Source organism: Dendrobates tinctorius, unplaced genomic scaffold, assembly GCF_039654945.1.
Source record: "Dendrobates tinctorius isolate UK_male_01 unplaced genomic scaffold, ASM3965494v1 ptg000067l, whole genome shotgun sequence".
Lineage (NCBI taxonomy): Eukaryota > Metazoa > Chordata > Amphibia > Anura > Dendrobatidae > Dendrobates > Dendrobates tinctorius.
In genome coordinates, this window is record NW_027361735.1 from 1,938,946 (window position 1) to 2,011,034 (window position 72,089).

At 46.2% G+C, this 72,089-nt stretch overlaps 1 pseudogene; it reads right to left on the minus strand.

Moving 5' to 3' along the window:
* Positions 1-12,058: 12,058 nt before the first annotated feature.
* LOC141095147 (uncharacterized) lies at positions 12,059-47,648 on the minus strand (annotated as a pseudogene).
* Between the last annotated feature and the right edge of the window lie 24,441 nt (positions 47,649-72,089).

Here is a 72,089-nt window from a genome sequence, read left to right on the forward strand (position 1 = left end):
AGCTGCAGGTGTGGCGAGGCGCCATCTTATTAGAGCTCAGTGCATTCCTTTTAGCTCCATTTACACTCCATTGCAAGCCCTGGATGCTGTACTGTTCCAGCATTACGGCTTGGATGTTCACTCTGCCCATACCAGCTGTAGGAGAGGAACCAGGACGAGCTCCTGGACACCAAGCTGCTCTTTCCAAAACACACGGCCAGCTGCTGCCCCTGCACTTACAAAACATAGGAGGAGCTGCTCCCTGCTGTTTCAAAACACTTGGCAATCTGCTGGACATCTAATCCTATCCTGTGTGATACTGACTGATGAGCTGTGTATCTAATCCTATCCTGTGTGATACTGCCTGCTGAGCCGAGTATCTAATCCTATCCTGTGTGGTACTGCCTGCTGAGCCGTGTATCTAATCCTCTCCTGTGTGATACTGTCTGCTGAGCTGTGTATCTAATCCTATCATGTGTGATACTGACTGCTGAGCCGAGTATCTAATCCTATCCTGTGCGATACTGTGTGCTGAGCCGTGTATCTAATCCTCTCCAGTATGATACTGACTGCTGAGCCATGTGTCTAATCTTCTGTGTTCTACTGACTGCTGAGCTGTGTATCTAATCCTATCGTGTGATACTGACTGCTGAGCCGTGTATCTAATCCTATCCCGTGAGATACTGCTCTCCTGAAATACTCTGTGCTGCTGTCACCCTGCTCCTCCACCATATATCTCCCTCTGTGCCCCCCATAGACCAGTATACTGCTCTCCTGAAATACTCTGTGCTGCTGTCACCCTACTCCCAGAATCCTTGCTGCCTGCCATCCTCAGTGACCGAAGACCCCATTCCTCTCCTCAGATCCCGTCCTGGCGATGTGTGAAAGCGAGGCGACAGGGGCCTGATATATGGTGGAAGGAGCAGGGTGACATCAGCACAGAGTATTTCAGGAGAGCAGTGTGCTGGTCTATGGGGGGGCGCCCTGTTCGGTGCCAGGGATTGTACACAGAGTGCTGTGTTTTATACACATGGATGGACCGTCTGCTTGTCTGCTCCACAGAAATCCAGGAAACATTTCTGCTGATTGATGACCTGTCCAGATCCAGACTTTGCATGCAAAGACAATCAGTAACTTTGCAGGCCCCATCAAAATGGCTGCTCACTGTGTTCCTAGATGTCATCCTCTCTTTTCTCTTAGCAAACACCCAGAAGGGGAGGAGAGGAGTGACCCCACACCCATGTCAGCAGATTCCGCCCATAATTACTTCAGTGCAGTAATGTGAGCTAGTTGTACACTAGGTTTTTGTGCCAAATTTCAGTAGCTGCTCCCCCTAGTGTTAACAAGTTGAAATGCCAAACTTTTTAAAATTATTTTTCATATTTTACAAAATTAAAAACATGATAATATTTTTTAAGAAAATGTAAACATTAATTCTTCACATTTTTTCAATTGCTGAAAAAATTTTTTTGGATGGCACCTTCCCTTTAAGGCAGTAATGGTATTTGCTTCATCAAAATTATCACACTGTGTACTTTTCTTAACTGATGCACTATATCATATACTAGCTGAAGACCCCGGCGTTGCCTGGGTATAGTAACCAACTGTGGTTAGCTATAACAAATTATAATGATTATATTGCACATAAAAACCGTGCATCTAATCCTATCCTGTGGGATACTGACTGCTGAGCCGTGTACCTAATCTTATTCTGTGTGATGCTGTCTGCTGAGCTGCGTATCTAATTCTATCCTGTGATACTGTCGTCTGAGCCGTGTATCTATTCTTATCCTGTGTGATACTGACTGCTGAGCCGTGTGTCTAATCCTGTCCTGTGTGATACTGGGCTGCCCCCGCAGTCTGTGTCAGAGGGTGGTCTGCGTTGGCACGGTAATAAATTATTTCCAGCTTTACAGAAGGACGATAACACCACAGAAACGATAAGAATAATAGGCCTCAGCTACCACGACTGTCTACAAAAAAAACTGTTGATAGCAACCAATCACAGCTCATTTTTATCTTTTAAAGAGTTCTGGGACAGCGCGGCGAGTTTTGAGTGGTGACTTTTGTGTTTTGACTTTTATGTGGCGAGGTTGGTGTATGTGTGGTGAAATGTGTGCTGAGGGTGGTATATGTGTTGGAGCACGTGGTAGTGTGTGGTGCATTTTGTGTGTGTGTTCATATCCCCGTGTGTGGTGAGTATCCAATGTCAGGGCCCCACCTTAGCAACTGTACGGTATATACTCTTTGGCGCCATCGCTCTCATTAAGTCCCCCTTGTTCACATCTGGCAGCTGTCAATTTGTCTCCAACACTTTTCCTTTCACTTTTTCCCCATTATGTAGATAAGGGCAAAATTATTTGGTGAATTGGAACGTGCGGGGTTAAAAATTCGCCTCACAAAATAGCCTATGACACTCTCGGGGTCCAGACGTGTGACTGTGCCAAATTTTTTGGCTGTAGCTGTGACAGTGCGGATGCCAATCCCGGACACACACACACACACACACACACACACACACACACACACACACACACTGAGCTTTATATATTAGATTTGGCAATCATGAGTGTACAGCAGCCCTTGTAAATGCGTTAGCACTTGATTGGTAATGGAGAATTAGTTAGAATTTAACTTAATTTGAAGAACTGTTGCACATCAAGTCATTGCAATTCGACAGAGCCAGGAAATATGAGCAATATCATGATATAATCTCCCCACTATTACCAAAAGATAAAACACTGTAAGTACCGTAGGCTACTGAATATTCTCTTTTTCACACCAGGGAAGAAAAATATGTGAGTCATGTCTACTAGTTTGCCCTACTTGTCAGTGCTTTGCATTTCTGATAATTATCAAACAGAGAATTAATTTAATGAATCCTGATACTGTTGCGTAATTCTAATTTTTATTATTTTACTTTAGAGTATTAATTGATTTTTTTTCATCAGTAGGAAAACAGCAGATATATTATCTAGCATTTATTAAATAGGAAGAGAGCCCTTATATAAGATCTATAAAGAAAGGCAAAAACATGCATGTGTAAGAGTAAGGCTGGTTTCACATTAGCGCTTTTTAAGCGCACGCACGGCCGGGGGTAGCTCCGCCCCCGAGCCGGCTCTCTGCCCGGCGTGCCCGCCCCTTGCTTGTAGCGCCGCCTCCTAGCGGACAGCGGCGCCTGCGATCGGCGCACCCTATCTTTAGCATAGGGTGCGCAGATCGTGCGCAGGCCGTGCGCTAGTTGCGCTTTGACCTGCGCTGCGCACTTTTGACGGTGCGCCGTGCGTGCCAAAATCAAACTTTTCGGATTTTGGAGCGCACGGCGCACCGTCAAAAGTGCGCAGCGCAGGTCAAAGCGCAACTAGCGCACGGCCTGCGCACGATCTGCGCACCCTATGCTAAAGATAGGGTGCGCCGATCGCAGGGGCCGCTGTGCGCTAGGAGGCTGCAGTACAAGCAAGGGGCGGGCACGCCGGGCAGAGAGCCGGCTCGGGGGCGGAGCTACCCCCGGCCGTGCGTGCGCTTTAAGCGCTAATGTGAAACCAGCCTAAACAATATGTCTCACATCGTTTTGATTTTTTTATTTAACCCCTTTACAACTAATGACGGATATAGCACGTCATGAGGGTCTCTGTTCCTGCAGCATGACGTGCTATGCACGTCATGCTCTCACTTTGCGTAATCACGCAGTGACAGTTCAATGCCGACAGCTGTCACTGACAGCTAAGCGGTACGGGAAGAGATGCAGGGACCCATGTCATCAGTCCCCACACTCGGAGCGCTTGATCGGTCAAAGCATGATCATGCAGGAGGTGCAGAAATATCAGCACCTTCCACATGATCTCTGCAGGAGTTCAGAGCAGCTAACAGTCAAGCTCCTGCAGTGAGAGCCAGGGATGATGCCAGCACACTGCCCCTGAGCCATTAACCTGCCAGCGGCCATGATCGAGAGTGATTGCGACATCTGAAAGGTTATGAGAGCAAGTGGGCTCCCTTTCTCACCCCCATCAGCACTCCCATGACAAAATCAAGGGTAACAGATAGTTGTCATGGCACTCGGAGGTCAATCAATGATTTCCTGGTGTGCCATGTATTGTGGCCTGTTACATCCTGCCACAGGATAGGGGTAAGGATCACACATGCAAGAAACTCTGACGAGTCTTGCATCTTAATACCGGCACTGCTGCCGGTACTCGGGAGTAGAACATGTGGCTGCATAGAAAAACATGCAGCTGCACGCTCCGCTCCCGAGTGCCAGCAGCAGTGCGGGTATTAAGATGCGAGACTCATCAGAGTTTCTCGCATGTGTGACCCTGGCCTAACAGGAGAAATCCCTGTGTAATGACACAGGTCTCATGCATTGCAAGGCAGGTGCATTGCAATGCATGATGTAAAAGCAAAAATAAATTTGGTATTGCCGTGTCTGGAACAACCTGACCCATAAAACTGTTAGTGAACACCATAAAAAAAAATGGAAGAAAATAATGGTTTATCATACCGCTGGAAAAAATGTGAAAACAGGTTCAAATAGACCAATTTCATACAAATTTTTCACACAGTTTTTTCTTTTATGAAAACACTATAAATATAATAAACTACCGCATATACTCGAATATAAGCCGAGATTTTCAGCACACTTTTTGTGCTGAAAGTCCCCCTCTCGGCTTATATTCAAGTCATATACACCAGGGGGTCAGAGGGGGAGTGGGGGTGTCAGGTCATACTTACCCCTCCTGGCGCGGTCTCTGCAGCCCCCCTGCTTGTCCCTCAGTCTCCCTTCCTTCCTTCAGGGCTCACATGGTACAGATCATTAAACTCATGAATATGCGCATATTCATGAGTTTAATGAGCGGTACCACGTGACCGCTGAAGGCAGGAAGGAAGACAGTGGGAGAACGGAGTTGCAGAGACCGCGCCAGGATGGGTTAAGTATAGGCTATATTCACCTGTCCCCTCTCCATCGCTGCAAACTGCTGTCTGATGTGTCCTCTGTCAGTGACATTCAGACAGCAGAGGGCGCGGTGATGTGGTTAGTGCGTGCCGTGCCCTCTGCTGCCTGAACGTCACTGACAGATGACGTGGCAGATAGTGGTGAGCAGCAGCGATGGACGCAGGACAGGTGAATGTCTCAGGTGCCGGGTCCTGAGCCAGCAGCGACATCGGCACCTGACACCCAGCGACGAAGAGGTGAGTGTCATTTTTTTTATTTGCGGCAGCATATGGGGACATAATGTATGGAGCATCTTATGAGGGCAGCATATGGGGGCATGATATATGGAGCATCTTATGGGGGCACAGTATATGGGGCAGCATATGGGGGCATGATTTATGGAGCATCTTATGGGGGCATAATATATGGAGCAGCATATGGAGGCATAATCTATGGAGCAGCATATGGGGGCATAATATATGAAGCAGCATATAGGGGTATAATGTATGGAGCATCTTATGGGGCAGCATATGGGGGCATAATCCATTGAGCAGCATATGGGGGCATAATCTGTGGAGCATCTTATGGGAGCATAATCTATGGAGCATTTTATGGGGCTATAACCTTTATGGAGCAGCATATGGGGCATATTATTCTAGGGAGCATCTTATGGGACCATTATTAACCTTTGTGCAGCATTATATGGGGTGTATTTTGTATGGAGCATCTTATGGGGCCATCATGAACTGTATGAAGCATTATATGGGGCTCCTGATTCAATATGGCTATTCAAAAACATTTATCCTACTGATGCCTCAATTAATTTTACTTTTATTGGTATCTATTTTTATTTTTGAAACTTACCAGTAGCTGCTACATTTTCCACCCTAGGCTTATACTCAAGTCAATAAGTTTTCCCAGTTTTTTTGTGGCAAGATTAGGGGGGTCGGCTTATACTCGAGTATATAAGGTATATGTAAAATTTCTTTTAAAATGTTATTAAACATACTGAAGTGTGATTTGATACAAAAATATAAAATATAAAATCCTACAAACATGTACATGATAGCAAAATTTAAAATTCTTCCTTTTTTCTTTTCTTCATATTATGACTGTTTCCAAAAACCAAATGGAATATTTCGATATCTCATTCATACATGTATAAAACTTGTATGCAATTTCATACCTGTCGATTTTATTTAATTTGTATATCATATACCCTCTATGACATCATTCAATCCATCCGGATATAATGTACCCAGACGGAAGATCCAATATGATTCTTTCCGGTTTAGCGTTTGTATCCTATTAGGACAATTCTCAGGTATTTGCTCCAGGGGGGTCACTGAAATATTGAATGTTTTATTATGCTTCAAGCATAAGTGCCAGGATAAACTGTTTTAAAAAACCATAGTATTTTCAAAAAAGAAAAAACTTTTGTGAAAAATTTGTTTGAAATATATTTATATATTTTTTCATTGTCCTTTTTTTTAAGTGAAAAACTTTTTGTATAACATTCATTTGGTATATGGGTTTTGTTAGATTCCTCAGGCATCTTTCACATGTCAGTGTCTCTGGTACATGTAGTGACAGTTTTCTCCTGTACCGGAGACACTGACACATGTAGACCCATTCAAATGAATGGGTCTATGCACATGTCAGCGTGCTTTCACAGACTGTGTTCGTGTGCAAAACACGGAGACATGTCCGTTTTTAACAAGGACACACGGCCTGCAACACATGCACACGGAGAACAGTTCACACTGTCCGTGCTCACGGATGGCTGCCAAGAAGAAGCGCTACAGTAAGCGCTATTCCCGGCGGCTGGTGCTGACCACGGCTGTCATTCTTCTCACCTGCTCTGCAGGCAACAGCAAGCAAGAGAAGAATGAATGAAAATCTGACGTGGGGTCCCCCTCTGTGAATCAACCAGATGAAACTTACAGCTGGGGGCTGCAACCCTCAGCTGTCAGCTTCATAACGGTTGGTTCTCAAGAATAGAGTTCCGCATGCTGTTTTTTTAATTATTTTAATTATTTAAATAAATAATTTGAATGAATGGTGTGGGCTCCCCCCTATTTTTGACAACCAACCTGACTAAAGCTGACAGCTGAGTGCTGATATTCTCAGGCTGTTAAAGGGCCATTGATCTTGGCCCTCCACAGCCTAAAAACAGCAGCCCCTAGTTGCCCAGAAAAGGTGCATATATTGCATGCGCCTATTCTGGAGCTATGCCCAGTTCTTCCAACTTGCCCTGTAGTGGTGGCAAGTGGGGTAAGAAGGGGTTAATGCCACCTTTCTATTGTAAGGTGACATTAACCCTTCCTCTAGTGTTAGCTTTCTGTTACTCTTTCTTATGTTAACGGGTCGGTTTTGACCCGTGTCTTAAATCACCCCTAGGATACCCTAAAAAGTTATTTATGATCCAATTTGTTTCTTACCTTGTCAGGGTTTCTCATCCATGGAAGGACTGACTTTAATATTTTTGTTGTGGCCCCCTGGGCCTTTCATTTGAGAGCATACCCTTCATTTTCAATATAAAAATATTGTCAAATGAACCTCAAGAGAATAATATAAACTTAAAAAAGTTTGTTATATTACCTGACTATTACTGAAGGGTTTTAGAACACATTTCTTAAATGTAAAAAAAATATACATATACTGTATATATTTTATATTAACTCTAGTAACATCTATGGTGTTACAGGTCAATTTTGACCCATATCTAACTACTTTATGAAAAAGGCAAAAAACAGATTTTTTTTTTATAGAACTTTAATACAAATAAAAGATGAAAATTTTATTAACATTAATAGCAATAATAATAAAAAGTAGCTTTTCTAGGTCAAACAAACAAACAACAATCAATCAATCAAGCAAATCAAATCAACAGAAATCAAGTACTAGTTTTTAGATGCATTAGTATTTAGATGCATGTGTGGCAAAAAGTGACACTTTTTGTGTGTTCTTTGCAGAGGTATTTTTTGCAGGCGAAACACGATGTGTTTGTCTTTCTGTCCTTATTGCTAGGGCAGACCTGACACCTTTTTCTTTTAGAATCAGGTGGTCTCACTGGGGTTGTGGCTGTTGTGGTTGATGTTGAGGCAGGCCTGGTTGAGGAGGATGCTGGTGATGATGCTCTTTGTGTTGCTGTGGGTGTGGACGAAGCACTTGTTGAGCTCTGGAGTTGTCGGACCAAGGCTGCAGCGGCTGGGTCTCGGGGCACTTGTTCTCTTTGGTCAATGTGCGCCTTGACAAGGGATCTTCCTAGTTCCTCAAGAAACATCCTCCGCTTGTTTTTTTTCTTTGAATTCCATCCTTGGTGAATGTGGGTCCACAACACAAATGAATTGCATGCTGACACATCAAGGATGTTGTAAAATACAACCATTGGCCATCTCCTAGTCTTTCGCTGGCAAGTGTAGGTGGCAGTCAGCTTGTCCAGGTTGTCCACTCCTCCTTTGTTTTTGTTATAGTCCAGGATGATTCTGGGCTTTTTTGTCACTTCCTGATGACACAGCTGCATCTTTGTGAAGTGTGGACATCAGTACCACATTCTGTCGTTTTTTGGGGCAGTATGAAACAGCAGTGGTGGTGTCTGTAAAAACAAACTTTGAGGAAAGTGGAGCCCTGTCCTTCATCTGCAACAATTCAGCGGGCTGCTCCGGTTTGGTTTTTTTCACTGTGCCCACGATGGTGATTTTCATCCTGAGAAGTTCTTGTCCAAGGTCATAGCTGGTAAAAAAATTGTCACAAGTAATGTTATGACCCTGCAGTCCAGTAGTCATATCGAGGACTACACGTTTTCCTTGTTTTTTTTCAGGGATGCCGCTAGCAGACTTGCCTGTGTAAATCTGTAGATTCCATGCATAGCTAGTTTTTGCATCACAGGCTGCCCAGATTTTTATGCTGTATTTGCCTGGCTTACTTGGCATTCATTGCCGGAAGCGGCATTTTCCGCGGATATGGAGAAGACGTTCGTCTACTGTCACTTCTGGCCCTGGGTTGAACATCAGTGGAAGGAGCTGAACCCATTTCTCCCTAACATCCCTGATGGGAGCAAATTTGTCAGATTTTGTTCTGGTGTCTCTGTTGTCAAATCTGAGGACTCTTGATATCATTTGAAACTTTTGAAGTGACATTGTTGACCGGAAAATATTCCTGACTGTCGATGCGTCCCAGAGACTATCAGTGGCCTCATTGCAGGATTTGTACACTCCAGCAAGGAGAAGAACACCAATGTAGGCATCCAGGACATCATCATGAAGGTCATTTTACATGTTGCCATGGACATTTTTTCCTTCAAGGTTTGTCATAGCAATAATGACTTTTTTTATTGACAATGGCATAAACAGATCAAAACATGTCTTGATGTCACTTACTCTTGTCACAGCAAACCTTGTGATCCCAGGGGTCATTTTTATGACATTTGCAGCATCTGCCCTGCCATGTACATCTGGAGGTACTGAGCTCCAACTGATCTTGCCACTTTTGGATTTGAATCTTTCAGCGGGAGCAGCTTCAGCACCAGTGGCCTCCTCATCAGACTGATCAGAACTGTCTGTGTCTTCCGGTTGATACTTCACATCATCTTCCTCCTCAGAAACCTGTTCATCTGTATCAGTTTGCTGCTGTGTGTCCTCTGATTCATTATCATCTAAGATATAATCCAGAATTTGGCTTACAGCAAATCTTCTCCTCATTGTTGCATGTGTAAACTGGAGATGTATACTCTGCAAAGTACCAACTCTAAGCTGATTTGGCCATACATGCCTGGACATGTCCCCAACTCAAGTTGTTGGCGGTAGAGCTGGCTGTGGGATGTTGGTTTATATTGTGTTTAAGAGTTCAGTTTTGGGACTTATTATTGTTTTTTTACTCTTATATTAGACCTGGGTCGAAATTGACCCCAACAACACAAATGTTATAATTTTAATAAGAGCATGTTACAATTTAGTAAAATAGTTTTATTTTATTGTATTTTGTTTAAAAATAAGTTCCTGCAAAAGTCAAAAAGTCTTGATGCAATAAACAAATGTATGTAGAATTTGTATGCATTTAAAACCTAAAACGGGTCGGTCACGACCCTAACACTAGAGGAAGGTTAAGCCCGGATTAGTAATGGAGAGGTGTCAATAAGACACCTCTCCATTACTAATTCTATAGTAAATAAAGGGTTAAATAAACACACACAATAAGAATAAAGTATTTTAATGACAGAATACAACACACACATTGTTTATTACACAAATCTTTATTACACTGCTCATTCCTTTGTGACGCCATTGATCTCCTGTAAAAAAGTTTAAAATAATAAAGCAGCAATATACATTACCTGTCTGGCGCTCAGTCACGTCCCACGGTGTAAAGCCATCTTGGGGGGATAATATGTTTACAGGCGGAGCGCTAATAACACAGCAGCTCCTGACTGTAAACGACTGGGGAATGACTCGGTGATGAGCGGTGATGTCACCGCTAGTTACTGAGCATGTGCCGGCTGCTTCCATTCATTCTACAGTTTCTACATCGTTGGAACCACCACCCAGTGAGTTTTCTAAGATCCAGCACCAGCAGAATCCGATTTCTGCCTAATCGGGTCATGCATCCACTTCATGTTTGGAATTAATAGAAAACTAATTTCAGAACAAGAATGATAGTCCAGCTGTCGCTCTACGAGGTTTCCCGCCAGACATATGGAATTAATTAGGTTTTGATAACTTCTGAAAAGGGGAGTACATTCCATAGATCCACCCACTCAGTGAGGTCATGAACAGAGGGTATATCATTAGGGAGCCCAGTTAGGAGCGTGTCATTTGCCCGGGGAATGAGCTACAAGAGGCTATGCAAGTTGACCTGATGAATTAGGACGGTTCCCTCCCCCCACCAACCATCTCCACATGGCTCGCCATTAACTGAAACATGTAAGCTAATCTTTAAACCATCTTTATTTTGTAATCATGTGTACATATTGTAATTGCTTCATTTGTAATGCCTTTTTATATTTTTGTAAACTCTGCCTATTTCTTTTTGGAGTAAAAGCTATAATATGTACTATGCTGGTTTTCCTTGCTCTAATACTTTTTCCCACAACCTCTCAACGCTACTGATTGGGTTGGCTCCTGACTCGTTATTAATCCTAAAATCAGGAGTAGGTGGCAGCAAAGTGTTCTGGACTTTTGGGGAGACCCTGGCAGTGATGGACAGAGTTTGATAAGTGTATTTCCTGCCTGAGACTGGGAATAGGCATACCGCCCTCACTGCAGCGTGTCCAATAGCCAGTGCACAGCAAGGCAGCCTTTCTGGTGAATATTTATCTTAGGTATAGTTCCCTGACTGACCTGAGGGTAATGGGTGTGCCAGAGAGCTGCAAGTTCCAAACTGGTACTGGAAAATGGGATATAATAAATCCCCTGACGAACCAGGGGCAACCAAACTCCCCTAGTTCATGACACTACAGTAGAACCTTTTATAATGGCACAGAAGCGGTCAGCCATGAGCCATGCATGAGGTATCAGGATCTGGTCCAGCATTTACAGCTTTGAATTGAAGTTTCGATGAGGACCTGTTGGTTATTGGAGTGGTGTAAACCTTCTTTGCTGGGAGCTGTTATGATTCTGCAGCACAGGACTAGGGTAGGAGGGGGAAAACTGACCCTGCACTGCAACTAGGCTGATAACCTACGATGGGGTGGGCGACCCATTCCTTGTGAACAGACTGTTAGCAGCGGATTAATCAGCGTAACATCCAGAGTCAGCAACACAGAATGTAGATTTATTCATATCCAGGTTGAACAGCTTACAGCATGAAATGTGATCAGTCTGGTATCTGCTGTGGCTTGCAGCATGGGAGCATTACAACAACAAGAAGGTAAGAGAAGGAGGGGCATCCTTTCTGTTTTTTTTTTTTTTTCACTGAACTTTAACAATCTCAGAATATGCACAATATATAAAACAGTACAGTAGTAGTTGTTGCAATACATACAGATCAATATGCATTATTCCAACACCCCCACTCAACAACTACTTATCCTCCTTAGTCCCAGTGTGGTTCTCAATTCCTGGAACCTGGCTCGTAGCAATGGCTTTGTCATAATGTCAGCTGCCATCTTATCAGTTTCACAATAGACAAACTGAATTATGCCACGATCTATCAAATCACGTAAATGATGATGTCTGACGTCAATGTGCTTGGTTCTAGCACTGATCTTTTCTCTGCATGCAAGTTTAATGCATCCTTGGTTGTCCTCATAAATCACCGTCGGCTGAGTTGACGGTGTGCCAAGATCAACCATCAATTGTCTTAGCCAAATTACCTCCTGGCTTGCATAGGCTGCGGACACATACTCCGCTGCTGTAGATGACAAGGCAACAGACACTTGTTTCCTACTAGACCAGGAGATTAAACTTTCTCCAACTTTAAACAAGTATCCGCTTGTGGATTTATGATCATGCGAATCACCAGCCCAATCTGCATCTACATAGCTGGTGAGTTCTAGATCTCCTGTTGCAGACAGCTTTAAGTTTACATCTTGCATTTCTTTTAAGTATCGGAGAAGTCTCTTAACAGCATTCCAGTCTCTTTGGCGTGGTTTTTCCACATATCTGCAAAGGATTCCAACTGTTGTGATATCCGGTCGAGTCATAGTTGATATGTATAGAAGTACCCCCACTGCCTGATGATATTTCTCATTGTTTGGCAACAGGTCATCTTCTCCTTCCAGCTTCAGGTAGGATGGTTCCATTGGGGTTAATATACCTTTTGGCTTCTGACATTCCAAACTGATTCAGAATCGAATTAATTTTTACACTTTGGTTTAGAAGAAAACTTCCATCTTCCTCTCTCTGGATTTGGATTCCTAGATAATATGTCACATTTCCAAGGTCTTTCGTTTCAAAATGCTGGTTCAGAATTTCAGCCATTTTTCCAATTTCTGCGTCGTCCTGATGAACTACAATCACATCATCCACATATAAGAGAATATACATCCACTTTCCATCTGTATATTTTGTGTATAAGCATGGATCCGCTTGACCTCTTTTAAAACCTTCTTCCAGCAAGACCTTATTCATCTTGGTATTCCATGCTCTTGCTGATTGCTTAAGACCATAAAGGGATTTTTGTAGTTTGCAAACAAGATTCTCTTCACCCCCTTTTACATAACCTTCAGGTTGAGTCATGTACAAGTCCTCCTCAATGTCACCATTTAAAAAGGCAGTTTTTATATCCAAATGTCTGACATTCATCTTTTGTACAGCAGCTACAGCTAACAAAGCTCTGAACGTGGTCTGTTTAGCGACTGGAGCAAACGTATCATCGTAATCTTCGCCATACTTTTGAGAATATCCTTTTGCCACCAACCTTGCTTTAAATCTGTGGACTTTACCTTCAGAGTCATATTTGGTTTTGAGGACCCACTTGCGCTTGATTGCCTTTTTGCCCTGTGGCAGCTTGGTGAGTTTCCAAGTTTGAAGTTGAAGAAGAGATTTGATTTCCTCATTAGCAGCATTGATCCACTTTGTTCTTTCATGGACAGGTAGTTCTTGCATTTCATCCTATGACTGCGGCTCTGATTCAGGTAGTGTCTTGACTATGTAGGATAGACGTTTAGCTGGTACGCCTCTGTTTGATCTTGAAGATCTCCTGATTTCAGATTCACCTGATTTTTCTGTTCCTTCAGTGATTGAAGAATCCAGCCAGACCTCTACATCCTCCTTGCTATCGTCTTGTAATTGTGACTTCAGCTGGACTACTGGCGTGATGTCACAAAACTTGGGGGACACAAAGTTCTCATCAATCACTACATCTCTACTTATTGTGACCTTGTTTGTTTCTGGGTGTAGAATCCTATAACCTTTCTGGGTTTCACTGTAGCCTACCAGGATCCCTTCCTTAGCGTGAGATTCCCACTTAGTTCACCTTTCTTTGGGAACATGTACAAGCGCTTTTACTTCCGAATATTCTTATATGATGTAGTTTTGGCTTTCTGCTGTTCCATTGCTCAAACGGAGTTTTCTCTGTAGCTTTACCTGGTAGTCTGTTCTGAAGATAGCAAGCTGTCATGATTGCTTCACCCCAATATGCTGTGGGCAGATCTGCATCAAACAACATACTTCTTCCACTTTCACAGAGTGTTCAGTTCCTTCTTTCCGCGATACCATTTTGCTCAGGATTGTACGGTACAGTGGTCTGAATTAGGATTCCATTTTTCTTTTTCTCATTACTTGTGTATTCAGTCCCATTATCTGCATGTAGAATCTTTGGCATTCTCCCAAATTTATTATATACCTCAGCTAGATATACTTCAAGTTTCTCTGGATCTTCTTTCTTGCTGTGAAGCAGATGGACAACTGCATATCTTGAATGATCATCAATAAATGTGAGAAAATATCTCTTCTTCCCAGGAGTCTGAGTGCTCATTGGACCACAGACATCTGTATGTATTAAATCTAGTGTCTGTTCTGTTCTTGTAGTACTGTATATACTCGAGTATAAGTCGACCCGAGTATAAGCCGACCCCCCTAATTTTGCCACAAAAAACTGGGAGAACTTATTGACTCGAGTATAAGCCTAGGGTGGGAAATGCTCCATAGATTATTCCCCCATATGGTGTCCCCAGAAGAAGCTCCATAGATTATTCCCCCATATGCTGCCCCCAGAAGAAGCTCCATAGATGCTGCCCCCAGAAGAAGCTCCATAGATTTTTCCCTCATATGCTGCCCCCAGAAGAAGCTCCATAGATTGTTCCCCCATATGCTGCCCCCATGCTGCTGCTGCATGTAAAAATAAAAGACATACTCACCTCTCCGTTGCCTGGTGTCAGGTGCCGGTGTCACTGCTGGCACCTGAGATACTCACGTGTCCTGCGTCCATGGCTGCTCACCGCTATCTGCCATGTCATCAGTCAGTGACGTTCAGACTGCAGGGTGCGCGGCGCGCACTAACCGCGCCCTCTGCTGTCTGAAGTCACTGACCGATGACAGACAGCAGCAAGCAGCCATGGACGCAGGACAGGTGAGTATCGCTATACTTACCCGTCCTGACGCTGTGTCTTGAGCCCCCAGTTTCTCCGTGCTCTCTCTTCCTGTCTTCAGCGGTCATGTGATACCGCTCATTAAAACTCATGAATATGCGCATATTCATGAGTTTTAATGAGCGGCACCACGTGACCGCTGAAGGCAGGAAGAGAGAGCACGGGGAGAAGCTGAGGGCTCAAGACACAGCGTCAGGACGGGTAAGTATGACCTGACACCTTCGCCGCCTCCGACCCCCTTTGTATATGACTCGAATATAAGACGAGAGGGGGACTTTCAGCCCAATTTTTTGGGCTGAAAATCTCGGCTTATATTCGAGTATATACGGTACTTCTCTTAGGAAAAGCTTTTCTAGACATTTTCCCTTTGATGCAGCTGGTTATCTGGTTACATAGATCAATTGTAATGTCCTCAGCTAGTTGCTTTTGAACTAACTTCCTTATTGCTTCTGGGTCTCTGTGTGCTAGGCGCCTATGCCATACTTGAATGCAGTTGTTGTGCCTTTCTTCCTGAGCAGTGTACACACACTCTTTGCATTTAAACTGGTAAAGTTCATTTGTGATTTTTCCTTCTGCTAGTGTGTGGCCCTCTTTTGAGATGATGCAGCTATCATGCTTAAATGCACTTTCATTTCCTTGTTTTGTGAGTTTCTTCACAGATAGTAAATTACTCTCAAGACTAGGCACATAGAGCACATCTTTTACTGGGATCTTCTTGCTGTCACGGCACCGCCAGACTCAGGGCCTGCTGTCCCGGCCTCGGCCAGTAGGAGGCGCCGGACTATCACATCACCGTCAGACTCAGGGCCTGCTGTTCCGGCCTCGACCACTAGGAGGCGCCGGACTGTCCTATCACCGTCTGACCTGCAGTCTCGGCCTTGGTCTCTGGGAGGCGTTGTGCTTCAACCCCGAGTGGTGGCGGCGATAGTCATGAGGCTCCTGCGCAGGCGTCCGCTGGACGCAGGCTTCGCTCCTCGGTCAGTCATGAAGGGGCTGGTGCATTACCATCCAGCCTGGTCCTGGGGGCAGTCCGGATGACATCATCGGGCCACGGGCCTGTAAGGGATGACCTGATCCCTCAAATACCTTGGGACTGCTCTTGCAGGCCGCCGGATATATTCTTGGTTCCCCTGCATGTTACTGTGTGAATTGCTGTTTGACTGACTCTGACTTTTGCCTGGATTCTGACTCTGCTTCTGCCTAACGACTTTGTACCTCTGCTGCCCTCCTGGTTTATGACTCTTACTTTGGCCTGGATTCTGACTCTGCTTTTGCCTAACGATTCTGTACCTCTGCTGCCCTCCCGGTTTATGACTCTGGCTTCGACCTGGAATCTGACTCTGCTACTGTCTACTGTTTTTATACCATTTCTGCCTGACTGGTTTAGTCTCGGATATCATTGCCTCTGTGTCCTGTATTGGAACACCTTTCTGGCGACCGTCCTGCTCTGGTCATTGCTCCTATTCAGACAGCGCCTCCTGGGCTCTGCTATAAATCCAGATCCCTGTATAGGGGTAAAGGGTCTCAGTGTTTCTCGGGGTGCTGTCTGGCTGCAGTCCAGACCGCAGGCAGACGTCACATTATATCCGGCCATAAAAATAAAACGGCTTTTTGTGTCTATACTTAACACAGATAAAAGCAGTTTTCCTCACCTTTTTTTTTCCTTCCTCTTGACTGAGCTGATTCTTGGCCCGAACACCTGTTGCATTGCTCAGCCTGGGAAGTCACTCTCAGGCTCAAGCATGCTGCAGCCTGGAAGCTTCAAGGAAAATGCTGGCTGTTGGAAATCCACATTCCTGGACCATCACCCCCTGGACAGCGTTGGGGGTCAGGTATTGCCCGCAAATGCGGCCAAACTGTTGTTACCAGTTTCCCTTTCTTTTGCTAAGAAACGTCTGTGTGTGAAGGCTTATGTGGATTGTGGTGCTGCCGTCAACCTTATGGATTTTTTATTTGCTAAGAGCCTTGGTGTACCTCTGTCAAGGCTTAAAGCGCCTATTCAGACTACTGCTATTAATGGTACATCTATATTCCAAGGAGGCGTGGAATTCGTTACTGCCAATTTCTATGTCAGTGGGGACGTTACATAACGAACAAATGTCATTTTTTGTTATATACAATTTGTCAGATCCAGTGGTGTTAGGCATGCCATGGTTGCACCAACATAATCCGATTATTGACTGGCGCATAGGTGACGTTGTACGCAGGAGTCCATGGTGTCAGAGTAACTGTATGTCTTTTTCAGTGAACCAGATTAAAATTAAAACACCTTCTATTCCATATGCGTTTAGGGATTATGAAGATGTTTTCTCTATAGTGGAGTCGGAGAAACTACCTCCTCACAGAGAATACGATTGTCCTATCGAATTGGTCCCTGGTGCCCGTCTCCCTAAGGGGAGAATATTCAACCTCTCTGGTCCTGAGCGTGTAGCCATGAAGGAATACATTGCAGACAGCCTTCGAAAAGGCTTCATTAGACCTTCCACCTCACCTGTAGGAGCTGGGTTTTTCTTTGTAGAGAAAAAAGATGGTGGACTCAGACCATGCATTGACTACCGTGAGCTGAACGCCATAACGGTAAAGAATCAATACCCGCTGCCACTCATTCCTGATCTGTTTAACCAGTTACTGGGAGCTCGCTGGTTTACTAAGCTTGACCTCCGGGGGGCATATAACCTGGTCCGCATAAGAGATGGGGACGAATGGAAAACGGCCTTTAATACACCCCTTGGCCATTTTGAGTACCTGGTAATGCCCTTCGGACTCAGTAACGCTCCTGCAGTCTTCCAGCACTTCGTCAATGATATTTTTAGAGATATTTGTGGGGTGTATGTCGTCGTATATCTGGACGACATTTTGATTTATTCTGCTGATCCTGTGACTCATGCTCAACACGTCCGTTCAGTACTGCAAAGACTGCGCGAAAACTCTTTGTTCGCAAAATTTGAAAAATGTGTTTTTTTGCCGAAGAGGTGCAGTTCTTAGGATACATGGTCTCAGGCAAGGGGTTCCGCATGGATCCCGCCAAGATTCAACCCATTAAGGATTGGGTACAACCCAAATCGCTGAAAGCACTCCAGCGATTTTTGGGATTTGCGAATTATTATCGCAAATTCATCAGGGGATTCTCAGAGATTGCCAAGCCACTCACGGACCTTACCCGGAAAGGGGCGGACGTGACTAATTGGAATCCTGAGGCAACCAGGGCTTTTTCCACACTAAAAGGGTGCTTCGTGGCCAACCCGGTGTTGATTCAACCAAACTTGGACCACCCGTTTATTGTGGAGGTGGATGCCTCCGAAGTCGGAGTGGGAGCAGTGCTCTCACAAGGCTCTGCATCCCTCACTCAGCTTCGTCCATGTGCCTTTTTCTCCCGCAAATTCTCTGCCACGGAGAGAAACTATGACATCGGCAACCGAGAATTATTGGCAATTAAGTGGGCCTTCGAGGAATGGCGCCACTTCCTCGAAGGCGCCAAACACAAAATTACTGTTATTACCGATCACAAAAACCTAACCTACCTAGAGTCGGCTAAAAGACTAAACCCTAGGCAGGCCAGGTGGGCCTTGTTTTTCTCCAGGTTCGATTTTTTTTAATCACCTTTCGCCCCGGAACCAAAAATGTGAGGGCAGATGCCCTCTCCCGCAGCTTTTGTCACACACACACCGAGGACTATGAACCAGCTCCCATATTGGCAAATGGCATTGTTGTGTCGGCAGTATCTCTGGACCTTCTGGAGGAGATCCGTAGGTCATCAGAACAAGTTCCTGACTCTACGCCCCCCAAAAAATTATTCGTCCCAGCTACTTTTCGCTTACGAGTGTTAAAAGAATCTCACGACTCCGTCCTGGCAGGCCACCCTGGTCTTAATAATACCACTAGGCTGGTAACCAGGAACTTTTGGTGGCCAACGGTGGCCAAGGACTGCAAGGAGTACGTCTCAGCGTGTGAAGTCTGTGCCCGCGCCAAGTCCCCCCATAACCGTCCTGCCGGCTGGCTTCAGCCCTTGCCCACCCCTGAAAGTCCATGGACCCACATCTCCATGGACTTCATTACAGACCTGCCACCTTCCGAGGGGAAAACTTGTATTTGGGTGGTGGTGGACAGGTTCAGTAAACAGTCTCACTTTGTTCCCCTGTCCGGCTTACCCAACTCTGAAACCTTAAGCAAGTTGTTTGTTCTTCACGTTGTACGTCTGCACGGCGTTCCGGCAAATATCGTATCCGACAGGGGTACCCAGTTCGTCTCAAAGTTCTGGAGGGCGTTCTGTAGACGTATTGGTGTTGAGTTGTCTTTTTCCTCGGCATACCATCCCGAGACGAATGGTCAAACTGAGCGTGCCAACCAAACGCTGGAGCAATACCTCCGCTGCTATGTCTCAGCACATCAGTCAGATTGGGTGGAACATTTGCCATTGGCAGAGTTCGCTCTCAATAATAGATACCAAGACTCCATCAAAACCACCCCCTTCTTCTGTAACCTCGGTCTACATCCGCGCTTTGGATCATTTTCGGCCAAGATGTCGGAAATCCCAGGGGTTGAGCAAAGTATACATCGTCTAAAGACTATTTGGTCCGAAGTAAACTCTAATTTAAAAGGGGCTCAAATTAGACAGACTTCGGCAGCCAATAGACGACGATCCCAGGGGCCGCACCTGGGAGTTGGTGACAAGGTTTGGCTCTCTACAAGAAACATCAAACTTAAGGTACCGTCAGCCAAACTGGGTCCCAGGTTCATCGGACCATATGAAATATTAGAGGTAATTAACCCAGTAGCGTTTCGGTTAAAACTCCCGCAGTCTTTTAAAATTCCTAACGTTTTTCATAAGTCCCTCCTCAAGGTATACCGCTCCCCAATTCGTCCCGTCCGGTCCCCTCCTCCTCCAGTTTTGGTCAAGGGCGCCTTAGAGTACGAGGTCCAAGGCATATTTGATTCCCGTCTAGTGAGAAACTCGGTACAATACTTGGTGCATTGGAAGGGCTATGGCCCAGAGGAGAGGTCCTGGGTCCCCGCTAGTGACATTCGTGCAAAGCGGTTGATTAGCAGGTTTCACCTCCTCCACCCTGACAAACCGGGTTTTGAGGGTCCGGAGGCCCCTCTTAGAGGGGGGGGTACTGTCACGGCACCGCCAGACTCAGGGCCTGCTGTCCCGGCCTCGGCCAGTAGGAGGCGCCGGACTATCACATCACCGTCAGACTCAGGGCCTGCTGTTCCGGCCTCGACCACTAGGAGGCGCCGGACTGTCCTATCACCGTCTGACCCGTGGCCTGCAGTCTCGGCCTTGGTCTCTGGGAGGCGTTGTGCTTCAACCCCGAGTGGTGGCGGCGATAGTCATGAGGCTCCTGCGCAGGCGTCCGCTGGACGCAGGCTTCGCTCCTCGGTCAGTCATGAAGGGGCTGGTGCATTACCATCCAGCCTGGTCCTGGGGGCAGTCCGGATGACATCATCGGGCCACGGGCCTGTAAGGGATGACCTGATCCCTCAAATACCTTGGGACTGCTCTTGCAGGCCGCCGGATATATTCTTGGTTCCCCTGCGTGTTACTGTGTGAATTGCTGTTTGACTGACTCTGACTTTTGCCTGGACTTCTGACTTTGCTTCTGCCTAACGATTCTGTACCTCTGCGACTCTCCTGGTTTATGACACTGACTTCGGCCTGGATTCTGACTCTGCTTCTGCCTAACGACTTTGTACCTCTGCTGCCCTCCTGGTTTATGACTCTTACTTTGGCCTGGATTCTGACTCTGCTTTTGCCTAACGATTCTGTACCTCTGCTGCCCTCCCGGTTTATGACTCTGGCTTCGACCTGGAATCTGACTCTGCTACTGTCTACTGTTTTTATACCATTTCTGCCTGACTGGTTTAGTCTCGGATATCATTGCCTCTGTGTCCTGTATTGGAACACCTTTCTGGCGACCGTCCTGCTCTGGTCATTGCTCCTATTCAGACAGCGCCTCCTGGGCTCTGCTATAAATCCAGATCCCTGTATAGGGGTAAAGGGTCTCAGTGTTTCTCGGGGTGCTGTCTGGCTGCAGTCCAGACCGCAGGCAGACGTCACACTTGCTTTGTGTTGGTGAGATTTGACAATCAATATAACCATCTCCTATACCTTGTGAAGTCATGTACTGACCATTAGCCATAATCACTTTCTCTGACTTACTTTGGTTAAGCTTAGAAAAGAAGTCCCAGTTATTAGTCATGTGACTAGTTGCTCCAGAGTCTATACACCATGCATGCTTTGATGTATTTACACTGACAGTAAATGCAGTTTCAGTATTTACAGAATCATTTTCTGCAGACACAGCACTTTTAACCCTTTGAAGACTGCTTTGCTTTTTCAGCTGATTCATTCTAGCTTTCCAGACTCTGCAGTCGGCTTTCAAATGTCCTGATTTCTTGCAAACAAAACATTCACGTGTTTTTTAGGTGCTTTCTGTTATTTAGATTTTGTGTCTGTAAAGCAGATTCTGCATCGTATGTCCTGCTGTTTACACCTTCCGCTTTCCGCTTATATTCATCTATGAGCTTCCCTCTGACATACTCCAATGTAAGCTCATCATCTGGGCGCGCATCTAGTGCGGTTACAAGCGTGTCATAGTTTTCTGGAAGACCACTATGCAGTAATGCCGCTACATGAAAGTCCTTCAAATCTTCCCCAATGCCTCTCAGGTGTTCTGCAATCTCTAGAATGCTTGTTATGTAGTCCTGCATATCCTGGCCATTCTGTAGTTTAGACTGGTACAATTTTCTCATGAGATAAAGTTTATTGCTTGAATTTATCCTCTCATGCACCTTTTGCAGCTGCTCCCACATTTCTCTTGCAGTTTCACTTTTCCACACATGCCCAATCTGATCATCTATACTGAGTGATATGCTACTTTGTGCTTTCTGATCCATCTCTATCCACTCCTGTGATACTGGGTCAGGTTTAGGCTCCTGTGTGTATTTCCACGTACCTTCTCTTAATAGCAGCATTTTCACTTTGAATTTCCAGGATTGATAATTCTGGTTAGTGAGACTTGGTACTGTAAACTTCATGGAGTTGCTGCTGCTGGTGGCCATCTTTGCTGTCTTCCTTTCTTTTCTTTTCTCTGTGCTCTGGGGATCTGGGACTCTAGGACTCTGGTCCCATAACCTGTTAGCAGCGAATTAATCAGCGTAACATCCAGAGTCAGCAATACAGAATGTAGATTTATTCATATCCAGGTTGAACAGCTTACAGCATGAAATGTGATCAGTCTGGTATCTGCTGTGGCTTGCAGCATGGGAGCATTACAACAACAAGAAGGTAAGAGAAGGAGGGGCATCCTGTCTGTTTTTTTTTTTTTTTTTGTCACTGAACTTTGTTAACAATCTCAGAATATGCACAATATATAAAACAGTACAGTAGTAGTTGTTGCAATACATACAGATCAATATGCATTATTCCAACACAGACCCACCGACGATCCTAGGTTAATCTCAAGCGAAGACCTATAGATAGGGGGAAGGGGATCCCTGAAAGATCTAAGGACTGGGAACAAAAACGGGTGACCTCCTAATAGAAAAACAAAGAGAAGGCTGCAGAAACAAACAGAAACTAAGACTAGCAGAACCAGAGGTCCCAGAACTGCATTAATTAAACACACAGGAGGCAAAGCAAGGCTCTAAGCCAAACTTCAAGCTGATTAACACTGTTGTCCAGTGAGGAATGGGAGACAGGTGCAGGCTAATAAATGGTAATACAATCACCTGGCCCAAGACAAACCAAGCACCAGGGGAAAAACACCAGCAGCCAGAACACTACAAGAAAATGGCGGACAGTCACAAGCTGAACAGATTCTAACAGGAGCCCTGATACCTCATGCAACGGCTCCTTTTTTTTCCAGCCACAGTCATATAGCACAAACATAAGTTTCATAGAGTACTAATGGAGGAAAAATGTAAGGATAGTAACACAGGTAGTTGAGCAAAAGTTAGTGCAGGGCTGCCTTTCTGGGAGCCCTACTTCTACAGGCAACACACATGAAGCATACCTAACTTGGAATCTCCACATTTCAAAATATTTGTGTCACACACCACTAAAGTGGCATCAATTTCCACAGAGTAGAAACAGTATAATAGGCCTCTGACACACCTTACACTACAGGCAACCCACCAGATGGAGAAACAACTTGGAATCACCAGGAGAGATGAGCAAACGTGTTCAGAAATCATTTGCCAATCGCAAATTCAGCACGAGCGTAGCACATTTGCTTTCACAAGCATTTTTACTTAAAGTAGGCAAAATTCAGTGGCAGCGCAGTAAATCATTGCATTTTCACAAATGCTTTTATTAATTTGGCTAGGATCGTTGTGCAGTATGATGAGCGCGGGAGACATAGTGAAGTGTTTGATGAGGGGAGTGAGTGTGAAGAGGTTAGAGCAGCACACTCTTAACCCCTTCCTGACATGAGACGTACTATCCCGTCCACGGTACCCGGGCCCGTATGACCGGGGACGGGATAGTACGTCTACCGCGATCAGCGGCGCCCACGTGGTGAGCGCCGCTGATCGCGGCCGGGTGTCAGCTGATTATCACAGCTGACACCCGGCACAATGTGTCAGGGGCGGTCACGGACCGCCCCCGACACATTAACCCCTTGCACACCGCGATCAAACGCGATCGCGGTGTACCGGGAGTTAAAGGGAAGCATCGGCAGGGAGGGGGCTCCCTCCGTGCTTCCCTGAGCCCCCCACGGCAGCGCAATGTGCAGCGCTGCTGCGGGGGACTCCTATCCTCCAGGCCCCCGAATCCAAGATGGCGACGGGGGCCTTCGGGGGCCTGGGGAAGCTGGCTTCCTCAGTGCCTGCAAAGCGCAGGCATGAGGAAGCCTTGTGCACTGCCTGTGACAGATTGCTGATCTGTCACAGTGATCTGTGATGTGACAGATCAGCGATCTGTCACAGGACAGTGATGTCCCACCTGGGACTATGTAATAAAGTAAAAAAAAATTTAAAAAAAAGTGTAAAAATAAATTTAAAAAAATCGCCAAATAAATTAGTAAAAAAAAAAAAAAATATTCCCCAATAAATTCATTTTTTTAAAATAATAAAAAAAAAAAACAATAAATGTACACATATTAGGTATCGCCGCGTCCGTAACGACCCGCCCTATAAAACTGTCCCATTAGTTAACCCCTTTAGCGAACCCCTTAAAAAATAAAAATAAAAAACGAAGCAAAAAATAATGATTTATTATCATACCGCCAAACAAAAAGTGCAATAACGCGAGATCAAAAAGACGCATATAAATATCCATGGTACCGCTGAAAACGTCATCTTGTCCCGCAAAAAACAAGCCGCCACACAGCATCATCAGCAAAAAAATAAAAAAGTTATAACTCGCAGAATAAAGCGATGCAAAAATAATTATTTTTTATATAAAATAGTTTTCATTGCATAAAACCGACAAAAACATAAAAAAACGACCTAAATGAGGTATCGCTGTAACCGTACTGACCCGAAGAATAAAAGCGCTTTATCAATTTTACCGCACGCGGAACGGTGTAAACGCATCCCCCCCAAAAGAAATTCATGAAACGCTGGTTTTTGTTCATTCTGCGTCCCAAAAATCGGAATAAAAAGCGATCAAAAAATTTCACGTGCCCGAAAATGGTACCAATAAAAACGTCAACTCGTCCCGCAAAAAATAAGACCTCACATGACTCGGTGGGTCAAAATACGGAAAAATTATAGCTCTCAATATGTGGTGATGCAAAAACTATTTTTACAATAAAAAGCGTCTTTTAGCGTGCGACAGCCGCCAAACATAAAAACCGCCATAAATAGTAAATCAAACCCCCCGTTATCACCCCTTTAGTTAGGGAAAAATAATAAAATAAAAAAAATGTATTTATTTCCATTTTTCCATTAGGGTTAGGGCTAGGGTTAGGGCTAGGGGTGTGTTGGGGTAGGGTTAGGTTAGGGTTAGGGCTAGGGTTAGGGTTAGGGCTAGGGTTAGGGTTAGGGCTAGGGCTAGGGCTAGGGTTAGGGCTAGGGTTAGGGCTAGGGTTAGGGCTAGGGTTAGGGCTAGGGTTAGGGGCGTGTTGGGGTTCGGGTTGGAGTTAGAATTGGGGGTTTCCACTGTTTGGGCACATCAGGGGCTCTCCAAATGCAACATGGCGTCTGATCTCAATTCCAGCCAATTCTGAGTTGAAAAAGTCAAATGGTGCTCCTTCCCTTCCAAGCTCTGCTATGCGCCCAAACAGTGTTTTACCCCCTCATGTAGGGTATCAGCCTACTCAGGACAAATTGCAAAACAATTTTTGGGGTCCAATTTCTCCTGTTACCCTTAGGAAAATAAAAAATTGGGGGCAAAAATATCATTTTTGTGGAAAAAAAATGATTTTTTTTATTTTCACGTCCGAGTGTTATAAACTTCTGTGAAGCACTTGGGGGTTCAAAGTGCTCACCACACATCTAGATAAGTTCCGTGGGGGGTCTAGTGTCCAAAATGGGGTCACTTGTGGGGAGTTTCAATAGTTTAGGTACATCAGGGGCTCTCCAAACGCACATGACAACCGCAGACCATTCCATCAAAGTCTGCGTTCCAAAACGTCACTGCTTCCCTTCCGAGCCCCGACGTGTGTCCATACAGTAGTTTTCTCCCACATATGGGGTGTCAGCGTACTCAGGACAAATTGGACAACAACTTTTGGGGTCCAATTTCTCCTGGTACCCTTGGGAAAATAAAAAAAATGGTGACTAAAAGATCATGTTTGTGGAAAAAATACGAATTTTTTATTTTCACGCCCGGGCGTTGTAAACTTCTGTGAAGCACTGGGGGGGTCAAAGTGCTCACCACACATCTAGATAAGTTCCTTGGGGGGTCTAGTTTACAAAATGGTGTCATTTGTGGGGGGTTTCCACTGTTTAGGTACATTAGGGGCTCTCCAAAGGCAACATGACACCCGCAGACCATTCCATCAAAGTCTGCATTCCAAAACGTCACTACTTCCCTTCCGAGCCCTGACGTGTGCCCATACAGTAGTTTTCTCCCACATATGGGGTAGCAGCGTACTCAGGACAAATTGGAAAACAACTTTTGGGGTCCAATTTCTCCTGGTACCCTTGGGAAAATAAAAAAAAATGGTGACTAAAAGATCATGTTTGTGGAAAAAATACGAATTTTTTATTTTCACGCCCGGGCGTTGTAAACTTCTGTGAAGCACTGGGGGGGTCAAAGTGCTCACCACACATCTAGATAAGTTCCTTGGGGGGTCTAGTTTACAAAATGGTGTCATTTGTGGGGGGTTTCCACTGTTTAGGTACATTAGGGGCTCTCCAAAGGCAACATGACACCCGCAGACCATTCCATCAAAGTCTGCATTCCAAAACGTCACTACTTCCCTTCCGAGCCCTGACGTGTGCCCATACAGTAGTTTTCTCCCACATATGGGGTAGCAGCGTACTCAGGACAAATTGGAAAACAACTTTTGGGGTCCAATTTCTCCTGGTAGCCTTGGGAAAATAAAAAAATGGTGACTAAAAGATCATGTTTGTGGAAAAAATACGAATTTTTTATTTTCACGCCCGGGCGTTGTAAACTTCTGTGAAGCACTGGGGGGGTCAAAGTGCTCACCACACATCTAGATAAGTTCCTTGGGGGGTCTAGTTTACAAAATGGTGTCATTTGTGGGGGGTTTCCACTGTTTAGGTACATTAGGGGCTCTCCAAAGGCAATATCACACCCGCAGACCATTCCATCAAAGTCTGCATTCCAAAACGTCACTACTTCCCTTCCGAGCCCCGACGTGTGCCCATACAGTAGTTTTCTCCCACATATGGGGTATCAGCATACTCAGGACAAATTGGACAACAACTTTTGGGGTCCAATTTCTCCTGGTACCCTTGGGAAAATAAAAAAATGGTGACTAAAAGATCATGTTTGTGGAAAAAATACGAATTTTTTATTTTCACGCCCGGGCGTTGTAAACTTCTGTGAAGCACTGGGGGGGTCAAAGTGCTCACCACACATCTAGATAAGTTCCTTGGGGGGTCTAGTTTACAAAATGGTGTCATTTGTGGGGGGTTTCCACTGTTTAGGTACATTAGGGGCTCTCCAAAGGCAATATCACACCCGCAGACCATTCCATCAAAGTCTGCATTCCAAAACGTCACTACTTCCCTTCCGAGCCCCGACGTGTGCCCATACAGTAGTTTTCTCCCACATATGGGGTATCAGCATACTCAGGACAAATTGGACAACAACTTTTGGGGTCCAATTTCTCCTGGTACCCTTGGGAAAATAAAAAAATGGTGACTAAAAGATCATGTTTGTGGAAAAAATACGAATTTTTTATTTTCACGCCCGGGCGTTGTAAACTTCTGTGAAGCACTGGGGGGGTCAAAGTGCTCACCACACATCTAGATAAGTTCCTTAGGGGGTCTAGTTTCCAAAATGGTGTCATTTGTGGGGGGTTCCACTGTTTTGGTACATCAGGAGTTTTCCAAACGCGACATGGTGTCCGATCTCAATTCCAGCCAAAAACGTCAAATGGCGCTGCTTCCCTTCCGAGCTCTGCCATGCCCCCAAATAGTGGTTTACCCCCACATGTGGGGTATCAGCGTACTCAGGACAAATTGCACAATAACTTTTAGGGTCCTGTTACCCTTGGAAAAATAAGAATTGAGGGTGAAAAGATCATTTTTGTGGAAAAAATATGATTTTTTAATTGTATGGCTTTATGTTATAAACTTCTGTGAAGCCCATGGGGGTTCAAAGTTCTCACCACACATCTAGATAAGTTCCTTAGGGTGTCTAGTTTCCAAAATGGTGTCATTTGTGGGGGGTTTCCACTGTTTTGGTACATCAGGGGTTTTCCAAACGCGACATGGTGTCCGATCTCAATTCCAGCCAAAAACGTCAAATGGCGCTGCTTCCCTTCCGAGCTCTGCCATGCGCCCAAATAGTGGTTTACCCCCACATGTGGGGTATCAGCGTACTCAGGACAAATTGCACAATAACTTTTAGGGTCCTGTTACCCTTGGAAAAATAAGAATTGAGGGTGAAAAGATCATTTTTGTTTAAAAAATATGATTTTTTAATTGTATGGCTTTATGTTATAAACTTCTGTGAAGCCCATGGGGGTTCAAAGTTCTCACCACACATCTAGATAAGTTCCTTAGGGGGTCTAGTTTCCAAAATGGTGTCATTTGTGGGGGGTTTCCACTGTTTTGGTACATCAGGGGTTTTCCAAACCCGACATGGTGTCCGATCTCAATTCCAGCCAAAAACGTCAAATGGCGCTGCTTCCCTTCCGAGCTCTGCCATGCGCCCAAATAGTGGTTTACCCCCACATGTGGGGTATCAGCGTACTCAGGACAAATTGCACAATAACTTTTAGGGTCCTGTTACCCTTGGGAAAATAAAAATTGGGGTGAAAAGATCATTTTTGTGGAAAAAATATGATTTTTTAATTGTACCGCTGTACGTTATAAACTTCTGTAAAGCCCTTGTGGGTTCAAAGTTCTCACCACATATCTAGATAAGTTCCTTGGGGGGTCTAGTTTCCAAAATGGGGTCACTTGTAGGGGGTTTCCACTGTTTAGGTACATCAGGGACTCTCCAAACGTGACATGGCGTCCAATCTGAATTCCAGCCAATTTTGCATTGAAAAAGTCAAACGGCGCTCCTTCCATTCTGAGCTCTGCCATGCGCCGAAACAGTCGTTCCCCCCCACATATCAGGTATCTGCGTACTCAGGACAAATTGCACAATAACTTTTGCAGTTCAATTTCTCCTGTTACCCTTGGTAAAATAAAAAAAATTGAACCTGAAGTATTTTTTTTATGAAAAAAAGTTAGATGTTCATTTTTTTTTAAATATTCAAAAAAATTCCTGTGACGCACCTAAAGGGTTAATAAACTTCTTGAATGTGGTTTTGAGCACCTTAAGGGGTGCAGTTTTTAGAATGGTGTCACTTTTGTGTATTTTCTATCATATAGACCCCTCAAAGTGGCTTCAAATGTGATGTGGTCCTAAAAATAAAATGGTGTTGTAAAAATGAGAAATCGCTGGTCAACTTTTAACCCTTATAACTTCCTAACAAAAAAAAATTTTGGTTCCAAAATTGTGCTGATGTAAAGTAAACATGTGGGAAATGTTAGTTATCAAGTTTTTTGTGTGCCTTATCTCTGTGATTTAAGGGCATAAAAATTCAAAGTTGGAAAATTGCGAAATTTTCAAAATTTTCGCCAAATTTCCGTTTTTCTCACAAATAAACGCAAGTTATTTGAATGAAATTTTACCACTAACATGAAGTACAATATGTCACGAGAAAACAATGTCAGAATCACCGGGATCCATGGAAGCGTTCGAGAGTTATGACCTCATAAAGGTACAGTGGTCAGAATTGTAAAAATTGGCCCGGTCATGAACGTGCAAACCACCCTTGGGGGTGAAGGGGTTAAATAATATTAATAATCTTTATATAGCGCCAACATATTCCGCAGCACTTTACAGTTTAACAGTTTCAAAACACAAGTCATAAGTAACAACATTAACAATACAGTAACGTAAAATAAGACGACCCTGCTCGTGAGAGCTTACCATCTACAATGAGGTGGGGGAGATACAAAGTACAGGTGTGCATTTACAATGATGTATTTACAATGATGGTCCAGCCATCTTAAGAAGGTGGGGGACAGAGATAGTGAATGGGCTACATACTCACACTTGCACATAAAATGACTGATTAGTGATCGTGAGAGTCTGCTCTGAATAGATGTGCTTTGAGAGAGCGCCAAAACTGTGTAAAGTGTGGATAGTCCTAATTTCTTGTGGTAGAGCATTCCAGAAGATTGGCGCAGCACGGGAAAAGTCTTGGAGTCAGGAGTGGGATTTGCGGATTAGTGCAGAGGTTAGTCGAAAGTCTTTTGCAGTGCGCAGCAGTCGGCTAGGCCGATAGACAGAAATGAGGGAGGAGATGTAGGGGGGTACTGCACTGTGGAGAGCTTTGTGGGTGAGAACAAGTACTTTGAATTGTACTTATAATTATCCCTTTAACTTCATGTGCATTGATTCCAGCAGCCTATTAGGGTGCAGAAACAAATCAAAATGTCATGCCACCAGGTCTTCTGTGATTGTCTGCCGAAGTCACATGTCCCTGACCATATAAAAAGATGACATCCTGTTTTGGTGGCGCCATTTGCTCAGTGTCATAGTGCAGACAAGCTGCTCTTGATAGTGCTGCCTGTGAGCTTGTCAGTTAGCTAGATAGGATCTAGCCCTATGTGAAATCTATCTTCCAGCATTTAACTAGATGTGCAAAACCTGTATGGCAATCTCCAGAGGCCCCATTTGCTACCCCAAATCATTTGTGATAAAATTGTGTTTCAGTGACAAATCAGAATGCCATATTTCCACTTAAAAATTGTTAGGTCTAATATTGGGGTCCAATTAGCTAATCCAAGCTATGATAAAACTGTTTCAGTGTGAAATCAGAAGGCCAGACTTCCACTTAAAAAACATTAGAACTAATATTGTGGTAGACTAGGAGGCCCAATTAACTAATCCAAATAATTTGTGATAAAACTGTGTTTCAGTGTGAAATCAGAAGGCCAGACTTCCACTTAAAAAACATTAGGACTAATATTGTGGTAGACTAGGAGGCCCAATTAACTAATCCAAATAGTTTGTGATAAAACTGTGTTTCAGTGTGAAATCAGAAGGCCAGACTTCCACTTAAAAAACATTAGGACTAATATTGTGGTAGACTAGGAGGCCCAATTAACTAATCCAAATAGTTTGTGATAAAACTGTGTTTCAGTGACAAATCAGAAGGCCAGATTTCTACTTAAAAATTGATAGTGCGCCTGAACAACACTGTTACACCTATCTAAGAAAATAAATGGCGATTGTTCATTTAGTTACAGGTGACTGAAGAGTTGTCAACCTAAGGTTGTGAAACAGCAGGCTACAAGAGGAGAAGGCTACTTACAACATGAGTGGGAAAAAAGCAGAGGTTGTGGTGGAAGCAGGAATATGCTTGGTGTTAGATATGTACGAGGTTAGGTCTTTATGTTAATGTAAGCTCAACTGAACAAACAGTCTTGTCCTATCCAAAGACCACTGACAACATCTGTTACTGGACAGACTGCTCAACTCCCTTTATTTGGCAGCCACATAGTGGTATGCCTTGTAGATGAGGCTCAGAAAGCGCATGTTCTCCAGTGGATGGTAAACGCTTCATTAAGTGGCGTCTCCTCCTCTTCCTCCATGTTAACCTCACACACAGTACAATCCTCAGAGGTGGCACCCCAATCGCCCTTGCTTCCGCTGTGTCAATTTCCAAATGCCCAACTGACTGTGGGGAACCACATGTGGGCCATTTTGCAAAGCTGTTTACACTTTCTATTCTATGGACATCAGAGGTATGCTCCAAAAAATCACGGAATCCAAAAGAGGAAAGCACCTTCACCCTATGGCAAAAATTTTTTTCATGTTGGATCTGGGGTTGGACAAAGTAGGGTATGAGCAGAATCCAGACCCTTGTCACCAGACGTTAACCACAGGAATGGAGGTGATTCTGATGAGACTCAGGTACCAGATTCAGACTCAGACTTTACTGTAGTGTCAGGGAAGGAAGAGGAAGGGAGTGACTCTCAGTGTGAGGAGTGTGAGAATGGAAAGGATGACGATAAGGTTGTAGATCCCACTTGGTGTGAACTCAGAGGTAGGCAGCTGGGTAGCTCAGCATAGGAGGTGGAGAAGGAGGAAGAGGAGGAGGTTATGATTTGGCTTCCCACACAGACACAAAGTGATGCAACCAGGACAAGCAATGTATCCTCAGCCCCAACTCTGGCTGTGACCAGCACCAGTTGCGAGTGTGCAGTTCGCAGGGGCTGCAAGAGTTGCCTAGCCTGGGCCTTTTTTGCCTTTTTTAGGATAACCCTACTCAATTTGTCTGCCAAATTTGCAAAAAAAAGGAAAGGAAAAAATTGCAATAATTTGACAACTACACGCATGAACCAGCACATGTGTGATCATCATCCCATTCTGTGGGAACCTCACGGAGCTAAAATGCAGACTAGGTGGCCTCAACATCCAACGTCAACCACATCTGCTGCTTCTTCCTCCTCCATCACCATGCCAAGTCTTCTATCACAGGTCCCCAGCAGCAGAAACTCCACTAATTTACCCCCTACAGTCAGAGTGAGTGAGAGCCCGTCAGCTGTTGCGGAAGTTGACATGAATGCTGCTTTTGTGTCATCTAGCACAACACATCTTTCTCAATCCACAATAATATCTCCACCTGCATGTCACACAAAGTCCAGCAGTATGTCCTGTTCTCCGTACTCCACCCTCTCAGCACAGCAGACTGCCCTCCGTGCCGCAGCTGTAGTCACGTAAAAGAACATTTCCTCCTACACATGCCAAGCAATGGGGGAATGTAAGGGTGGAATAGTTTGTGATGCCACCTGTGGTGTTCGGCAAGTGAGGTGTTAAGCCGACGCTGCATGCAGATCCGCTGGGACTGATAGTATGGTGCAGCAAAGATGTAAAAGCTCCCCACAGGTGAAGCTGTAGTCCCATGGCAGTGTAGATGTGGTTGGCACGGGGATGTAGCAGTGCCGACAGGGTAGGAAGCAGACAAATCACATCGGGGTGCAATTTCTGTACCTTTACTTGATAAATGCAGTCCAGGGTCCTGATTACAGATGGCAACGGAGCAGGCTAGCCTAGAAGCAACTCGGGGATTATCTCTCAGCAGATGGGCTGTGCAGTCTCCTTCCTAGTGCTTATTTAAATGAAGTACTCCAAGTACTGAGCTACACTGAAGTTCCTCCTGTCAGATGTTCTCAAGAACCTTACTTGCACGGCAGACAGCTGTAGCCTATCTCGGGGACTCCTCTCTTCTGAGTCCTGGCTCTGTATCCAAGCTGCTGTTGTGCCCTCAAGTCTTAGATGGGAGTAGGGCATTTACAGCCTCCTACTCCTCTGGTTTCTGTTGCAGGACTGTCAGTATCCGTACAACCATGGAGACCAGGCTCCAGTTCATGCGCTCACTGTGAGGGAGCTCTCCTTCCTAGCTCAACCTCCAGCTTCTCTACACGTCTGCACAATTCACCCTCCGCCGACTAACTAACCACCCCTTCCTCTTGGCCCTCAGAGAGCACTCCTCCCCTTAATCCTCGTTCAGAGTTCCCAATGCTGGCCTGGAGTGGAACTGTTGCATGCATGGATTGACTGCGAGAGAGACCCGTCATTGCCTCCAAGCCTGGCATTACTCCCCCCTGGAGGAAGGCAAAGCCAGTGTGGCGGCCATACTCCTGGGGGCACCACACAATCAGGAAGTGTTCAAATTAATATGCTTTGGAGCTTACAGTCACACAGCTCAAGAAAAGTGGACAGCTTTCCAGGTCAAGTTACAGCAAAGGCTGTTTCCACTGAACCTGGAGCCAGGTATTGCCAAGTGTGATAATGGTGCAAGCCTGGTGGCAGTCCTATGCCGGTGCAAACCTCACAAATGTACCTTGCATGACTCACACCCTCAACCTGGTGGTACAGCAATTTCTCTACCACTAACCCAGCCTTGATGCACTGCTGCAGAAAGCTTGGTCGCTGTGTACTCACTTTCACTGATCGCACACTGCAGGTTATAATAATAATTTTTATTTATATAGCGCCAACATATTCTGCAGAACTTTACAATTAAGCGGGGACATGTACAGACAATAAATTCAATGCAAGTTAAGAAACAATTTAAACAGAGACATTAGGAGTGAGCTCCCTGCTCGCAAGCTTACAATCTACAAGGAACTGGGGGGGACACAGTAGGTGAAAAGTGCTTGTTATTTCAGGTCTGGCAATTATAATAAATAGGGATTTTCATATAAAGCTGCATGTGTAGGTAACAGCAGGTTCGCAGGATGCAGTGACGAGATGTGAGACTGGTTGAACTTTGAAAAGCAAACTCTTTATAATTTAAAGCTTCTAGGGCTATACTAAGCAACCAAAAAGGGGTAACAACAGTTGTCCTTGCAGGGACTCAGTACAACCAAACACTATTTGGAAAGAATATGGCTAACCCGGCCGATGCCGGTTACTATGGGGCCACGGTATGGCCGTCTATGAGTCCTTATACTCTATAATGTCACTTATCCGTCCTGACGTCCCTCGGCGTCTCTGTGGAAGGTGCGTTGCTGATGAAGCTGCTTTGGCGTCTTTGATGAGGCTGCTGTGGCGTCTTTGAGGCTGCTGTGGAGTGTTTGATGAGGCTGCCTTGGCGTCGCAACCGCTAGGCACAGCTGCTGAAGATTTGGAGTAGTCTTTGGGCGCCCCAGCGCCCAGGAGGAGTTGGGGCACAACAGGCCCTGATGGAGTCCTGAGATGAAGTAACCCCTGGTGTAACAGTGGGGTTGTGCTTGTTAGCGAGTTCAATGGGACTCCTGTCCCCAAGCAGGGTGGTGTCGCAGTGCTCAAGAGTGGCGGTTTACTGGCCACGTGCACAGCCTGGGGCTGTGTGCAAAGTGTCTCTGACGAGGAACAGGCCCCCACTGCCGACTGCAGAGCGGTGAAGGCGGCTGTGAGCGGTGATAGACAGGCCGCAACCATGGGCTGATGTGAGCCGGCAGCGTCCGCGGGTGGCAGCGGGCAGGCCGCTACCGTAGGCTGAAGAGGAATGGCAGCAGCTGGGAGAGGGAGCTGACAGGCCGCAGCGGGCTCGAACTCAGCGGTAATGGCCGATGGTGACCGGGGGCAGGCCGTAACCCAGGATTGGGGTGAAGAGACAGTCCCCTGTCGGCAAGCTCGGCGCCTCTTTCCTGAGGGCCACTGCGTATCTACCCTCTGCTGCTGGTCAGTTCTCTCAACTGTCAGTGTCCTTCCCGCTCTCTCACGCTCCCTCCGTCTCCTGCTCTGTGTGTGACGTATCACCAACTGACTTCCCTGCACGCTTCCTGTCCCTTTTATACTCGCCCTTCCCCTTGCTGTCCTGTCACTCTCAGCAGTTCACTCTCCTCCTCGGGTACTGTTTCCTTAGGAGCTCAGATGGCGGTCCCCTTGGTTCTGGCCCGGACACTCTGCGGGGGTCCTCCTCCCTACACTCCCCCATCCTATAAGCTCACCAGTCCTCGGGCGAGGGCCTCAATAGGCTTGAGTTGATCTGCAGAGGAGTCAGTCTTTTTTGCTATATGAATTGGTCCTGTTCATATCGTTCGGGGGGTTTAACGACTGTTGACCGCTCGGAGCGTCTTAGTTCGATTATGGTGCAGTCTTCTGGGGTGGTCGTCTGTGTTGGGCAAGCTGGTACAGGCAGGCTAATTGTGTCAGTTGGTTTATCATTGAGTAGAGAGCCCCTGGTTATTGTGGGGAAGTCTTCTTCGTCGTCCAGGTCACAGAACACGGGCAATGGTTCAGAGACCTGAGGAGCAGGTTCAAGTTGTTTCAGGTCGGTGGAAATATAGGGGCATAGCATATTCCAATGCACTACGTGGGTAGGCAGCGTTTCATCTTTCTCGGGTTGTATTTTGTACACAGGTCCTTCAGGGTTTATACAGCGTAGGACCCGATAGGAACCCTCTTCCCAGCATGGCTCTAATTTGTTCTGGGGACGTTGGTCTAGTACGAGTACTCGGTCTCCGCTTTGGAGGTCGGGAGGCAGAGATGAACTCTTTCCTGGGTGTTCTAAATCTTGAAGTTTGGTATGTACGATTCAATGAAGAGTTTGCAGCCTGTGCCAGTGATTTTGGACCCATGATGATACCCCAGTCCAGGGCTGAGGTTCCTCTGGGTCCAACTCTATCTCCGTGATCCCCTTGCCCTCGCGTCCAAACAACTGGGAATAAGGGGTATAGCCGGTAATTCGATGTACTCAGATGTTAAAGACCCATACTAGTTCAGGGACATATTTGGGCCAACGGGCCTTCTTGTCACTCTCCAGAGTACGCAACATTTGGATTAAAGTCCGATTAAATCGCTCGCAGGCCCCGTTTCCCTGCGGGTGGTATGGCATGGTCCTGGATTTGTCAATACCGTAGAGATGATGTAGTTCCTCCACTATTTTTCCCAAAAAACATGCTCCTTGATCGGAATGTATCCGTTGAGGGCAGCCGTAAACTTGTATAAAGTTTCTACAAATTGCGGAGGCAGCCGACTCCGCGGTCTGGTCTCGAGTGGGGGTGACCAGAGCGAACTTGGTGAAATGGTCTACCATGACGAGGCAGTGTTCATACCCCTGGAATGCGGTACCAATGGTCAGGTAATCCACCGTCAGAAGCTCGAGGGGCGCTGAGGTCACGATTGTTTGTACTGGGGCTCGCTGTGCGGGCGGTTTAGCTAATTCGCATAGGTGACAGGTCCAGCAAGTCTCGTCCACAATGGCATGCAAGCATGGATGGTAAATTTTCTGTTGTAACCATTGCAAGGTCTTTTGAGCTCCAAAATGGGCCCCTTTTTCGTGGGCTTCTCAAGCCAGTTCGTTAAGTTGGACTCCTGGCGTAACTACCTGCCAAGTCATCATAGATGTTGATCATGATGTCATGAGCCCCTGATGAAGCCACCTTTTGGTGTGCGACAAGCGTAGGGCACTCCACAAGCTCCCCCTTGTAAGTGGCATTATATAGGGACTATGCAGGCAGGATTTAATGTTGGTCATTTTAGCCTCTTGGCTACACCATGATTGCTATACTTTTCATCTATACTTAGTACCCTATGGTGTTTATTTTCATGGCTCAGTTGCTTACATTTGTTATCACTTGCATTCATTATTGTACTATAGTCTATTTGGATGGATTATTCAATGGATCATTATGTTTAGTATTACATCTCTGAACATTTCTTCATTGCAGGTATGCTATTGTATGTGATATATTCTAGAGCCTTTTTATATATGTCCATTTACTGGAGGGAGCTCTTTGGGCTTTATTATAAGCCTTTGTGATAGTTTCATGTCATTGTATGACTTTTTAAATGTTTTTACATGGATGTTGTCTTTTTGTTACCAATAAAATTTGTAATTTTGCAGTGATCCCTGCATTTTGGTCAGTAGCTTTTTCTCCATTTTCTCATTTTATGATACAATAGTCCCTTTCAGATAACCAGTCTCTCCCATTGTCGTGACATCAGCGACATGTCCTGAGTCAAAGTCTGTCTTTGGGAGTCAGTGGGCGATTTGCCAGCGGTTACCCATTTCCGGAGAAGCCCAATTTCTTCGTCTTCTTGCTGCTGTTGGATCCACATATCCTGGGATTGTTCCAGCATGCCCCTTAGATTCTCCGTGGGTGGTACTTCCTGGGTGGCAGCTGTAAGTACGGCAGCGGTGAGGGCAAATGGTATCTCTTCCCCTTCTAGTTCGCTGTCTCGACTCTTCCCTGGGGTTGTATGTCAAATCCCGGAGAGAGCATCAGCGTGTACATTCTCGGACCCTCTTTTATGGATAATTTTATAGTTGAATTTCACCATCCGGGCCATCCATCTTTGTTCCAGAGCTCCCAGTTTTGCATTTTCCAAATGGGCCAGCGGGTTACTGTCGGTCCGCACCACTACCTCGGAGCCCGCCAGGTACTCTGCGAACCGCTCCGTCATAGCCCACACTACTGCGAGGAACTCGAGCTTAAAGGAGCTGTAATTGTCAGGGTTGCGCTCGGAATCATGGAGTGAGCGGCTTCCATATGCGATCACTCTCTCCTGGCCATCTTGAACTTATGACAACACAGCCCCCAGTCCGTGAAGACTCCCGTCAGTGTGCAGGATGAACGGTTGCGAGAAATCCGCATAAGCCAATACCGGAGCATCCGAAAGGGTAGCCTTAAGGTCTTGGAAGGCCTGTTCTTGAGGTTGTCGCCACTGGATTTTCCATCCATTTGCCCCAGCGGGAGCCCCCTTCAGCAGGTCGTGCAGGGCTCGAGTCCGTCATGCAAAATTCTTTACGAAATGACGGTAGTATCCGGCCAACCCCAGGAAGGCCCACATGTCTTTTATCATCTCGGGGGTAGGCCATCCCTGAATGACAGCAACCTTCTCCTGGGACGACCTTACTCCCTCCGCCGAGACGACATGGCCCATATATTCGATTTGGGTGCGAAATAGGTGGCATTTTTGGGGTTTTACCTTCAAGCCGTAATTTTGCAGCCGGCCGAGTACCTGCTCCAACCGCTTCATGTGGTCCTCAAACGTGGCAGCATAAATGATGACATCATCCAGGTATATCAACGTGGCCTCAAAATTGAGATCTCCCAGACACCGCTCCATCAACCGCTGAAAGGTCCCCGGGGCGTTGGCCAGTCCAAACGGCATTCGATTGAACTCAAATAGTCCCAGAGGAAGTATGAACACCGTCTTAGCCCTGTCTTCTTCTGACATGGGCACCTGCCAGTACCCACTGGCCAGGTCAAAAGTAGAAAAGTACGTCGCCTTCCCCAAGGCAGACAAGGATTCTTCTATTCAGGGCAGTGGTTACGAGTCTTTGATGGTGCAAGCATTCAGTTTTCGATAGTCCATGCAGAATCGTAAGGTGGCATCCTTTTTGCGGACCAACACAATGGAAGCTGCCAGGAGCTTTGGCTTTCTCGAATCACTCCCTTTCGTAGCATTTGGGCCAGCAAATTTTTCACCTCTTGATAGAGTTGTGGAGGAATCTGTCGATATCGTTCACGGATGGGGGCTGCTCCTGCCGTGGGAATTCCATGGGTGATGGCGGTGGTACATCCAAAATCCTCCTCATAACTAGCAAATACCTTGTGGTACTGTCCGAGCAGTGTTTTTATCTGAGAGAGCTGGGCCGCAGTTAGTCCAGAGAGCTCGGCCCGCATTTGTTCCAGGATGTCTCGACCCTTTTCCTGAGTTGAAATTTCGGTAGCCTGCAGAGTCCGGATAGTTACTTCCCAAGGGTCCTCGGACTGCACTCTCAATTGAACCTCAGGGGCCGGTATCACTTCTTCAAAAGGCCTTACTAGCTTGGCCAATTCTGTCTGGGGCTTCTGGACAATGTCATGGTCTTCAAGGTTGACGCAGCGCACCAGGACAGTCCCCTTCTGCACTGTGGTCAGGGAGTGAGCCACCAGTATGCCAGGGGGTAAGCGCTCTGAGTAGCATGGCTCCACCTGCATCTCCATGCCTTCCAATGGTATCAGGGCTCAGATGGGTAGGGCCACCACTGTCTGTCCAGGGGGCAGTACAAGCAGGGGAGCCGCTGGCGCGATGACTTTGCCCAGGGCCTCGCCCTCCTGGCAGTCCTGGAGGACTCGTGCTTCTAGCACCAACTGCTGGAATACATGTCCTTGGGCCGTGCGGGAACCCCACTGTTTCAAGGTCTCATGTGTGGGATCATTGAGGAGTAGGTTGCCAAACTCCCGCAGTATGTTCATGCCCAAAATGACTGGGTGCTGTTTATCAGTTTCTCCGTGGGTCAGAACCACTCCTCTGCAGCCGAGGAATTTACCACACAGCATCACCTGTACCCACACCACCCCGGCAACAGGAACCGGTAGTTGATTGGTGGCTACCAGTCTGATCATGGGTCCCCACTGGGGTCTCACTGCTTCAGGAAAATTTTGCAGGAAATAAGTTGCAGGCATAGTTGTCACTTGTGACCCTGTGTCCACTAGGCACCAGACTGTCCAGCCCTCTACTTCTGCCCATACCACCGGACACTTTGCGACCAAATCTTCGGGACTTCTACCACCCCTAATCGTGGGTTCTGGCTCCGAGCGGCGTCCCCCCAGCCCGGAGCCTTCTAGTTTTAATGGCCGCCGAGGTGGGTATCTCCCACGCCGCGGACACTCTCGGGCGAAGTGGTCTGGCTCCCTGCACTCATAGCACCGGGTCTGTGCAGACAGACCACCCCAGGGGAGCGGGGTCCCCAAGGACCAGGGTTAACACTAGTCCATCCAGTCCCGGACTCTGTCCTTCTTTTCACTTCAGCCAACTCTCCCTGGATGTTCTTCAACTCCTGTTTCATTTCCTCTACCCATTGAGGCTCTGCAACTGCGTTCAGGGAAGCCTCCATGCTCCAGACCTTCCATACAGGGACCGCCATTCCCTGCTCTTGCTCTCGAGCGTGTGCTTGACTTCCCACCTCGGAAAAGTCTATACGTGGATTCATTCTAATCTGTGCCCGTAATGCCTGCTTTACTAACGGGTCCCGCAGTCCAGTCACCAACAGGTCGCGTAGTGTAGTATCAGCAGGTCCTACCCCTACGCCATCCTTTCTTTCGATGGCCGTGTGTAACTCTTGGAGGACAGTCATATACTGGGTGATGGTCTCCCACCTCCCCCTGCATCCTACTGAACAACAGGGTTCTTAACTCTCCCACGTTGGTTGGGTCCCCATGGGTCTGTTCTAAAATCTGCAAAACCTTATCAAAAGTGTTGCGGTGTTCCGAGGGTTTTAACATCCCTGAATTCCGAGCCTCCCCGTCTAACGCCATGAGAGCTACTTCTGCTTCCAGGTCAGGAGTCATCGGGTGCATTCGAAAGAGCCCCCGCATTCGCTCTGTCCAGCTCCATAGCATGGTATTGGAGCCGAAAAATCTAGGCAGGTTGCTCAGCATAGCCCCCAACGAAATACTGGAACGAGAGCCCTCGTCAGCTGTTGAGTTCACGGCCCTGCCCTGGTCTTGGGTGTCATTGTCCACACTCAGAGACTGCATCCTGTCGACTACGCCAAATGTAGGTAACAGCAGGTTCACAGGATGCAGTGACGAGATGCGAGACTGGTTGAACTTTGAAAAGCAAACTCTTTATAATTTAAAGCTTCTAAGGCTATACTAAGCAACCAAAAAGGGTAACAACAGTTGTCCTCGCAGGGACTCGGTACAACCAAACACTATTTGGAAAGAACACGGCTAACCTGGCCGAGGCTGGTTACTATGGAGCCATGGTATGGACGTCTATGAGTCCTTATATTCTATGTCACTTATCCGTCCTGACGTCCCTCAGCGTCTCTGTGGAAGCTGCGTTGCTGATGAAGCTGCTTTGGCATCTTTGATGAGGCTGCTGTGGCGTCACAGCTGCTAGGCCCAACTGCTGAAGATTTGGAGTAGTCTTCGGGCACCCCAGCGCCCAGGAGGAGTTGGGGCACAACAGGCCCTGATGGAGTCCTGAGATGAAGTAACCCCCTGTTGTAACAGTGGGGTTGCGCTTGTTAGCGAGTTCAATGGGACTCCTGTCCCCAAGCAGGGTGGTGTCGCAGTGCTCAAGAGTGGCGGTTTACTGGCCACGTGCACAGCCTGAAGCTGTGTGCAGAGTGTCTCTGTTGACGAGGAACAGGCCCCCACTGCCGACTGCAGTGGGGTGAAGGCGGCTGTGAGCGGTGATAGACAGGCCGCAACCACGGGCTGATGTGAACCAGCAGCATCCGCGGATGGCAGTGGGCAGGCCGCTACCGCGGGCTGAAGAGGATTGGCAGCAGCTGGGAGAGGGAGCAGACAGGCCGCGGTGGGCTCGAGCTCAGCGGTAACAACCGAGGGTGACCGGGGGCAGGCCGTAACCCGGGATTGGGGTGAAGAGACAGTCCCCTGTCAGTAAGCTCGGCGCCTCTTTACTGAGGGCCACTGCGTATCTACCCTCTGCTGCTGGTCAGTTCTCTCAACTGTCAGTGTCCTTCCCGCTCTCTCACGCCCCCTCCATCTCCTGCTCCGTGTCTGACGTATCACCAACTGACTCCCCTGCGAGCTCCCTGTCCCTTTTATACTCGCCCCTCCCCTTGCTGTCCTGTCACTCTCAGCAGTCCACTCTCCTCCTCTGCTCCCCGGGTACTGTTTCCTTAGGAACTCAGATGGCGGTCCCCTTGGTTCCGGCCCGGACACTCTGCAGGGGTCCTCCTCCCTACACATGATCCAATTATCAGCTTGTGTGTTTAAGTGCAATAGTCAAGTATCAAGTGCAGTTATCGTGTGCATGGAGGGTGTGGAGACAGATGAATATTAGGGTGCAGATTCAGAATAATATTTGGAAGGAGAGAACAGGGCAAAGTTAGTTTACTGAGTAGTTGATGTGGTAAGCTTGTTTGACTACCACAGGTTATCGACTTGCATAGCTCCAGAGGTCTTCTGGCTGACCGTTAACAGTTTCATTTGTGATGTTTCGAGATGATGGAATTCCATCTGCTCATTTTGCAATGACTGTGGCAACAGCGATGAGTCCTTTTGCAGTTTGTCCTTTTTGTAAAGCCTGGGCCAGCGCAGTACAGATGTGGTGCCAATAACGCTTGCGGAGCTGGCTCAAATCAAGGATCTCTGCACCCTTCTGCACAGTTTTGAAATTGTTACTACAATGGTTATCACTGACGATGTCGTCGTCAGCATTGCTATTCTGGTCATCTACATGCTGGATTACATGTAAAATTTTCTGCTGGAGAAGGTGGTGGTCCCAGAGGAAGAGCAGGAAACATAGGAGGATGTGTAAGGCATAACCATGTAACTAGGGTTGCACGTCTAGAACTGGGATGCACACTGTGTGCCTCACTGCTGTCTTGTGCAAAACTAACCTTAAGATTGTCTACAATTGTTTTTCGATACTCCAGCGTGAGGGAAGCATCTGGTTAAATTTACTCTTGTACCGCGGATCTACCAGGGTATCAACAGATTGATCACACGGTTTTGCCCAATCTTAAATATCACCATGGATCAACCTGGTGTGTACCAAATACACAATAACATTTAATCACTATTTGGATACCCTTAAGTAAAATAGGAGCCTATTATTTTACTTTAGGGTATCCAAATAGTGATTAAGAGTATGAACACAGTAGTCAGCACTATATCTGACCCTAAGAATACGGGCATGATGCTGGAGAGTGCGCAGGAAGGCGCTCATGTTTCGGGAGCTTCCATGAGATCCAAGTACATGGTGTGTTGGTGACATGGTAACACTCAATGTTGCTTCCTCCGTCCCCTCCCACCAACCATGGACAACAGGGAGGGAAAAATTATCCTTTTTCATCTCCTGACTGTTGCGCGTCCATCACCTCCATTTCTTCCTTTCAAAACAGAAGGGTGCAGAGGTCCTTCTTCTGTGCCCACTCTGCAAGCATGATTTGCACCACGTCCATACTGCGCTGGCCCAAGGTTTGCAAATGAAGATACTGCACCAGGGATTGTTGCTGCGCCCACAGTCACTACAACACGTGCAGAGTGGATTTCCAACGTGTGGGCACATCACATATCAACCAGTTAATCGGTAGCTCTAAAGACCTCTGTAGCGATACAAGTCAAGGACCCCTGGGATGCGAATGGCAGAAGAGCGCACACAGCAAGTGTGCTTTCTGCACAGCGCATCCAGGCCAGGATAGTGGCAGAAAAATTGCTGTACCACCAGGTAGAGGACATGAGCCATGCAAGGCACGTATGTGAGTTTGCCCCAGCATAGGGCCACCAACAGGCTTGCACTGTTATCACATAAGCCCTTTTCTGCATACAAGGTTTGCTGAGACAGCCTGTTAGGTGTCGGGTTCCTGTCGCTGCACAGCAGGAATCCCGAGCCTTGCATTCGGCAGTCTCCCATTCCTCTCCGGCCGCAGAGGAGGCTGCTCAGTAGACTCGTCGATCCAGGCGCTCTGCTCAGACCAGCTCTGTAGGTTTTGTTGCTGCTGCCACCTCTGGTCCAGCTATAGCTACGCATGCTGGTCAGCAGCGAGCTAATCCAGGGACCAATTCCTCCTTTCGGTCCACTGAGTATGCCCGTGGGATGATCTCTCTTTGGAGATCGGAGGTCACATGCTCAGGTCCTTCTCCAGCTCAGATTGGACCATCAGGAAGGTAAGGAAGGTCCCGGAAGGACGCTGCTATAAAAGGTTTGCATGGCCGCCTGACCATGCTCTAGTATAGACTGCATTACCAGACTATGAGGAGTGAGGGTTGTATGCATGTATCAATGTCTCTGGTGAATGACTGATTAAGAAACCCCTACCCTTGGTACGCATGTGTTGTGCAACCTAGCCTATTAAGCGCCAAGGCTTAGGTGTAGGTAGAGGCAGAGTCTGAGACTGGCATCGGTGTCCACCGGTGGCTCTGCATGCCACGGTGCACGTGCTTGACACTCCACCATAGTCAGCATCTATAGTGGCGTCCGCAGGTGCGACGCCACACGCTCAGAAGGTCTAGAGGGACTCTGACCCCGTGTCCTTGGGGCAGAGTTCTGTGACCGCATTCTGTGCGTTTCGCTGCTGAACTCTGAGAGGTAAGCGGGCTCCGGCATTTATGTTCTGCAGTAGTGCTGCTCTGTGAGGTAAGAGTTCGCCCTGTACACACTGGGTGACGTTAACCCGCGTGTGTTCTTCCTTTATACGGCCATATAGTGTCCACCATTACCGAGCAGCAGTTACCATCTCTGTACGGTGGACCCCGGGCTGCGAACGCACCCAAACCCCTTCTTTATTATTTGGTGCGTTCCGCCAGCCCGTAACACAGCCATTGCTTAAACTCGGACTGGACAGCTGTCCACAAATCTTGATCTATGTGCCAGCAATCTCTACGGCATATTTATTTAAACACTGCCTTATTGCATTGAGACGAGGCTGCGCATTATGGAGGTGGGGAGATTCTCTCTGCACTGTTGGAACACAGGTCTCATTAAGGGAGAAGTTGAGGGCATCGGTTAAGGTCTTACAGGAGATGGAGGAGGCAAATGCATTGGAGGTAGTGTTGGATACAGAGGTTGGTCCCGCAAGCTTCAGGGATTCCAAAACTTGGTTTCTATTGTCACCTTGTTGTCTAGTGGTTTACTTCACCATCCCTTGTTGTGTAGTGGTTTAGTTCATCATTCCCTGGTGTGTAGGGGTTTAGTTATCCAACCCTAGGTGTTTAGTAGTGTACTTCTCCAATCCCTGTTGTCTAGTAGTTTACTTCTCCATCTTATGGTGTGTAGTGCTTTAGTTATCCAACCCTAGTTGTTTAGTAGTTTAGTTCTCCAACCCCTGTTGTCTAGTATTTTAGTTCTCCATCTTCTAATTTGCAGTGGTTTAGTTCTCTGTCACAGGTTTACCACAACAGAGAGGTGTCAGAAGACCACAGCGTCTGATTACTCCTACTCCTGCACTATTTAAAAGCACTTCACCTTCATATTAAATGGTGCAGGTTTCTTTTAGCAGTGCAGCTATTAATCTGCTCAGTTGAGAGCTTTTGGAACATTTCCTGCATTAAGGCTCTCAGCTGCTCACTGTTAGTCACTCCCCTCTCCTATATATGGCAAGGAGATGGTGGGTTGTTGTTGTTGTTGTTTCAGAAGGTGTTTGGCGGATTTATCTGAGACTGTTGATAGGTTTTGATTGTGTGCTAATTCCCCTCATTCTCCGATTTTGGTTTTACCCCATCCTTCACTCCCCAGGGTTTACCTCTGTTGTTTGTGTGAGTAAATCTTTGTAATTGATATTTTCCTTTATCCTTGTTTTTATTACCTTGCTAGTCTGATTGGTGTATTATGGTACACTACTACTCCTCTCTTTCCTGGGAGGGGAAAGGTTACAGACTGAGGGAGTTTTCAGAAGCTATGGTAAGGTGCGTAACCCTAGCATCATCAACAACAGAAGTAAACTGGGGAACCGGGCAAGCTAGGGCGACCCTAGTGTTAGGGACAGGGAAGGAGCTCCTGGTCCCGGGACATCAGACAACAGAGTCATGACATTCTCCATCCCCAAGGGCCCTGTGAGCTTTGGGGATTCCAAGACTTGAGGGTCAGACCCTTTCACACTTGCCCACACAGCAACCAGGGTCACCAGTGACCAGTCAGCAAGATGTACCGCCCCTGGCCATGCTTGCTGGTCCAAATGTGAGTGGTGAAATGCACCCTGGCGGACATAGGTTTTTTAAAGAAAAGGATGATGTTGTCTGTAGTATGCTGGTGTAGCATAGGCATAGTTTTCTTAGGTAAGTTATGGTGACTGGGCAACTGGTACTGTGGTACTGCAAAGGCCATCAGCTTTCAGAAAGGGTCAGTATATACCAGGCAGAAAAGCAGCATTTCCACCATTAAAAGATTGGACATGGTGAAGTTCAGGCTCTTAGCTTTGACGTGTAGGAGGGAACAATCTTTTATGTAACCACAGCTGTAGGACTGAGGACTGACTGCTGTGCTGAGGTAAAGTGGAGTAGGGTGAACAACATGACAAACTGCTGGACTGTGAATGAAGTGCAGGTGGAGATATTATGGTGGATTGAGAAAGATGTGATGTGCTCCTGTCTGAGATCTGTTAAAAACTGCAGGCATGTCCACTTCTGTTACTGCTGATGGGCTGTCACTCACCCTGACTGCAGCAGCTAAATAAGTGGAGGTAGTGCGGCCGGAGACCAGTATGAGAACACTTGCCACAGTGACGTAGGAGGAAGAAGCAGCAGATGCGGTTGATGGTGTGCCCGGTGAATTGCAAGGTCTGCTAGGCAGCATTTTAGCGCAGTGAGATTCCAAGACTAAGGCATGTTGATCGTGCATGTGCTTGTTCATGCATGTAGTACTCAAATTATTGCAATTTTTGCCTCTACTGACTGTTGTGTTGGTTTGTTACAAGGTTGGCAGATTGTGAGTTGGGTCATCCTTTCAGGTCTCAAAGGCCCAGGCTAAGCAATCCTAGCCGCCCATGCGAGCTGCAGACCAGCAACCACTGCTGGCCACAACCAGAGTTGTGACTCAGCATGCCATGCTTGTCATAGTTGCCCTTTACCATGTCTGTGTGTGACGCCGCAACGTAACCTCCTCATCTTCTTTCTCCTCCACCTCCTCTGTTGAGCTACTCAGCTGCGTGCTTCTGGGTTCACACCAAGTGGGATCTACAACCCCATCATCCTCTCTGTTCTCCTACTCCTTGTCTTGACAAGGGTCTGAATTCTGTTCGAAACCTACTTCATCCGGCCCCGGATCCAATTGAAAGAAATTTTGGGCTTCAATGTAGATGCTTTTCTCCTGTTGAGTCTGCGAATCTTTGGAGCAGACTTCTGATGGCCATGGAATAGAATGTGTGAATAGCTGTGCAGACTCGCGCATCTGTTGTTCCCCACAATCATTTGGGTGCTTGGAGAGTTGTGACGTGGAGAGAACAAAGTTAATTGGGGTGTCACCTCTGGGGACTCTGCTGTGTGTAATATTAAGGTGGAGGAAGAGAAGGAGAGGCCACTTGATGCAGCGCTTGCCATCCACTGGAGCACATGCTCTTTCTGGCCCTCATCTATAAGGTGTAAATGAGGGTGTCCCGCAAGCTCACTGCCTTGAGATAACCCTGGACTCTGATCTCTCCTTCAAAGCACAAATCCATGGCCTTTCCACTTACTGCAACTCAAAAATATTTCCCAGATCCTTACATTCCTTAATCAATAATCTGCAAAAACTCTAGTCAATGCACTCATTATCTCACGCCTCGACTACTGCAGCCTCCTGCTTTGTGACCTCTTTTCTAACAGTCTCGCAACCCTCCAATCTATCCTAAGCTCTGCTGCCTTACTAATCCACCTATCCTCCCACTATTCCCCAGGTTGTCTTCTTTGTCAACCCCATCACTGGCTCTAGTTCAAAACCCTAACCATGGCATAAAAGCCATCCACAAACTGTCTCCTCCAGTATACATCTGTGACCTAGTCTCCCGGTACTTCCCTGCATGCAACCTCCGATCCTCACAAGATCTACTTCAGTACTCCTTTCTTATCGCCTCTTTCCACGATGACATACAAGATTTCTCCCGTGCATCCCCTCTACTCTAAAACTCTGTAATCCAACATATCAGACTCTTACCTGCCATGGAAATCTTCAAAAGGAACCATCTCTTCCGAAAAGCCTACAATCTACAGTAACCATCGTTCCACCATACCATTGCACGACCAGCTCTACACTCACCAAATGTATCCTCACCCATCCCTTGTGCACTGTAAGCACTCACTGGCAAGTTCCTCTCTCCTCCTGCCCAGTTGGAGAATTGTATTGTTTAAGATTAGATGGGCAGCATGGTGGCTCAGTGGATAGCACTGCAGCCTTGCAGCGCTGGAGTCCTGGGTTTGAATCCCACCAAGGACAACATCTGCAAGGAGTTTGTATGTTCTCCCTGTGTTTGTGTGGGTTTCCTCCGGGTACTCCGGTTTCATTCCAAAGACATACTGATACGTAATTTAGATTGTGAACCCCATCGGGGACAGTGATGATAATGTGTGCAAACTGTAAAGCGCTGCGGAATATGTTAGCGCTATATAAAGATTATTGTTTTTATTACAGTATGTATACCCCTTTTCACATGTAAATCTCCATGGAATAAATGGTGCTATAACAATAAATAATAGCCACTGTGTGGCTGCCAAAGAAAGGGATTTGAGTTGCCAGTCCAGTAACAAAAGTTGTCAAAATGCTGAGCAATTATAATACAGTATTTCTGCTCTGGAGAAATTGATGCCACTTTAATGATGTATGACAATAATTTTTTCAAATGTGGAGACTCCAAGTTGGGTCTCCATCTGGTTGGTTGCCTGTAGTGGAAGGGGTGTCATAGCCCCATTATATTATTTCTACTCTGGGGTAATTGATGCCTTTTTAGTGGTGTATGATAATAATTTTTTGAAATGTTTGAACTCCAATTTGGATCTCTTTCATGTGTGTTGCCTGTAGCAGTAGGGTTCCCAGACCAGCAGGTCTGCACTTACCATATTTTGCAGATTGTAAAAAGCACCGGATTATAAGATGCACCCCAAATTTTGAGGAGAAAAATAGGAAAAAAAAGTTTTAATAAAATGTTGGTGCTTCTTATAATCAATGTGTCCTATTGCTTACCGGGGTGGTGGCTACGGTCAAGCAGATGAAGCGGTGATGGGCTCTTTCTGGGCCTCATCTACAAGTAATGCTGCAAGCTCGCTGTCTCGGGGTAAACCTGGACTCCGATCTCTCCTTCAAAACACATATTTATGCTGTTTTCACTTCCTGCCCACTACAACTCAATAATATTTCCCAAATCTGTACAATATTTAATCAAGAATGTGCAAAAACCCTAGTCCATGCACTCATCATCTCCTGCCTCGACTACTAAAAACTCTTGTTTTGTACACTCTCTTCTAACAGTCTCGCACCCCTCCATTCTATCCTAAACTCTGCTACCCGACTAATCCACCCTCCCCACAAGTCCATGGCCTCTCCTCTCTGTCAATCCTTTCACTGGCTCCCATCACCCAGAGACTTCAGTTCAAAACCTTACCCATGGCATACAAAGCCATCCACAACCTGTGTTCTCCATACATCTGTGACCTAGTCTCCCGGTATTTACCTGCAGGCAGCCTCCGATCCTCACAAGCTCTCCTGTTCTACTCCCCTCTCCTCTTCCCAGAATCACATACTAGATTTCTTTCTTATATCCCGTCTACTCTGGAACTGTCAACCCCAACATATTTTACTCTCACCTGCCATAGGAACCTTCAAAAGATACCTGAAGAACCACTTTTTCCTGCAAGCCTACAACCTACACCAACCTGCACTCCACCTATTATATCCTCACCCATCCCTTGTAGACAGGCAGTCCTCTCTCCTTCAGTACCAGTCGGTGACTTGTATTGTTTAACTTTATTGTACTTGTTTTTATTTTGTATACCCCTTTTCACATGTAAAGCGCCATGGAATAAATAGCGCTATAACAATAAATAATACTAATAATACTACCACTGCACAGCTGCCAAAGAAAGGGGAGTTGAATTGCCCATACGGTAGCAGAAGCAAAAAAACTGCACTGTTACACTATTCCTACTCTGGGGAAATTGATGCCACTTTAGTTGTGTGTGGCAATAACTTTGGGAAATGTTTGTACTCCAAGTTGGTTCTCCTTTATATGTGTTCCCTTTAGCAGTAGGGCTTCCAGACCAACAGAAATGCAGTTAATTTCAATCAAATACCTTTGTTACTATCTTTAAATGTTTCTAACAATAGTAATCTACGAAGCTGATATTTGTGCCAACTGAGTGTGACTGAGCAGAAAGGCAGTTTGAGCTGTTGCATGAGGTATCGGGGCTCCCAGTACAGCAGGTCTAAACTGGTCTCTCACCCACCATGTCTTAATTTAAACTTACATTCAAAGCTGTAAATGCTGGGTCAGACACTGATACTTCATACATGGCCCATGGCAGACAGCTGCTGTGCCATTATCAAATTTTTACTGTGGGTCAAATGATGCCACTTTTCCTGGTGTCTGCCCCTAAATGTTGGAAATGTTTGGACTCCAAGTTGGGTCTCCTTGAAGCATGTTACCTGAATTTGCCTTGGCTCTCTGAGCACCAGGCTACACCTCTCACTCATCCACCTGTTACTGAACAATGTTTCAATTAGAAATGCTGGTCCATGCTCTTTTCCAGGCCCTGTCCCATGCATCCATGCTGCGCAATTATACTATTTATACTCTAGCTCAATTGATACAACTTTTCCTGGTTTCTGCCCCTAATTTGAGGTGTCTGGGAAGCTTTTTGGTCGCCCTTACGGTGTTGCATGTGCATTTGGTTTTCCCTCTCATTGAATTTAATCCCTTCACGACCAGAGGTATTTTCGTTTTTTTCATTTTTGTTTTTTGCTCCCCTTCTTCCCAGAGACATAACATTATTGTTCAGTCAATATTGCCATGTGAGGGCTTATTTTTTTGCAGGGCAAGTTGTATGTTAGAGTGACACCATTGGTTTTGTAATGGAAAATGGGAAAAAATGCCAAGTATGGTGAAACTGCAAAAAAAAGTGACACTAAACATGACTAGGTTCTTTTTTATGAAAGTGGTGAAAAAACAATCCAAAGTTTGGTTAAAAAAAAAAGGCACCCTTTTCTGAGACCTGTAGCGTCTATTTTTTTTCATGATCTGCGGCTGGGTGATGGCTTATTTTTTGAGTGCCGAGCTGATGATTTTATTGATACTATTTTGGTGTAGATACGATCTTTTGATCGCCCTTTATTGCATTTTATTGCAATGTAGTGGCGACTAAAAAAACATAGTTCAGACGTTTTGAATTTTTTTCTCGTTATGTCATTTAGCGACTGGGTTAATTCTTTTTTATATTCATAGATCGAGCGATTCTGAACACAGTGATGCCAAATATGTGTATATTTTATTTTTTTGCAGTTTTATTTTGAATGGCGCAAAAGGGGGGTGATTTGAACGTTTATATTTTTTAATTTTTCTAATATTTAAAAAAAAAAAAATTTCACTTTTGTCATGGTTCAATAGTCCATATCGGAGACTAGAAGCTGCACTACTTCGATCGCCTCTGCTACATACAGGTGATGATGTAAGTATAGCTTTCAGTTGTGTTTTGAGATCAGATATACGTTTAATTAGGTATAGGGAAGAGTAAGATGGATTAGCTACTTCTAGTTTATTCACTTGTTCTAAATCTGTTTGTAGAGCTGACCTCTCCTTTTTCCTTTTTGATGCCAAACGTATAAAGATACCTGTAATGTAGTGTGTATGGGCTTCCCAGATGTTATCAAATGATAGCCTCCACCTATATAGGGGTAATGGATGACCTCCAAATTTAAAGACAGTTAGAACACAGTCATTATCTGCCCAAACATAGTGCACAAATGGAAGATTCTCTATATTGGTGAGAATAAAATCCATTCTAGAACAGGTGAGGTGTGCTTGCAAGAAATAAGAGCAGCATTCAGTCAGATCATATGGGTCTATGTCTTCTAAGCAGATTATAGAGAGTTATGTTGTTTTTTAGAAATATTTATATATCTCATGGCGGAAGTATCAAGTTTTCAGTCTATGGTTTGGTTAAAGTCCCCCCCCCCCAAATAAGTGTCTCATCAGAAATATTAAAGCAAACCTGTCAGCAGGATTTTGCTAAGTAAACTACAGGCATTGTCAGGTTGACAGTGTTAACCTGATTAAAATGTTACCTGTGGTTAGGAAATCCATTTTTTAGTTCTTGTGTAATCAGAGTCTGCCTACAGTCCCACCCCGGAGCGTGAGCAAATCATAAACTGGAAACTTCTAACACTGACTACGCAAGAACCACCAGATGGATTTCTTCACCCCAGCTATCATTTAATCAGTCTAATACTGGCAACTTGACAATGACTGTAGTTTACTTACCAAATCCTGCTGACAGGTTCGCTTTTAGTAGGATAGAAGATATAATTTTCATAGTAGGTATTTGAGACATTGGAGAAGCATAACTATTAATAAGACAAAGCTTCTTAGAGTGAAATGTACCCTGTAAAATTACAAGTCTATTTATGAATCTACATACAAGTCTTCTGGGATAAAGAGGATGGAGTTATTAAGCACAATTACCACTTTTTTTTACATTAGATGTCAAATAAAACCTGGTGTATTGAGAATTAAAATACTAAGGGTAAGAACTAACAGGAAAAGTGAACTTCTTATAAAAATAAAACATCAGCGTGATTTTTAGAGTAGTCTATAAATGCTAACCTCCTTTTTGAAGGGGAGATAAATCTCCTAACATAATGGGATAATACTATACACATAATTATATCCATAGAAAAGATGAGGTGTACAACTGTGCAAATGTATATGGATTACCATGTATAGATAGGAATTATGCATGTACAGACTAATGTATCACAAAGGTCATGTCACTGTGAGGTGACACATAAACCTAGAGTGTCACTCATCTCATGAAATTGGAAAAATAATTTTATTTAACAATTATAGACATACAAACATACAGTTAGGTCCATATATATTTGGACAGAGACAACATTTTTCTAATTATGGTTCTAGACATTACCATAATGAATTTTAAACAAAACAATTCAGATGCAGTTGAAGTTCAGACTTTCAGCTTTCATTTGAGGGTGTCTACATTAAAATTGGATGAAGGGTTTAGGAGTTTCAGCTCCCTAACATGTGCCACCCTGTTTTTAAAGGGACCAAAAATAATTGGACAATTGACTCCAAGGCTATTTCATGGACAGGTGTGGGCAATACCTTCGTTATGTCATTCTCAATTAAGCAGATAAAAGGCCTGGAGTTGATTTGAGGTGTGGTGCTTGCATTTGGAAGGTTTTGCTGTGAAGGAAACATGCGGTCAAAGGAGCTCTCCATGCAGGTGAAACAAGCCATCCTTAAGCTGCAAAAACAGAAAAAACCCATCCAAGAAATTGCTACAACATTAGGAGTGGCAAAATCTACAGTTTGGTACATCCTGAGAAAGAAAGCAAGCACTGGTGAACTCATCAATGCAAAAAGACCTGGGCGCCCACGGAAGACAACAGTGGTGGATGATCGCAGAATAGTCTCCATGGTGAAGAGAAACCCTTTCACAACAGCCAACCAAGTGAACAACACTCTCCAGTAGAGTTGAGCGAAACGGGTCGGTCAAATTAATAAGTTGCCAACTTTCGCTGAAGTCGGGTTTCATGAAACGAAACCCGACCATAGCGTGAGGTCGGCGACCAGAGCACCAAAGTCGCGTTTCAAATGATGCTTTCAGCGACCTTTTTCAGCCAATGATGGAGGACGCACACTGTGGGCAACGCAATGACATGGGCATCGGTCACCACCATCTTTGAGAAGGGCATGCAAGTGACTGGCTGGCTTTGTGTGGAGTCAAAGGGGCTATAAAAGGGCGTGCATGCCAACCGCCATCTTACTTCTGCCGATATTAGCATTAGTGAGAGGTTGCAGCTGCTGATTCAGAATAAGGGAGAGCGTTAGGCAGGGAAGAAGAACAAAAAAACTGCTTCTGCTGTTAGTGATTTCCACTGTACAACACAACAGTTTGTGTGCAGTGACAGGGGAGGATATATTTTTTGTGCTCCAGCTCTGTTGATTATTAGGCTGCCTTATAAGGCTCCCTGATAGCTGCATTGCTGCTTGCACACTGCTGTGCAAACTGCTTTTTTAAAAGCAAAAATACTTTTCTTCCTCTTTTCTGCACAGTTACCAAGCGTTCATTTTTCCACACTTTTGTGTGCAGCAGTCCTGCTTATTAGGCTGCCTGCTGCCATGCTTGGACTGAGAGCATCATTGTCAGCCTCCTAAAATCTCTATGGAGCTTCCAATTCTCCCCAATACTATATACACCTTGTACTTTGTCATACACCAGCCAATTTCAGCCTGTTAAATTGAGGTGTAATCTATAGTGGGCCTGAGATAATAGTTCAGCCTCCTAAAATCTCTAGGGAGATTCAAATTCTCCACAATACTATACACACCTTGTACTTTGTCATACATCAGCCAATTTCAGCCTGTTATATTGAGGTGTAATCTATATTGGGCCTGAGATAATAGTTCAGCCTCCTAAAATCTCTAGGGAGATTCAAATTCTCCACAATACTATATACACCTTGTACCATGTTTTACAGTACCATATAGCTGGTGGTATTTTGGGTACATTTTTCCAAAAATGAGGAAGTATGGTGGAAGAGTCCGTGGAAGTGGGCGGGGGTTGCCAGCTGGTACTGATGGTGCTGGGGGTGGTTGTGCATCTGCTGGTAGTGGCAAAAGCACAATAGCACCTAAGGCAGTAGGTGTTGAGCCTGCGTCATCATCTGGCTCCACAAGGCCTCGAAGGCTCCCTTTTCTGGGAGTAGGTAAACAGCTTTTAAAACCGGAGCTTCAGGAACAAGTTTTGGCTTACATTGCTGACACAGCCTCCAGCTCTATCGCCTCCTCTTCTGAAGTTTCAAAAAATAAAAGCACTGAGTCGTCAGTGGAGGCTCCTGGTCAGGAACAACACCTTTCCTTGTGTCCTTCACCCCTACCAAAAGTGAAGAATGTGGCAGGCTACACTACAGATTACTCGATGGAGCTCTTTTCGCATACCATCCCTGGGTTATCAAGTCAAATCGTGAATTCCCCAGTCCAAGATGAATCTGACATGGAGTGCACTGATGCACAGCCACTGCTAGATTTTTCTGCTGGTACATTCACTCAGAGCACTACATTGTCCTCGCAGTGTACTGAGCCAGAATCTGACCCTGATGAAACTCAGGTGCCCCTTCCCACATACTATACCACCTTACATGGTGACACAGAGGAAGGTGCATATGAAATTGAAGAGGAGTTGATGGATGACCCAGTTGTTGACCCAGATTGGAATCCTTTGGGGGAAGAGGGTGCCGCTGCCAATGGCTCAGAGGAGGAGGAGGATCCGCAGCAGGCATTGACATCGCAACAGCTGTTATCTGGCAGGCCCGTAGCAGTCCAAAAGCAGTTTACAAAAACCCAAAGAGTTGCAGAACAGCTTGGCCAGATGGTCAAATTAGCACAGCGTGCAAGGCCTCAAAATGTCTTCCATAGTAGGAAGAGTGCAGTGTGGCACTTTTTTGAACAAAATTCTAATGATCAGGCAAAGGTTATCTGTAAGAAGTGCACAAAGACCTTCAGCCGAGGGAAAAATCTGAGAAATTTGAATACCAGTTGCATGCTTAGACAATTAACCACCATGCACTTGCAAGCGTGGACAGACTACCAAATCTCACGTACCGCATGTGCACCTGCTCCGAATGAAGGTAGTCAGCAACGCTACATCGCTTCCCCCAGTGTAAGCCCACCGGTTAGCACACCACCAGCAGCAAATGTTGAGGTGTCGTTGCAAGGCCAAAGCAGTCAGGGAATCACAATGTTATTGCTACGAAAGACTGAATCTAGGCCATCAGCAAGACCACCAACACCATTACCATCACCATGCACTCAAGCAATCAGTGAGTGGAAAGGTGCACCTCACAACTGATGCATGGTCCAGTAGACATTGCCAGGGCGGTTACGTGTCCATCACTGCGCACTGGGTTAATGTGGTGGATGCAGGGTCCACAGGGGACAGCGGAGGTGGGACAGTGCTGCCTAGCCCACGGTATAGGAAACAGTTGGCTGTAGGCGTTCGACCCTCCTCCTCCTCTAGAAGAGAAAGCTCATCCACAGAGCACAGTCGCATGAGCACTCCATTCGCAGCTGCCAGTGTTGCACACGAGGTGTCCCACTATCGAACAGCTAGTGGGAAGGCTGTGTTGAAGATGATGTGTTTGGGCGACAACAGACACACCGTGGAGGTACTGGCCGACTACTTGCAGCGACAAACTGAGTCATGGCTGGGCAGTCTACATCTAGAGGCAGGCAAGGTAGTTAGTGATAACGGCCGGAATTTTGTGGCAGCCATAGCCCTTTCAAAACTCAGACACATACCTTGCCTGGCTCACATCTTGAACCTGGTGGTGCAGTGCTTCCTCAATAATTATCCGGAGTTAACAGCCCTGCTCCATAAGGAGCGAAGACTGTGCTCGCACATCCGCCGGTCGCCTGTACACTCCAGTCGTATGCAGAAGCTGCAGCGATTGCGCCACCTTCCCAAGCACTGCCTAATTATTGACATTGCAGCAAGGTGGAACTCCACCCTGCATATGGTTCAGAGGCTGTGCGAACAGACAGGCTGTAATGCATTTGTGGGAGGATACACGGGCAGGCAGTTTGCAGGCAGACATGGAGTTGTCTGGTGTGCAGTGGTCGAAGCTGAAAGACCTCTGTAAAGTCCTTCAATGTTTTGAGGAATGCACACGGCTGGTAAGCGCAGACGATGCCAACATAAGCATGAGCATCCCACTTGTGCGTCTGCTCATGAAAACTTTGACGCACATAAAGGAGCAGGTGTCTGCAGCCAAGGAGGAAGAGGAGGAGGGAAGCCTTGATGACAGTCAGACATTGTCTGCTCAGGGAACTCTCCTGGACGAGGTGGAGGAAGAAGAGGAAGAGGAGGAGGATGATGGGGATGATTATTTAGGGGAGGAGGATGCATCTCATGGGGCAAGAGAAAATGTTGGTGTGGCAAGGTCAGGTACAGGGCTTGTGCGTGACTGGAGGGAAGTTGAGTTGACAGAAAGTGCTCCTCCACCCAGCACTCGCAGTGCATCATTGACACCTGGAACATTGGCCCACATGTGTGATTACGCCTTGCAGATCCTAAAAAGGGACCCCCGCATTGCCAAAATGATGAACGATGACGACTACAGGTTGGCCAGCATCCTGGATCCACGCTATAAAGGCAAATTCCAAAACATCATGCCACAGGAGAACCTAGAGCTAATATTGGCTAACAAACAAGCAACTCTGGTAAACCATTTGTTTGAGGCATTCCCAGCACACAGCGGCGGTGATGGTTCTCCCACGAGCCATAGGGGGCAACATGGATGAGATGTTCGTGGTGCACATAGCTGAAGTGGCGTTGGACACAGGGGTTTCATGACCATGTTGTGGACTGATTTTTCAAGTACCGCTCACACGACTGGTAATACTGCATCGATTGAAAGTGACAGGAGACAGCAGTTGTCAACTATGATTACAAACTACTTCTCCTCCCATATCGATGTTCTCCCTCACAGGTCATTCCCCTTTGACTATTGGGCCTGTAAACTGGACACCTGGCCTGAATTGGCACAATATGCCTTACAGGAGCTTGCTTGCCCTGCTGCTAGTGTGCTATCCGAAAGTCTTCAGTGCTGCTGGATCAATCCTGACAGAAAAAAGGACCCATCTGTCGACCCAAAATATTGATGATCTAGCCTTCATTAAAATGAACCATGCATGGGTTTCAAAGGATTTTGTCCCACCTTCCCCTGGTGACACATAGGTTGCTAGAAAAATGGCTCGCTTTTATCCTCCTCTTCCTCGGACTTTTTTCCAATTCCTCCATTTTCAGCTGCTGAATGTCCAACATCAACATATGCCATTTTTTCAACCTCCCTAACTGAGCTGCCTCCCCCCCTCCAGGGCCAGGGTCACCACCTGGCGCACGCACCCGTGCGAGTGCCGTTGCCCTGGACAGGTGGGTGGGCCCACTCTTGGGCGACAGCACTGGCACAGGGTCCCTCATAGTACAATCAAGTGTCTCTGACAGTGGGGGTGCACACCCGCCATCAGGCACACCAGCGTCTGTGGGCCCCCCTGCTTGCTCAGGGCCCCAGCACTTTCAATACTTACCTCTCCCTGCTCCACTGTTGTGTAGTCTGGGCTGTTAAATCCTTCACTGGGACTGCCAATACAAATTTGGTGAACTGATGGATTATGGTTGAGACGTAGCTAGAGCCCAGCAGGACAGGGCATATCTTCAGATGATCAATGGCTTCCATTTGTTATGGACGTCGACTCACAATGAGATGCAGTGGTGGTTTATCATATTTCACGGTTTTCCTACTCACAGATGTGACATTCCTGCCCCCATAAATGTGTCCTCTCATGCCAATTATGTGGCTTCTGTCTTTTGCACTCCAAAGTTACCTGACAGATCATGATAGGCAGTGAGGACAATGTCTACATCTCTCTCTGTGATCACAATTTGATGGAGATGAGTAACGGTGATGGGTTCCACAGTACTGCTGTGGCGCCCCTGAGGGTTCCGTTGCCACAGAGGTGCTGCACCTCCTCCTGAGGTGTGGTACCCCACTATCCAGGTAAGGTGGAGACCCCTGACCACACTCAAACACCTGCACCCCACACCACAAAGTAGTGTAGCAAAGCACCTTCGGCGGCTCCCTGCTTGGAGTGTAGCATAGCACCCCTTGGTGGCTCCCTGCTTTGAACACGAAACGTGCTGGGATGTTGGTGGAGTTTAGTTCACATAAAAGAGCGGGAGGAGTTGAGTGAGTCAGTCAGTATTTCATTCAGTCAGTGAGTGAGGATGTAGAAGGACAGAGAGTGAGAAAGAGAAGATCCCCGAGAGAGGGATGGAAGAAGGAAGTGCTGCAGCAGGCCACAGTGATCTGGGTCTGCTGGCACAGGAAAGAGACAGAGAAAGGAAGCTTGATTCTCCATTGGAAAGAAGGATTAGTATGGAACGTAAAGAGAATATGAGGACTAAGGATCAGGGTTGGAAGAGAGAACCCTTCCCAAGTTCTAAGCGCAAGGCCGGGGTCCAGTCCCCAAGGTTGTATGGATACTAGTGGTCCTGCAGCGGACACCGGAGGAATAGAAGTAGTGACCACTTTATTCCCACACAAGACTTGGGGGACAGCAGCAACGATAGTGAGCCGGGACTAGCTAGTAAGGAGTCCCCAAAGCAGGCTACAGCTGTCTGCCGTACAAGTAGAGTTCATAAGAACATCTGACAGGAGGAACTATAAGAGGAGATGTTCAGAAAAGGCACATATGTTGGCGGAGTGTTGGAAGGGAGTACTTCATCTAGCCTGGAAGTTGGCTGAGCTCCTGACCCGGAGGACACGGCACAGATGCAGGCACCTGTACCTGCAACAGACTGAGTAAATCTTTGGAACTGCATGCCCTGGTGTCCTCCACTTATTCCTGCGCCAACCCGTCCAGCACCGCTACATCCCTTGCGCCCGACACTACACCATCTAAGTGTCACTTCACCTACTCTGCCCTGGGACCACAGCCCTGCCTGTGGAGGGCTATAACATCATTGCTGCACCACACCATCTGTCCCAGAGGATCTGTCTGCAGCGTCGGCTTACATCTTCATTGCTGAACACCACAGGTGGCGTCACAAATCACTTATAAACTTTCCCCTTTTTACAATGGGCGCCCAGGGCCACGGGCCGGGTCCCAGCTGCTGTGACATCTCCCATTGAAGCTCATCGGGCCCGGTACCGAGTACCCCAGAGCCCTGGGAGGGTGACCCAATTTTTGGCGTCACGAACAGGATGACGAAGCCCGGTGCCACCGGGTTCTGTGCACCTACGATTTATTGGACTTTAAAAAGTTTGTGGAAATGTGCAGAATAACCAATTTGATAGACTGTAAAATGAATGCTAAAAATGGCCGCCAGCGTGGAGAAGGGCGTGACAACATGGGTGGTCCTAAGAAAAGACCGCAAACTGTCCTGGGCCTCCCCTGTCTGAACTTCTATGCGACAGCAACATGGCCCACCCCCGAGGGGTTCGTATACTGGCTTGGTATGGAGGAGTAGGAAGAAGACGCCGCCCCCAGAAGGAGGAGCGGGAGCCAGTGGCTGGAAAAGAGGCCAAACAGGAAGAGAAAGGCGAGAACGCCATGACGGAAGGAGCATGGAGGCCAGGAGAAAATGGCGGGGAGAAGCAACCCTCCCCCAGGCAACACCCGCGGAGCATACGGCCGCTGCGACACCCTTTACAGCGCCCGTCACCACCTTTAGGCCGATGCGGTCACTGGATGCGGCCTGCCAGGAGAAGGTACATGAGGGTTGTGGAGGCTGTGGGACAGGAGCTGAGTCCCAGCCCGGATCTGGCACGGCTGTGCAGGCTTTTACCAGCATGCCCCAATCCTGTGCCGACACGGATGCAGCAACCGGCCGTTCATCAACCCACTCCAGGGGTTGCGGCTACCATCATTCGCCACCCGTTACCTAAGCAGGAGTCAGAACATCACCGGGAAGCACCAGGTATGGTCGTCGCCCCTGCCATGATCCTGGTACTAGGAGCCGTACCTGTGGACAGAAATGGTCCGGTGATTGTCAGGACCACGAGTGGTGGCACTCCAATTACATCCAGCCCGCAACAACCGGCCATAGTACCGTCATCTGTGGTACCACTGGAGATTGCAGAGCAGCACCTATCGGTACCGGCTACAGCCCTTGCTGACTTGTTGGCAGCAGTACCACCTGAAGTGACAGAACAACATCCCTTGGTACCAGCTGTAACTCCTGCCGAGTGACAGGCAACTGGGATACCATTAGTGGCAGTTGATGTGTTGCCCGCCCAGGCTGTAGTTACTTCCGCTGCCACCCCATTAACACCAGCAGATGACAACCTTACTCCCGGAGAAAAGGAATACCGGCAATTCATCAACCCACCAGGAGGTGGACGCCCAGAGCATCTCCCCTGGAAGCAGCCCAAGCAACCAGCTTCCAGAACCCCAGGAGGGGACTACTAGCCATAATGTTTACCTGAACTAACTGCTACCCAGGAGGGTATTTGCACCGTTGTGCTTTAAAGTTATTTTTGTTTATGCATCATGTTTTTCCAGTTGTTGCCTCGTTTTATTGGCAGCGTTTGTCTAGGCTGAACTGTGGAGATCATGGACGCTGAATGATCCAGAACTTTATTGGAAATAGTTGCACCTCTTTAGGTGCCCTTTCTTGGTTTTACATAGCGCCTTTTATGGATAAGAACTACCTCATCGTGGAGCATGGCTCCTACCTAAAGGACACTGCAAGAGATCCCGGCTGGGAGCGGTGTCCAGCACTTACAAGTATTATTGAAGTTTTGATGTGAAGTATTTTATAATGTGCCTTATGACAGTATTAATAGAGAATAGCTTTTATAGAGAATCTAGTCTATAGAATGTTTTAATAAAGAGATGTGAATAAAGAAAATTTGAAAAATGCAGGTGGCAAACCAGGCATCAACGGTTGTCGCTTAAGGTTAATAAAAGAAAATAGTAAATGTGAAAGAAGAGAGAAAGTGAAGAAGTGTGGTAATGTTACTTGAAGTGATAGTGAGTTATTGCTAAAAGCACTTTTGAATTAGGTACAATAGTAAAGTATAGATATTTAGTAAAAATTGTTCTGCAACGTTCAAGAGACAATGCCTCTCATATTGAGAAGATTAGATAACTGTTTATTAGCATTATAAAAATTTTGTATGTTCCTGTATTTGTCAACTTCTGTTTTTTTGCAGCCTGCGGACGTGCTGTGTTCAACGGGGGGGGTATGTGGCGCCCCTGAGGGTTCAGTCACCACAGAGGTGCTGCACCTCCTCCTGAGGTGTGGTACCCCACTATCCAGGTAAGGTTGAGACCCCTGACCACACTTCAACACCTGCACCTCACACCACAAAGTAGTGTAGCAAAGCACCTTCGGGAGCTCCCTGCTTGGAGTGTAGCATAGCACACCTTGGTGGCTCCCTGCTTTGAACACAAAATGTGCTGGGATGTGGGTGGAGTTTATTTCACATAAAAGAGCGGGAGGAGTTGAGTGAGTCAGTCAGTCAGTCAGTCAGTCTGTCTTTCATTCAGTCAGTGAGTGAGGATGTAGAAGGACAGAGTGAGAAAGAGAAGATCCCCGGGAGAGGGATGGAAGAAGGAAGTGCTGCAGCAGGCCACAGTGATCTGGGTCTGCTGGCACAGGAAAGAGACAGAGAAAGGAAGCTTGATTCTCCATTGGAAAGAAGGATTAGTATGGAACGTAAGGAGAATATGAGGACTAAGGATCAGGGTTGGAAGAGAGAACCCTTCTCAAGTTCTAAGCGCAAGGCCGGGGTCCGGTCCGCAAGGTTGTATGGATACTAATGGTCCTGCAGCGACACCGGAGGAATAGAAGTAGTGACCACTTTATTCCCACACAAGACTTGGGGCACAACAGCAACGATAGTGAGCCGGGACTAGGTAGTAAGGAGTCCCCGAAGCAGGCTACAGCTGTCTGCCTTACAAGTAGAGTTCATAGGAACATCTGACAGGAGGAACTCCAGTGTAACTCAGTACTGTGAGTACTTCACTCAAAGGCGCTATAAGAGGAGATGTTCAGAAAAGGCACATATGTTGGCGGAGTGTTGGAAGGGAGTACTTCATCTTGCCTGGAAGTTGGCTGAGCTCCTGACCCTGGCACCTATACCTACAACAGACTGTGAGTAAAGCTTTGGAACTGCATGCCCTGGTGTCCTCCACTTATTCCTGCGCCAACCCGTCCAGCACCGCTACATCCCTTGCGCCCGACACTGCACCATCTAAGTGTCACTTCACCTACTCTGCCCTGGAACTACAGCCCTGCCTGTGGAGGGCTATAACATCATTGCTGCACCTCACCATCTGTTCCAGAGGATCTGTCTGCAGCGTCGGCTTACATCTTCATTGCCGAACACCACAGGTGGCGTCACAAATCACTTATAAACTTCCCCTTTTTACAATGGGCGCCCAGGGCCACGGGCCGGGTCCCAGCTGCCGTGACACATCTCCCACTGAAGCTCATCGGGCCCAGTACCGAGTACCCCACAGCCCTGGGAGGGCGACCCACTGTGATACAGCTAACCTTTCTTCACAAGAAGTGTTTTTGCTGTCTCCATAGACAAAGTAATTGAGGGTCAGCATAGCCTTTGAGAATTCTCCCGGGAGTTTTTCCCGTGAATAGTAATTCCAAAATTTCTGCAATCACTTGACTTTCCGTCTGTACTTGTATCCATCTCGTTTCCTCTTGGTGAGAGTCTGGACTGTCTTACTGAGACGGAAATATATGAAGATTGAAAAATACCCCAACAGTGTATACTGGTGTACGCTTCGAATACATTACCCTTTTTCAACTTTTTAGATTCTTGTCTAATCCATACTGAGGCTGTGAGTGTCTTTGTCGGACGATGGAAATATACATGGAGATTTTTAATGTGTAAACTATGCTACATATATACCTGTTATCCGGTGATACTGTACCCTTTCTCATATTTCTACAATCTTGTCGAATCCATACTGGGCCTGAGAACATCTGAGTCTGCCTCCTGATTAGAGATGAGCGGTGTTCGAGTCGACCTGTTCTCCAAGTTCAAATTCGAGCTGTTTTGGGCGGTGTTCGAGCCGTTCGTCAAACTCAAACACTTTGCTTAAAATTCGGCTGTTCGAGGTTCCGTTCGAGAACGGTTTGTTCACCAAAAGCGTAACTTCATTTTCACATTAATAATGGTTTTAAATGTTAATAGACAGTTTCATGGCATAGTAGCGGTGTCTGGTAGCCAGCGGTGTAGTGCACCTGTCAAGGAGCTACACCGTGTGTTTCTAATAATTTTTTACCGCATCTTGTCTAGAAAATCCTTTTGGGCTTTGTAGCACTGTCTGCTACTCAGCAGAGTTGCCCAACCGTGAACTAAGCTATGCCACTTGTTTATGTAAGAACTGCGTGCTACTCAGCAGAGGAGCCCAGCTGTTAAGCAAGCTACAGCACCTGTGGTTTGGACAATTAATTTTTTCACATTCTTTCTGGAATGCCGGTTAGGCCTAATTCCGGTTGACCTGCACTTACTGGGAAATCCTCGTTCGCGGGGAAGAATTGGAATCCCAGATCCCCATCACTAACGGGGTTCAGCGGGTTATCCGCAACTGTAAGCGACACACGCTGGTCCTTTCAGTGTAGCACGCATGCAGCCCCGGACATGTAAGGGCATGACAGACCTGTTATTGCTCGATCTCGCATGCCAGAGCCTCGCGTGTCCCTCTAGTAAGCTGGACGCGGACCGCGGGGGCATGCCGGAGTCTCGTTCATTAACGGAATTAAGCTTACAAATCGCTAGCACAACTAAAGACGGCCATGCACCACCACCCACAGAATCGACAAAGCTTGCAATCTGTCCATTTTTTCCGTGGCTGGCATGGTTGAGGTTGCCCGTGTGGAGTCCAATTAAGCCGCAGGCTCCACTCCTGGTGGTGCCCTTCTGGACATTACTTTAAGGTTCAGCTTTGCAACCATACTGCCCCCGGAAACCAAACACTTTGCCTTCATGGACGCTTTTCGGAGGATCGTTGGAATAACGCCGCCCGATCGGCAGTTGGCATAATTTATGGTGGGAAGTCCGACGGTATATGATCATCTTCAATTTTAGAATTTTAATTTATTTTGTATTTTAGATTTTTAGTCCAGCCTTTCTTGACTTTATAAGGGCATGACATGCCTATATCTGTCTCCCCCTCCTTTTACTCCTCCACCTCTTTTCTATATGTAGTTGCCCTTTTCCATGTTATTTTTGTCTTCTGAGCATTTTGTCTGCTTTGGGACACATTTTAAGTTGTTTTGTAATTGTTTTCTATGTGTTTTGTACTGTATGTGTTTGTGCTTGCCTGCCATTGTTTTCAATGGGGCTCGACGGTGTTCGTCGAACGTTCAACGAACATTCTGCGAACTTGCCTCCTGTTCGACGAACCGAACTTGAACACTAACGGTGTGGCTCAACACTACTCCTGAATATATAGATGTTTTTAATGTTTAAACTATGCTATATATACCTGGTATCTGGTGAAACTGTACCCTTTCTGCCAGGAAGCCCTCCTCCACCCACCACTCTAAGTGTATCATTTACACCTGGAACATTGGCCCACATGTGTGATTATTTCTTGCGGATCTTTTTTTATGTTGTGGTGTGATCCATCCTGAGCGTGTGAGAGTCTGTGAGTTACTCCTGCAATTTATATGTAGATTTAAAAATTACCCCAACACTGTATACAGCTCTACGCTTGTGATACATTACCCATTTACTGCTTTTTATATTCTGGTCTAATCCAAACTGACCAAGTGAGAGTCTGTTTCTGACTGTGGAAATAAATACTGAGATTGGCAATGACCCATACACTGTGTACAGATGTACGCTTCAGATCCATTACCGTTTTACAGCTTTTTATATTGTGTTGTAATCCATACTGAGCCTGAGAGCGTCTGTGTCTGCCTCCTGAAATATATACGGAGATTTAGAATGTTTAAACTATACTATATATACCTGGTATCTGATGATACTGTACCCTTTTTCTACTTTTTATATTCTTGTCTAATCCATACTGCACCTGTGAGCGTCTCTGTGTGACTCATGAAATATATAGGGAGATTGACAATTATCCTTTGACTGTATAGAGCTGTACACTTCTGATACAGTACCATATATCTGATGTTATTTTGGGTACATTTTCTCCAAAATTTGGAAGTATGGTGGAAGAGGCCACGGACGTGGGCGTGGGGAGGCCAGCTAGTACTGATGGCGGTGGTGCATCTGCTGGTAGTGGCAAAAGCACAATAGCAGCTAAGGCAGGAGGTGTTGAGCCTGCATCATGGTCTGGCTCCGGAAGGCCTGGAAGGCTACCTTTTCTGGGAGTAGGTTAACCGCTTTTAAAGCCGGAGCATCAGGAACTGGTTTTGGCTTACATTGCAGAAACAGACTCCAGCAAATATGCCCTCCTCTTCTGAAATTTCAAAAAATGCAAGCACAGAGTCGTCAAGTGCTGGCTCCTGGTCAGGAAGAACCCCTTTCCTTGTGTCCTTCACCCCACCAAAAGTGAATGATGCAGCAGGCCACACTTCACATTAGTCCATGCAGCTCTTTCCCACATACCATGCCTGGGTTATCAAGTCAAATCGTGAATTCCCCAGTCCAAGATGAATCTGACATGGAGTGTGGGTGGCCGGTGTCTCAGAGGGATGTGTCACGGTGGTGGTGACCTAGTCCGTGGGCCTGGGCGTCCATGCAAAGGGGTGAATAACATTTATAGGTGAGTGATACTTGATACCACCTGTGGTTACTGATCAGATTGACCAGTGCTGCAGTGTCACTTCTCTGGGACAGATGATGTGGTGCAGCTAAGATGTAGAGGCCATACACAGGTAGGGCCGTAGTCGCAGGGCAGATGAAAGAGTTGGTAGATGGTGTGCAGTGCAGGATGTAGCAGAGCCATGCGCCAGGCGCAGGAGAAAGATGACAGACACAGTCGTGGAGTTCTTTTACCTGTACTTGGTAAGTGCCGTACAGGACCCAGAGTACAGATGGAGGAGTTGGTCAGCCTGGAAGCAAACTAATAATTCTCTCTCTGCAGATAGGTAGTGTGGCCTCCGTTCTAGTGCTTATCTGAGGTACTCACAATACTGAGTTCACTGAAGTTCCCCCTGTTGACTCTATTTTGAAACTCTCATATGGCAGGCAGCCGTAGCCTTTTCCTTCTGGCTCACACAAGTCGCTGCTAGGGCCTCCGAGCCTTAGTTGGGAACAGAGCATTTACAGCTGCTACTTCCTCCGGTTTCTGCTGCAGGAACGTCAGTGTCCCTACAAACTGGGAGACCGGAATCCGGACCATGCACTCCAGCTAGGAGTGAGCCTTAACTCTGCTCATCCTCCAGCTCCCCTTCTCACGTCCACACACTTCCCCTTCCCTTCAAAGACTGCCCTAAATTCCCTCCTCCCGACCACAGAGAGCAGCTCCTCAGCAGTCAGGTTGAGCTCTCCCTGCTGTCCTGGAGTGGGAATTGTGTTGTGTGTTGGTGCTAGAGAGATCCTTCATTGCTCCCAAGCATGACATCACACTCCCTAAGAGAAAGGTAATGCCACTGTGGTGACCGTACTCCTGGGGGCGCCACAAGTGCACTGATGCCCAGCCACTGCTAGATGATTCTGCTGGTACATTGACCCAGACCACTACATTCCCCTCACACTCTACACAGCCAAAATCTGACCCTGCTGAAACTCAGGTTCCCCTTCCCGCATACTATACACCTTACACGGTGACAAAGAGGAAGATGCAGATGAAAGTGAAGGTTCCTTGAGGAGGTGGGGGGGCAGTATACTCATGGGCGACGGCACTGGCACAGGGCCCCTCATAGTACGCAAAAGTGTCTCTGCCGGTGGGAGGGCACCCGCCGTCAGACACACCGCCGTACTATGAGGGGCCCTGTGCCAGTGCCGTCGCCAATGAGTGGGGCCCCCCTGCTTGCTCAGGATCACAGCACTTGCAAAGTCGAAATACTTACCTCTCCCTGCTCCACCGCCGTGACGTCTTCCGTGTTTCCTGAAAATGACATTCTGGTCAGAGAGCGCGATGACATCACGTCTGTACGCCCTCTGCCTAAACAGTCCAAGTGCAGAGAGATGGAAGATGGGGACGATGAGGAGTCCAGACTAGTACAGGGATTCCCTAGTGAGGAGACTTATTTAATTGTTTTAAAGGTTGGGAGCAATTTTTGGGGAGCACTATACTCTGGAGAATGATATATGGGGCCCACCATACACTGGAGCATTCCAAAGGTGGACATCACACATTGGAGCAGCATTTACAGGGCCCATTATACACTGGAGCATTAGAAATGGGGCCAATTATATATGGAGCATTATTTGGGCCCATAAGACAGTGGAGCTTCATCCATGGGGACCAACATATACTGTAGCATTATGTGGAGCTCATCATATACTGTATGGAACATTATATGGGACCAATGATTCTGTATGGAGAAATATATGGGCCTCATTACTCTGTATAGCGCACTATGCGGTGGCCTTAATACTGTATGGAGTAATGTACTGTCCGTTTTTGGAGCTATTGGAGAATTTAAAATGGATATCAGTTATGTGATGTAAGAAGTGAAGTATTTTTCATTGTACTATACCGCTATTTCTCTGCCATATCAGAGGATCATGAATTGTGGCATGTGTTAAAGGAGCCCATTTACACTCTTTGGCCCTGGGCCCACGAAAATCTGGAGCCATCCCTACCCCCCCCCACAACTTTAGCCAAATAACCCCCAGTTTTCAATGCCTATTATTATAAAGTAAATTAAGGTTGACAAGCTTAAGTAATAAGAATTGATGTTTTTGGCATTAAAATGGGCACTGTAGGTGTGTTTCCTGTCCTCCACTCACTGCCGACTTTTCTTCCCTATTGTCTTGCATTGGGTTTCGTTTTTCAGTTGGCCTTCGACTTTTCACGATTTCGTTCGACCCGACTTTTGCGAAAGTCGGGTTTCATGAAACCCGACTCGACCTGAAAAAAGGCAAAGTCGCTCATCTCTACTCTCCAGGAGGTAGGCTATAAAACATCTAAAAAAGCCACCACAGTTCTGGAAGAACATTCTTTGGACAGATGAAACCAAGATCAGCCTCTACCAGAATGATGGAAAGAGAAAAGTATGACTAAGGCGTGGTACAGCTCATGATCCAAAGCATACCACATCATCTTTAAAACACGGCAGAGGCAGTGTGATGGCTTGGGCATGCATGGCTGCCTGTGACACTGGGTCACTAGTGTTTATTGATAATGTGACACAGGACAGAAGCAGCCGAATGGCTCTGAATACCTCAGAATTCATACTGTGTGCTCAGATCCATACAAACGCAGCCAAACTGATTGGTCGTCGTTTCATACTACAGATGGACAATGACCCAAAGCAAAAAGCCAAAGCAACCCAGGAGTTTATTAAAGCAATGAAGTGGAATATTCTTGAATGGCCAAGTCAGTCACCTGATCTCAACCCAATTGAGCATGCATTTCACTTGTTAAAGACTAAACTTCAGACAAAGGCCCACAAACAAACAGCAACTGAAAACCACCACAGTGAAGGCCTGGCAGAGCATCAAAAAGCATCTGGTGATGTCCATGAGTTCAAGACTTCAGGCAGTCATTGCCAAGAAAGGGTTTTCAACCAAGTACTAGAAATGAACATTTTATTTACAACTAGCTGAAGAGCCCGGCGTTGCCTGGGCATAGTAACCAACTGTGGTTAGTTATAACAAATTATAATGATTATATTGCACATAAAAGCCGTGCATCTAATCCTAACCTGTATGATACTGTGTGCTGAGCTGCGTATCTAATCCTATCCTGTGTGATACTGTCTGCTGAGCCATGTATCAATTCTTATCCTGTGTGATAGTGACTGCTGAGCCATGTGTCTAATCCTCTCCTGTGTGATACTGACTGCTGAGCTGTGTATCTAATCCTATCCTCTGGGATACTGGGCTCCCCCTGCAGTCTGTGTCAGGGGGTGGTCTGTGTTGGCACAGTAATAAATTGTTATTTCCAGCTTTACAGAAGGACGATAACACCATAGAAATGATAAGAATAATAGGCCTCAGTTACCACAACTGTTTACAAAGAAAACTGTTACTGATAGCAACCAATCACCGCTCATTTTTCATCTTTTAAACAGCTCTGGGACAGCGTGGCGAGTTTTGAGTGGCGACTTTTGTGTTTTGACTTTTGTGTGGCGAGGTTGGTGTATGTGTGGTGAAATGTGTGCTGAGGGTGGTATATGTGTTGAAGCACGTGGTAGTGTATGGCGCATTTTGTGTGTGTTCATATCCCCGTGTGTGGTGAGTATCCCATGTCAGAGCCCCACTTTAGCAACTGTACAGTATATACTCTTTGGCGCCATCGCTCTCATTCTTTAAGTCCCCCTTGTTCACATCTGGCAGCTGTCAATTTGCCTCCAACACTTTTCCTTTCACTTTTTCCCCATTATGTAGATAGGGCCAAAATTGTATGATAAATTGGAATGTGCGGGGTTAAAATTTCACCTCACAACATAGCCTATGATGCTCTCGGGGTCCAGAAGTGTGACTGTGCCAAATTTTATGGCTGTAGCTGCGACGGTGCGGATGCCAATTCCGGGCATGCATGCATACATACATACATACATACATACATACATCCACATTGAGCTTTATATATTAGATTACTTAATCTGTCCAATTACATTTGGTCCCTTTAAAAACAGGGTGGCACATGTTAAGGAGCTGGAACTCCTAAACCCTTCATCCAATTTTAGTGTGGATACCCTCAAATGAAAGCTGAAAGTCTGAACTTCAACTGCATCTGAGTTGTGTTTAAAATTCATTTTGGTAATGTCTAGAACCAAAATTAGCAAAATGTTGTCTCTGTCCAAATAGATATGGCCCTAACTGTAAAACCGTTGCCTCAAACCAATGAATACATAGGCAGGAAAAGCAGCTGATGAGGGATACACTTCTAGTTATACAATATATCAAAATTTTGAGTGAATTACTAAGGTATCCAAAATACTATGCCCATTAATATGCTTAATCAATTTGCTAGTAACAATTGTTTAACAAAGGACTAGATAGCTATAAACAATCAATGGAATAATGAATAAACCTAATAAAAGGCAAATTTGAAAGATAATACTTAACCTGATTAAGGACAGAGGACTATTGATAGTGTCAAGTGCAGAATTCCAAACCTACACAAATGTAGATTAGATTATAATAGCCTTCATTCAGAAACCAAGTGCTTCAGACAATTCACACCATCAGGGTTTAGAGATATCCATCAACTATAGATCAAATAACAAGCAGATACAGCTGCTATTGCGCCACCATAGCCTCTCATGTCTAGAGGATATAATCACCTTAAACATTGAAATGAACAAGCGGCCAAATGCATATTACCTGAGCCGTGAGTACAATTGAGCTAGACATCAGATGACATGCTACTTCCCGGCACCCCGACACGCGTTTCGCCCGTGCTTCTTCCTAGGGTCGAAACAAGGATTAACAAGGAAAAAATGTAAATGACGAAAATGGAGTAAAAAAAAAATTGCACAAAAAATGAGATGTTATCCTCAGTTTGTGGACATAACCAATTTGACTCATATCAGTCAATGTCATAATCAGAATCACCCAGGTGAAGCAGCACATAATCCTCAGAGGGACATCATTGTTATGAATAGGTCACTGAGGAGGATAACCGGGAAATAAGCTAGGCAACCAGCACACCAGAAAGGTTGGCAACTTAGCGGATTGCAGACACCTAAACCTTACAACACAACTAGAATTAGCCGTGGGACGTACCTACGATGCCCTAGATGCCTCAACACAGCCAAAGGTTAACTAAGCCTAATGCAAGAAAGGGGAAAGCTAAACTGCCCCGGAGCAGAACCCCAAAGGAATAAATAGCCCCCAAACATATATTGCCGGTGAGACAAGATGAGGCACAAACACAGGCAGAAAATAGAGTAAGCAAATGATGAGGCCCAAACTGTCTAGATAGCACAGGACAGAAAAGATACTGTCTGAAATCACGCAAAAACCCTAAAAAATCCAACACATCTGATGTGCAAAAATACTGAGGCCATACAACCTCTCACCCACTAGATCAGCATTCTGGTGTGAACTGGAAGCAAAACCAAAACATTGCTATAACAGGGGATTAGCAATAATGAACAGACACTCATAAGCTGTGGCTAGAGTTGAGCGAAACGGGTCGGTCAAATTAAAAAATTACCGACTTTAGCTAAAGTCGGGTTTCGACGATCGAAACCCGACCATAGCTTGAGGTCGGCCATGAGGTCGCCGAGCCAAGCGCCAAAGTCACGTTTTAAATAATGCTTCCAGTGCCTTTTCTCAGCCAATGATGGAGGACGCACACTGTGGGCAACGCGATGACATGGGCAGCGGCCACCACCATCTTAGAGAATGGCATTGAAGTGATTGGCTGGCTTTGTGTGGCGTCAGTGGCTATAAAGGCCGTGACCGCCGACCGTCCTCTTACTTCTGCCGATCTTAGAATAGGGAGAGGTGCTGCTGCTGATTCTGAATAAGGGAGAGCGTAAGGCAAGGAAGAAGAAGAAAAAATTACTTTTGCTGATAGCGCTTTTCACTGTACAGTTAGGCTAAGTGCACACGTAGCAGAAAATTTCTGCTTCAAAACAGGACTCCCTTCCCAGAAACCGTGCATTTTTTTCTGCGCGTTTTTGCCGCTTTTTTTGCGCATTTTTCGTGTGTTTTCTTTCCGCGCATCTTCCAAACGCATTGAACTAATCAGAAACGTGGAAAAAAAACACGAAATTAATGAGCATGCTGCGTTTTTTACCATGATGCGTTTTTTTCGCGGTAAAAAA